Raw genomic sequence first — 72,089 nt, 5'->3', positions numbered from 1 at the left:
CTCGCTAAATGCATTTCATTTCCAGCCTGTCGCGCGCCGTGTCGATATTCTCTCTCCTCGACAAGGCAGGTAGAGAGTAAAGCGGCCGAGACCCGGTGGTGAACCTTGAGCGGTCCGTGAATTACGGTGAAATAGATGTCAACCTCGTAATGAGCGTAAAGAGCGTAAAGTGCCCATGAAGAGCGGGCGTTTCGCCATGCTGAAGGATAAAGAGAATCCTCGCGGAGGAATTCTCTCGTTATATCTTGGCGTTTCGCGCCGCAAACATTACAACCGCGCGGTTTATTTGCACAATTTCGTAAAAATCGCGTCTACTTTACGAAGAAGGGGCTCTTCCTTCTTGCCGCTCGTTGGTCGATTATTGACCGCGTGACTCATGCCTCGCTCTGTACCGGTTCGGACGAAACTTTCACGGTTCGCGCCGAAAGCACGCGCGGCGAATATTTTCGCCGGCTCTCGTGCCTCCCGTCTTACCACCAGGGTGACAATTATTCTACCGGCGGATTTCGCGGTACGGTAGGTGGGATAATGGCCGGCATAAGTTAAAATTTCGGCCGATACAGGCGAAAACAGGTGAGTTACGAACGGAATTAAGTGACTTAAGGCCGGTATCGTGCGTCGCGCGGTGCGCGCGCGGCAAGGACGTCGCTTTTATGGCTAATTTGTCGGCCGTGATCGTATTTATCGCGCGAGCCAACTCTCGCTGCATTCTGACGCGCGTCAGATATTTCTCAATTAACCCCTCGCGCATTTACTGCGCGTAGGTACCGTATATGGCGCAAAGTGTATGTGTGTGTATCAAGCTTCTCGATAAAAATTTCTTTCGTTTTCTTTACGATTTTCCAAGTGGAATCAAACGTAATGAGTTTAATGCGACGAAAATATCCGAGCCTAATTAACACTGAAATATATTAGGCAAACTCTATCTAGTCTATGCCGATAAATTACGCTTTATTTGCATCGAACGGTGCAATTACGAGTTTCGAAATCTTTACGACGAAAGTGATATACGTTTTATAATATTTTATGTAAACTGATTTTTAATGACGGCATATATGGAATCGCGATTGGCGTCTCGTTAAATAGGTGGTTGTATGTTGAAAGAATGCAGATGGCGGAAACATGCATGCGTGCATTCCGCCTTGCGGTTGGTAAATTGCCGTTAATTTCGCCGGGAAGACGCATGGATTACCATAAATTTCGACACAAGTGACCGCTCATTAGATATGCAAAGCAGCGTGTGGGATATGGCGCCCAAAAGTGTTCACCAGTCGCGTGTCCTTCCTCGTCGTAAAATCTTACTCGAGCTTAAATTTTTTTCTTAAATGCTTATCTTGTTAATTTTTGCAACGATACATCGCGTGTGTGTAATACAAAAAATCAATATATTTTACGTTTAATAAATTCTTTGCATTATTAATATCTTATGATAATTTTATTGCGTTATTATAAATGCTAAAAGAAATTAATGGTTAATCGTTATAAATTCTCAGCGATACATCGGTTACATTTCTCGATATTTATCAAAAAAAGAGAACAAAAATACGCGAGGCGGAAGAAATATCTGACGTAATACGTCTCTTTTAGTCTATTTAAACGCGTACGATTAAAACTTTTTGTTTAGCTAGCCCAATCATTTCGTCGATCACTTCCTGCACGGTACATACATTCTCTCGCGTTACATCACGTAGATAGCTGCACACGATGCAGCAACGTGTCGCGATCAACTCCACCTCGGAGAAATTAGCGGCATTGCATTGTTATATAACGACGATGCAGGCGACGTGGGAACGCGACGCGCCGCGCGTAGACATTAAAATCAAACGCAACGCAACGCGCGCGTCAATGCATCCGCGACCTAAGGGCGAAGGTGGGAGGAGGAGGCGCATCGGCCCGGGTCCCGGGTCCCGGGGCTCGCACACAATGCCACTCGAGTGGTAATTTGTCGGAGATGGGTCATTACGAGCTTAAGGCTGCGTCCTCTTTATCGCGCCTCTCATTCGCCGCGAGACATACCGGGAAGACGGTGCCCCGTCACCCCGTCGTCCCGTTCTTCTCGCGAGAACGGAGCGCGACGGAGGCGGAGGTTCGTCTCTCGTCGTCTTTCGAGAAAGCGAGACCGGCTGACCTCATCCGTGAACCGCAGCCGTCAAAACACCCGCGTCGGGCCCCGACACCCTCTCTCCCTCCCTCCCTCTCTTCATTGAGTTCTCGTAATTTCGGCGCGCCGTGAAAGAAGGTCGCACAAGACGCGTCCCAGAATGGCACGGCGGTCAAGATACATTCCCGACGACACGAGGACCGGACCGAGCGGACTCAGCCGGGCTTGTTCTGGATGCATTTAGTCCGTTGTCACGATTTTCGCGAGATTGTAATTTCTCGAAAAGGAACGGAAGAGAACGGAACGGAACGCGACGGTCGTAGGTATACATTGCGACGTGCTTGACATTGATTTCAAGTACTTTGGGTTTACTTACCGTCATGTTTTTTTGGACACTGCGTGTCGCCTGTTTTGATATCGAATGACAAAGAGCCCAAAGCGCAAAGTGTAAAATGAAAAAAATTAACGAGAATGACGAGAAATCGGCCGTGCGTTTGAATCGGGCTGTTTGGACTTTCGCGGAGTGAATGGGAGACATCGCGTGATGCGCGATTTTTAACGCATCTCTTAGTATTAAGACAAGAAGCATCATTACGCGCTGCTGGCGAAATGACGGTTCTCAAATTGCCATACAAAACGAAACACTATTGCTGAAGATACCCGCGGAAGGTCGACTTTCGCGCGAAGAGTACGCGCAGATATCGGATCTCGTTTACGAGGCATGATCTCTGCTTTGGTTCGAGCTGGATACAGCAGGGTAGGAAAGAAAAGAAGCAGAAAGAAAAGGGAGACAAGGCAGTTTTTAAACGCGTTTTAACGCCGAGACAAGACCGCGGCGGGCTTGGAGAATTACGGCTCCGCGTGTCTGCCGTAATCCTGGTTTATATGCCAACATCGAGGTTGGACGGCAGTCCCCGCGGATTCTGGACCTCGCTCTTACATCTTCGCCGGAGTCGGCGTGCCCGACAAGCCCGTCGTCCTCGGAAGCCGACGCGGCCGACGTACGTGCTCGACGCACGCAGGGCCCTCGTCAGGCCCATCGCGGAACGAGTTTCAGCAGGTTAAGACGCGGGCAGGCGGTCCGCGGCCACACCATGTTGCACGTATTGTACAGGTACCTTCGTGAGGATCCTCTTCGTTTCGCCTTTTTCCTCTCCCTTATCAACCTATCTACTCCGATAGCTCGAGGCCTCATTGTTTCAGCGCGATCTGCTGTCATCCGCCACGCGGGAATCCTAACGGATCGCTCTACGCTGCATGAATAAGCCGCAAGCAGATTCGTTCTGTTGTCAATCATTTATTGACAATGCATGATCGCTCGGTGATATTTTCTATGATTTTTCTGCGCATCTTTTTGGTATAAAATTGGACGCGAGATTGAATTAATGAATAAATTAATGTAATAGTATGTATATATAACTATAATTATAAGCTAATTTTATAACAATTTGGAGTTTCTTTTATTGTATCTTTTTTAATTAAATATTTATTTATTGCTACTTTGAACTTAGATTTTGTTTCAGGAAATTTGCTTTTTATTTTAATGAAATACATTTTTTATTTAAATTATCAAATTTAACTTTATAAATTTTTGTGGCAATCTCATTGTCAGTATTATTATATTTCATTTATACCATCTCAAATATATTGTCATATATTCCGTGCAGTATTTATAATTTATATGTTCGGAATATCTCAGTATATCTAGTATATTTCGTATTAAAGTATTGATATCACTGTGAGAATGAGTTTATAGATATAAACGTAAATAAAAAAATCTTATTATAAAAATGGTAAAAACAATCTTGCGAATTTCATCGTGCAATATCGCAATTATTTTATTCGCGATTAAATTACAAATGTCTATTTTTATTTATTCTTACTTTTGTAGGTTATCATAATATTCGAAATTATGAGAGAAAGAATAATAAAAAAACACATAGAAGTAAAACATAAACATAAATTTTCTCAAAATTTTTTAAAAACTTAGAGAAAGATATAATTATTAGAAATCAACTTATAAAATAATTTCAAAATCAAGCATATTTTGATAAGAATTATAAAATCACCGCTCGAAGCACGTATTTAATACGATTGTCAGCAGATGACAACTAAAATAATCCAAATAGTCACCAACACTCAAGTGTTTTTCCTTTAGTATTAAAATATAAATATATGTTTTTCAAAGTATTAACTCTAGGTAGTGCATGTATATATATGTACCTATATACACAGCTACAAGAAAATATCTGAACAACAGTATGCTTACAATTTAAATTTTAAATAATCCTATGTTGTGGAAAATATAATCAATATTTGCAATACAAGAGAGACGTTGTATACGCTGCATTTTCTTTTAATCTAGGCACGTTAAAATTATGAATTACAATTAATTACAATGAGTATACTAAATAAAAAATAATTTGAGAATGTTTTTATATGTATTATATATTACATTTTTATTTAACAGAGAAAATAAATATTTATCGTTTCTTCTTTATTTGTTTGAATAAGTATATTGAATCAATAATCGAAATAATCTTGCAAATCATTGATTATATGCTATCACGAAAAAGTATAAAGAATAAATGTGTGCACGACATTAAAAATTGGAATTTTTAACATTGTAATGATATCATTTAATTTTCTATTATTTAACTATTTTATTATTTATTTAAAAATATATGAATTAAATATAAAATATATTAAAAAAGTTTTCGTTCTTTAATCTTTAAATTTTTAATTCAAAGACATTTTCTAACAATATGCAATATTATAATAAATCAAATTAACGTTCTTGTCAGATGCACACTGTATCTATGAAAATTTAGAGAATTATTTAGGTTTATAAAAAAAAGAAATTAATAAAATTTCAACAATTTTGAAAATGATAAATTAAAAGGAATTAAGATAAAGATTAAGATTTATTAGAAATTAAGATACTCATTGTATGAGTTCATACTTCAATACTATTTAAATTATACTCTATATATCTTTTATATATCTTTAAAAGAAAGATACATGATATTTTATTTCTAATGATTCATCTTGTATATAAAAATGTTATGTTATTTATAATACAATTCCTTTTCTACGAGAATTAATTGCAGTTGACACTGCGATTACTACACACTGCAAACTGTTAATATCGATATATATTGTTATATCTATTAAAATCTTACCGTTCCAATTTCAGATAATCGAAATTAAACAATGTCAATAACATATAACAAATATTATAATAAATACATACATACATAAAATCCTACACAATTTAAGTAGTTTAAAGTAATATTTATGTGCATATTTTAAGAATTATTGATTGTGAGATATTTGATTATTTTATTTTGTGAATTTCGTATAAATTTAATAAAAAATATGAAATAAATCAATTTTTATGTCTTCCTATGTAATTATTAATTTTTAAACTTTCCGCGTTGAAAAATTACCATATTAGAGTACTTTCACATATTTATTTCTTATGTGATCCGTAAATAATACTTTATGATTATTCTAAATAATATAATATATTAAAGTCATTTTAATCATGTTAAAATCTCCTGTTGTTGTACGATAACAAAGCTGACAAAGAGAACATTAGCACACTATGACGTAAATACACCACGTTATTTTTAATTTATTGTCAAAATATTTCAAGTACTATTACATATATGTTTATACGTGAGAAATATAAAATTATAATATTAAAATATGTATTTTAAAATATAGATTAATTATCATTTGCTGAACGTAATATGTTTTGAGACTTTTTGTTACCTAAATTTTAATTGCTTGACTATTATTTGATTGTTTATTTTATTATTATTTATTATTTAATTGTTTTGTCTTCTCACTTTAACTTAAACTTAATCATTGGACAATACAACATCAAACAAAATATATTTTAATCTAAATATTATTAAGGAAGTAATTGTGGTCTATAAGGAAATAATTATGGCAAGTAACAACAACTTAAGAATATTAAAATTATAACTTCAAAATATTAAAATTACGAAAGCTGGATATGTAATTGCAATATCCATATTATGCATGTTATATAAGTAAACTAAAATTTTATAATTTTGTGTTGAAAAATATTCTAAAACATTAATTTTGTAAAATATTTATTCAAGAATATATTTATTTCAGAATGTATATAACAAATAAATAAACTATTTGTAGTGTATAGTGAAAATAATAAATTAGATAAGAAAGATATTGCTATTATAAAAATTATAAGAAATATTTTTATATTATAAAAATAGAATTGATTATAGGATTATAGGAATCTTAAACAAAAGTAATAATATTAGATAATTTATTATAAATCGGGAAATGCAAACTTGGATACATGTAAAGAAATTTAACTAATAATATTAAAAATATAAATAAATATTATAAATTCTAAAACAATTTTTATGTTTGTATTATAACTATTAACTAATTAATTAAATATAAATTATGTCATAATATATGTATATTCAAAATTATATTAATAAAATATATTATATATAATATTATTGAACAGTTGTCGTTGTTACAAATTTAGTATTTTATTTATTATATACACATAGACAATAATTAAAAGTAATTCATATAATAATATATTAAGAATAATAATATTAAACTGTTATTATTGTTACATGTATAAGTATATGTATATATAAGAATATGTATGTTATATACTTAAGTATAATTATTGTTTATATGATAATTTAATGGTATAAAAATAATATTATATATATATATTTTTTTTGCTGTAATTATAATTATTTACGATTAATTTCTTTTAAAAAGTTTTTAATATTGAAAAAGTATATCCTTTATTTTCTGGATTTCAGAGGAACGTCTTTGTAGTATTTTTTCAGCATCCAACATCCATTTTTCCACAAAGTTTTCATACTCGTAAAATTTAGCTTCAATATTTGCCTAAACCAGATTACTTTGAATTAACGTAATAATTATGTGCTATCTTAAAAGATTTATCATCATATCTTAAAGATGTAAATAAATTTATTAATAGATAACCTAATATAAATATAATTTTTAAATCATAAAATGTACCTTGTCAGGGAGATAATAGTTCTTTTCAGAGAGAATTATTTTTTTCTCCCATATACGTTCAATACTATTTTTAAATGCTTCAGGCTTAATGATATTTTTTATGATGTTTTTGATCTACATAGAATAACTTAATCAATATTTATTGTCAATAAATAGTAATTTAATTTAACAGGAATTTTTTAATTTAAGAATTTTTAACCGAAATAGTACTTTGGTAATTAAGCATAATAAAAGTAGAACATGAAAAACCCGTTTTAATTTGTGAAAAAAAATTATTTCCTAAAATGTGCCTAAAATTGCTTTTATTTAAAAACAGCTGTATATTTGTGTGTCATATATACAAGATGTCCGGTAAAGATTAAATCAAACTTCGTAAGCAGATAGAGCGCATAAAACTGAACAAAAAAGTCCTTTACTATTTTACGATTTTTCACAATAATTATTGAAAAATTAATTTAAAAATATCGACCAATTCGCGCAATATATTAGTGCTCTGTAAAAAGAGACAGCACGCTGTCACGCGGTCACTAGGAGCACAGCGTGAAGAAACAGCACAGTGTTACATGGCTACTATGCATGCGACTAGCAATCTCGTGACAGCGGGCTAGCTTTCCTCGCTACGTGCTAATACTCACACGAATACACGAATTGATCGATATTTTTAATTTCTTAATAATTATTGTAAAAATCGCAAAATGGTAGAGGAATTTTCTGTTCAGTTTAATGCGCTCTACTTGCTCATTTGCTTTGATTCAATCTTTGCCGGACCTGTACAATATTTTATTTTAAATATGTTGAAAATAATAAATAATAGCAATTATGCATAATAAGGGTGACTTCAAAAATTTAAATGACCTATATACTGATATACGTTAATAATTTTGATTTTGCTTTACGTGAAAAGTTGAAAACCTATGTGGAATCGTGCAAGTAATAAATCTCGTTTTGCACTGAAAAGAGGGGTGCCGTAGAATAGACTGCACTTTGCATAAATTTGGAAACCTATGTGGAAAAGTATGATAAAATTAAATATGGTTAATTTATTCACATGTAGTAAACGCTGTTTGTTAAAAACACATTTTATAAAATGTACATAGTGTCGAAACTTACATATAATTTATAAAAACTATTTTATTTATAATTTTTTAATAAATAACGAGCGATGGCAAAATTTTTTAGATGTTATTCAAAATCATAAGCTTTACAACATATATCAAGGTCATTCAAATCTCTGAAGTCGCCTTTTACTGCCTAATTATCATTATTTATATACTACTTATATGCTTAATTACTATTATTTCATATTTTCAACATAATTCAAATAATTAAAATAAAATATTACACATATATATATATATGACAAATAGATATACAAATATCTATAGAATAATATTATATATGTGTATTTATCACATATAGATATATAAATGATAACTTTAAATAAGAGAAAAAAATTTTAGAAAATAATTCTTTGTTCGAAAATTAAAAGGAGTTTTTCATATAAACATATATGTTAAATTTGTCCATGAAAAGCTACTTTTCTCTAAAGAGGGAAGTGAAAATTAGGTTTTTAATTTTTTTTGCTTAAATTTTGGACAAATTAAAGAAAATGGAATTTAATCGATATTTTACTATTAAAAAAATATGTAGTTATATTTTTTTAATCTCCTCGTATTGTTATAAACGAATAAACTTATGTTTTTTAATATTAAGCAATCCTCATTCATTTTTTATTAGGACATTTTAGCAGTCTGAAGAAACAGCCTAGAATGACATCATTTGAAAATATACGTTAGAGATTGATTTCTTTAGAAACTTTTTATATGGTTATATGAAAGATCATTATTATTTTTCAACCAAGAATTATCTTTTAAAGTATATGTGTTACAGACACTTTGTAAATCTTTAAATGCTAACTTATAATAATTCGGCGATTCATAAATAAACTGAGTTTTTTTATAAAAAGTTGATTTTACTATATTTTTATTAAAAAAGTTTATATATATATATATATATATATATATATATGTGTATATACAGGGTATCCGATAATTACTGCCTCACTTCTCTAAGGCAGATAAAGCAGATCAAACTGAACATAAATGTTCTGTACCGTTTTGTGATTTGCGCAATAATTATTAAAATATTAATTAAAAACGCTCATCGTATGAGCGCGCGCCGTATATAGTACTCAGCATATGCTGAACGTTTTAATTAATATTTTAATAATTATTGCAAAAATCGCAAAATGGTAGAGGACTTTTATGTTCAGTTTGGCTTGCTCTATCAGCTCTAGAGAGGTGGGGCGATTGTTACCGGACACTTTGTGTATATATATATATATATATATGTATATATATATATATATAATATCGTTCGATGAGCGTTTTAAATTAATAGTTTAATAATTATTGCGCAAATCGCAAAATAGTACCTGCTCTATCTGCCCTAGAAAGGTGAGGCGGTAATTACCGGACACCCTGCATATATACATATATATATATATATATATATATACATTAGGTATAAATAAGCTTAATAATAAAAAAATAACTGGATCTATAAAATTTACCTTATTTAATTGTTCTTCAGAATAAACATGATTAATAATGCCAACAAATATTGGAACTCCATTGACACCTTTATAAAACAACACATATAGTTATGATAATTAATATTTGTAATTAATTTTTGTAATTGTAAAAAGTATTCGTTCAAGAAAAAAATATTCCTGATTATTACCTTGGTTTTAATTTATCAAATTTTGTTAATATTTTTGAAAGTACATTACTGTGGTTTGCTTGTTTTACAATAATAAAAAGAAAACTCATCATATTTCTCTTGATTTGTGTTTCATTATATGTTTCATTATGTTTGAACATTATTGATTCTAAATATTCTTCTATAATTTCATTTGAAGCGCAAGCTAAAAATTCTAAAAATTTTTATTATTATATTTATTTGTTAAATGTTCCTTTACATTGCGCAAATCGTTACTCTTTGCTAATATCAAACCTTTACAATATATCCATTCTTTCCACCACGGTAAAAGTCTACAACATTCAAAAATAAAAGTTTGATTAAACATATTTAGCGCTATAATATTGCATCTCGGTTCAATAAATGAATATGCAAATAATGGTAAAAAACTGTAACAAGGAAAATTACTTATTTGTATCCGACGTATATAAAATATGCAACATCAAATTGTTATAAGCTCTTCTGAGGCAATTCGTGTCATAGAGAATACACAACCATTTAATGGCTTCTTGCCTTAAACATTTAGTAAGATCACTTTCCTTAGTATCTTCTTCGTATTTTATTTTCTCAAGTAGATTGGCCAATATATTTTTTATTTTCTTCTAAAAGTTATCCAAGTCAAATAATTATATCGGTTTACAGTAAGCGTGTAGCGTTGAACATTCAATTACTCAACAAGTAGATTAAAAGAAAAGCAGGCTGATCGAACATTGCAAAGTTCTAACATTACATCCCTTTATTTCTTCATGTAAAAAACAGTTAAAAAATTTGAATGTCTAGCTTTGTACGAACATGATTCGAGTGGAAAATTAATTTGTTGGAAAAAAAATGAATCTCGTTTTATCCTCAACATTATCCAATTAATGTATTAATTTTAATCTCAAATTTATGTGAGAGAGTCATATGTTAACGTAAAAAATTTGTGTTTATATATATAAAAACTATTTAATTTACTAAAAAACGCTCGAACAAACAGAATAAATGTATCTCACTTACTGAATCAATATGATTTAATTCAGTAAGTTAATTTTTAAAATTCCGATAGTTTTTCATAAACATTCTGAATACATATATTAGTACGTGTGTGTATATATATATTTTTTGTTAACCACTGTGTATATATATATATATTTTTTATTTATTAGTTAATGTATATATATATATATATATATATATATTTATATATATACAATGCTTGACAAAAATCTGAGCATAGATAGTTAAAAAAAAAATTAAAAAGTGTTTAAGAAACGTTCAGTCAATTTTGCAATTTGGTACACTCAACTTATTTTGTAATATAATTAAGTGATAATATTAAGTGATTATATATATCTTTAACGCTCAAATTGGCATATCGCTGGACCAAAAGTAAAATGACAGACTTTACTTGTGATATTTCAAGCCGATGAAACTCTTATAATATGTAAAGTATTTACATTAAGTCGTTGTATTTATTCCAAACCACAGCGCTACAAATTTTTTTATATCAAAATAGACACATTTTTATAAAAGAAATTATACATATCTCTCTGTTTGTTAATACGGAAAGCTTTAGTAAATAACCACTACACTCACAATGCTGTTTAATTTGAACCACAGACATACACACAGACATAGCATGCGCGAGCGAGAGAGAACGTAAGAGCACAGTTCAGAGCTTACTCTCACTTCTCGAACGTTCACAATCATTCTATACTTATTATGCCTATAAGAAAAAGTCAGATGAGTGTCCCTTCTTGCCAAAATTGAGCCAATGCCAAACAACCTTTAAAATGAGCCAATCTCAATCAAGTACTCTTCTCATCTTAAAAATCTGACCTTCCTCTTGCCTAAAGTAGCAACTTATACTAAGTCTATATTTTTTACATATCTTTAGTTTAAACTAATTTAATATATGTATATTTATTATTGTATATATCTTTTGGTTTATAAGATAAAAGGAAGTCACTTTTGGGATACTCTAACTTTAAAATGAGATATTCTATACATATTAAAAGACATAATAGTCTTAAATCCGTACTAGCAACACATATACATATATACATTAATCTAATTTTAATTTATTCTCTCCACCCTAAAAATTTTATTATTTTTAATTATAGAATCAATGTTTCACAAAAAAGTTGTTTGGCTTTAAAGAGAACATGAGATAATGCACTTAGTTTGACCTTGGCTTGTACACTTAAAGTCAAACTAATGTAGCGATTATATATATATATGCACATACACCCTTTTGAGCCAAACAACTTTTGTCTTTAAAATCTTTTTCTACAAACAAAAATAAAAAAAATTAAAGAAGAACCTATATATGATGCATATGCAAACATACGAAGTAAACTTTAATTTATTATCAACGTTTGATACATATACAAAATTACCGATCTTTTTTATATTACTATACGTACGTTTCATTACTAAACGTAGATATAATTTTAAATTGAAATTTTAATAAAAAATGAGTTAAAAATATGAGAAAAATAATTACTTTTTTTAAATAAAAAAGATTTTAGTTTATCCTAATATGAATACAGAAAAACGTATTTGAATCTTTAGCTACATATATTTTATTTTCTTCGAAAATATGACATAAAATAATTTAAAAACTCGTCAATTGATTAATTCTATTATTATTTACCTTGATATTTTGGACTTTTATATCTGGAAATGGAAAGATGCTCGACATGTGTTCAAAAGCTTTTATCATAGGATACCATGCTATATAATTTGTTTCTTGTCTAAGATAGTTCGTCAAGTTCCAGAATAGGGAAGAATTAAGTTGGCCATTTATCATAAAATAAAATGCATCGTCGATGATTTTAGCACGATTAAGAACATATATTTTTATATATTCTGTAGAGTTCAAATATTCTGCAATTTTTTGCCAGTTTTCAAGATCGTAATTAACCCAATAGTATCCTGTAGCAAATAATTTTTATATTATTAAATTTTCACTTAATTGATTTATTAAATTTATTAAGAAATATTTATAATTATCTGCATTTTAAATATTTGAGTAATTCCAAGTATTGAAAAAAGAAAGACAAATTATAACAATTAAGAAAAACTTTATTTTAGAGTGATATTTGTCGTAATATTGCGTAGAATGAAACTATATAAAGAATTATAAATACATTTATATTTATTATAGCTTAAATAATAATATATGCAAAATTGAATTTATTTCATGTTAATCGATAGTAGAATGCAGAAAATAAGTCCTACAATATTTTTTGAAATATTATATACTGTTACTATGTATTTATTCATATATTGCTCATTGTTATTAAAAAAGAAATTATGTAGAAATATAATAAATTTGTTAATCAATATTCACCACTTTGTTGTAAATTGAATATTATCCAACCATTATCTTTTAGAGAAACTTGGGAAGTTGGCTGGAACGACGACAAAATTATTAATCTTTCTTCGTAAAGCGGCATTCTAAGCTCTTCAAAATCTGGATTCTTCTGGGAGACATAAGTTACAGGTATCCAAAAAGCGTATTTTTTATATTTTTTAAATATTTCATAATTTTCTATTATTACATTATATACATTTGCCTTATACGAGAAATCTCGCGTTATTCAACACAGGATAATTTATAGATTTCATCCAATCATTTACTATTGTTGAAGAAAGCATTAGTTTTTTCTCAGGATATAATTTGCTTAAAATATCCTGTATGGTGAGCCGTAAATTTTGGAGAAGACTCTTCGACTTAAACTCACTATATTGGTTAAAATTTGGCATTATTGACAGTAAAATCGGTATTCTTAAATTACGTATCAAAGTGTTCAAAAAATATCAAAGTGTTATTTAACTTATACACTTTATATAGCTTACATAAATGCAACATTTAAATACTAAAATTTAAGTAAAATATTAATATTTTATATGCTAAGTTCTATAATGTATAAGTAAATAATATATTAAAATGGTATATATAATACAATATATTTCATAATATACTCACAAATTTAAATATAAACTTTCCGTTGAAACATTTTATCTGTAATTACATACTGCAGCATGCGTATTATTAAGGGTGCTACAATTCAAATCATACAATGTGATTTATATATAAGTTTGTTTAGAAGTCTTCGAACTACATTTTTCATAAATTTTTTAATTTTAGTATATTAATATATACATATGTATATACATATATATATATATATATATATATATATATATATATATACTTATATTCAAATATATTTATTGACTTGATTCATTCAAATAAATTTATTGATTTTTTTACCTTTAACGTAACGGTAAAAAAAAAGAAAATACATTATTTTCGGAAAAATTGGCTTCCTTTATAAGAGACTGATTGTGAGTCTCCCAACGAAGTGATTCGTAATAAACCTGAACTATAAATAAATCCATTTGGGAATTTTTATAATTCTAAAAAAAAAAGATTTAATATAATTGAATGAATATTTAGTCGAATGAAATATTAACGGTACACATTTAATGCTTTTATTGAACATAAATTTGAAAATTTTTTATCAACATTACAAGATATAGTAAAATTTTTCGATAAAGTAATGTGTAGTGTGTGAAATAGTCATGTCATTTAAAACTATTTGAAATAATTGAAAATTATGGTGTTATTTCTCTCTACATTGCAAATTTTATAACTATTTGAAAATATTGAAAACCAATATAAAATTTAATCTTTCCAGATATAACAAAAATTTATATAAATAGCTTTAGCAATTTTTATACGACATATTTAATGTTAAAAATAGAGTAAAAGCTTTTCATTTTCTTATAATAGTAAAGATTATATCTACTTACATAATCAAAATAATATTTTATTTAACATAAAGCATCAGAAACATATAAAAATATATAATATATACATTATATATAATTGATACATTAAGAATATTACTAAAAAAATATAAAAAAATTACCTCGATGGAATCGATAGCACAAAGTCCAAACAATGTAGTAAGACCATCGATTAACCATAACCCAGATGACCCCCAAAATGTACCTAATCAAAATGGGTTTATTATGGGTTTATCAGCAAACCATTGATATGCCATTTTGCGCCCTATCTACCGCGCTACTTTTATTTTATGCGTAACAGAATCCAGATTTTTATCGTAAGTAATATCTGTTTCACTAAAAAATATAAAAATTAAATTTGCAAGAGCTTAGTAATTATATAAATTTGGCCAAATACTATAATTTTGACATATTTTCTGATATAAAATTAAAAATATCTTCTAAACGGATAATATAATCGATATGGTATAATTGTATATTGTTTTGTATATTGTTTTTTACCGATTATATCAAAATTGTGACATAAATTATTTTCAACCTATAATTATATATATATATACTGATTATATAAAAATTATAACATAATTATTGTAATATACGTGATATACATATGTATATATGATTGAAATCAACTTATATTAGTTATAAAAATATATGTATAATAATGTACATGTATAAAAATTCTACATTAAAACAATTATATTTTAACGTATGTATTTCTAATTTCTAATTTTATATTTTTAATTTAATAATTTCTAATTTTGCTTCATGTATAAATTGTATTTGAATAAATTGATATTTATTAAAATTTTTGAATTACCTATTTAACAGAAGGCCCCAGTTCTCATTGTCATATCGCAAACTATGGATTGCAACAAATTGCACTTTTGGTATTTTCAATTTTGTCCATTTATATTCAAATATCATCATTGCTTTGGTTGTTATCATTTCAGTAAATTCCATATGATTTAAATCGGGTCTACGCCATATAATGATTTTAGATTCTTCCGCCTCAATTTTAAGAAAATCTGCTGGCGAGATTACAACCGTCACTAAATAAGTGAACATTGCAGGAGTATTAAAGCATGTCCAATTCATATATGGTTCGAATTCATGCATTACATGTTTGCATGTTTTTTCTTCTTGTACCGACATTTTTGAAAAAACTTGGTATATACGATGATGCTTTATGGAAATGTTGAAAGTGGCTTTGCTTGTCGGCTTGTCCCAGCATGGAAACAATTGTCGGGCTCCAGTCGCCTGAAAATGTATTAGGTCCAACCTACGACATTTTAATAATATAGATTTAAATAACGATGATTTTTAATAATCAATAGCATTATATATACAGTGTGTCTGTCCGTAAATGTCCAAACAAATATCGCAATTGTTTGAGGTTAGAAGATAGTTGAATAAGAAAAATTTACATGACTTTGAGGGTATTACAAAGTGCATATAAAAATATTTTGTTTATTTGTGACTTTTTCGAATTATAAAAGTCATTTTCATTTTTTTAGCTATCTTAATTTTTTTATATGAATGGATTATTCGCAATATAAACTTTTTTAGTTTAATTATACATAAACTATAAAATATTTATTTTTCGATTATCTAGCCTCTATATTTACAAAGAACCCTTCTTATTCAATCGCTTATAATTCATGTTATTGAATTGATGTCTCAATATTTTCGCTAAGGGAAAATTATCTCTAACATGATTAAATAATTATGGCTCACATAAAAAATATTTAGTTACCATTCACCCTGTTATATATATATATATATATATATATATATATATATATATATATATATATATATATATAAAACGACATTAAGTATAAATTATTGCATTCCCATCTAAACTATTCAACTTTCCATGATATATTTTTTATATTTATATGTTTTACGTATTCAATAATAAATAAGATTAATTAACAATTAAAACAGTATAAAATGTTATGATGACATTTTTGAGTAATATAAAGTGAAATAAAGATAGTGATGTATAATATTATATAATTAATTATAATAAAAAAAGATAAAAGATGCGAGAGCAACAATAATAAAAATTTATATTTATTGTACTCTTAATATTACTCACATTTCGAGTGATTCTCCCCTGTAAACTATAGTCTTTAAAAAAGTAATAATGTTTTCCGAGTTATCAATTGCAGTGAGAAATGTTGTATTTAGTCTGTAACGTCCACTAGGTAAAGTTAACGTAAAATGGAAAAAGTAAATATGCTTTGCATAATGTGTAATATTTGACGCTCGATAGTCTAATTCAATATATCCTTCGGTTGCAATTTTTGTTATATTTACAGATAAAAAGAGTGTTAATGTCGGTGAATGTAAACCTATTTTTGTAAATGAACGGGAAATATCGATAATGGCATTTAATTCGCCGTAGAAAACAAAGTTGCCTCTTGTTTGATACTTTTCTATATCTGTTTTATAGATTTTATATTTATATATTTCATGTTCTTTGTCTTCTTTGAAATATGGTATTAACTTGATGTCGTAATGCACTGGTGTTATATCATCAAAGTAATAAGTAAATTCAATCGATGAGTTTCCCGTATTTTCATTAATTGAAAATGTTATTATAGTGCCAAATATAAGACCGCTATAAAATAACAGTCTTAGAAATGCCATGTCAATTTTTAGGTATCTGTAACAACTGTTCCTGTTGAAAGAAAGATAAATATAAAATAAAATTTAAATAATAAATTTTACAGCAAATAAATTTATAAAGTATTTTCTAAAATTAATTTTCTTGCGTAATTTCATCTGTGATGAATAACAAACCAATCTACATATATAAACATGTTATTTTTAAAATTTGTTGTTTCGTAGATGATCATATTTTCAAAAAACTAGCAATAAAAATAATCAACAGAATAGTCAACGGAAAATTAAATTTTTTTCGACTTTGTTGGTATGTCTCTTCAGGCATGTATACACACATACATATATGGGCGCACGCGCGTGTGTGTATGTGTATGTGGTGCGCGCAACTAGGTCAAAGACAAGTTGAATGTTCTTATATGGCTTATATATTATAGACATTTTTTTTAGTAACAAAAGAAACATTTATCGTTTGTTCATTATTCATTTAAATAAATATATCGAATCAGTAATCGATTTTAAAGTAACCATGCAAATTATTATTAATATTATGAAAAGATATAAAACAAACATGTGTACGGTATTGTATTAACATTGTAGTTATCCAATTTTTTATTATCTATTTACAAATATATAAATTAAGTACTTAAAAAATTTAAAAAATATTTTTTTTTTAATCCTTAAATTTCTAATTCAAAGACATTTTATAACAATACTATAATACATAAAATTAGTGTTTTTGTCAAATATACAATATATGTATATAAAATTAAAAAAGAAATATAGTTTTTTGAAAAAAGAAAGAAAAAGAAATAAAAGAAATTAATAAAATGTTCAACAATTCAACAATTTTGAAAATAATTTTTAAAGGAAACATAATCTTATTTTATGTGTTCATATTTTAGTACTATTTAAATTGCGTTTTATATATCTTTTACGTACTTTAAAGAGAAAGTTATATAACATTCTGTTTCTAGCGACTCACCTTGTATATTAAAAATGCTATGTTAATTCTAATACAATTCCTTTTCTTATCAGAACTAGTTAAAGTTGATACTTTATCACCGTGAACCGTTAATCTGTACTATCGTAATCTTAACGTGTGAAGAGGTAACCGAAAACTGGCAATGTCGATGTAATATACATCATAATAAATACATATATAAATATAAATATATTTACAACTTATATAAGGTCATCATATCCTGCAAAATTTAAATTTAGAATTATATTTATGATATTTTATTTAATATTTATGATATTTTAAGATTCATTGATTTATGCTAATTTTTGATATTTATTTATGTATTATATATTTCGTTAATTTCATATACGATTTAATAAGCAATGTAGAAAAATAAGTATTTATGTTTTTCTATGTCTATAAATAATAATCTTTACATGTTGAGAATTAAAGATTTTCTATATCAATGTACTTTCATATATTTATTTTTTATGTAATACGTAAATAATATATTATAATTATTCTAATTAATATAATATGCTTAAGTCATTTAAATCATGTTAAAATGCTTTATATTTATTTCTATTCTCTATATTAATCATAAAAGTTAAGTATTCATTAATCATACAACAAACATTTTTTTAACAACGGGAGAAATTAAACATTTATCGTTTCTTCTTTACTCGTTTTGAATGAGTACATTGAATCAATATTCGAATTAATCTTGCAAATTATTGATTTTATGCCATTACGAAAAAGTATATGGTATAAATGTGTGCACGATATTAAAAATTGTAGTTTTTAACATTGAAACTGTATTATTTAATTTTCTATTATTCATTTAAAGATATATGAACTAAATATAAAAAATATTTAAATAGTTTCCGTTTTTTAATCTTTAAATTCTTAATTCAAAGACATTTTGTAACAATATGCAATATTATAATAAATGAAATTTAACGTTCTTGTCAGATATACACTGTATGTATGAAAATTTAGAAAATTATATAGGTTTATAAAAAAAAAAGAAACAAAAGAAATAAAAGAAATTAATAAAATGTCAACAATTTTGAAAATGATAATTTAAAAGGAATTAAGATAAAGATTAAGATTTATTAGAAATTAATGTTACTTATAATACAATACCTTTTCTTATTAGGATTAGTTGCAGTTGACAGTGCGGTTACCACATACTGCAAACCGTTAATATCGTTATATCTATTGTTATATCTACACTATCAAAATCTTACCATTCCAATAAATAATCGGAAATAAACAATGTCAGTAACATATGTATGTCAGATATTATAATACATACATACATACATAAAATCCTACACAATTGTAGTTCAAAGTAATATTTATATGCATATTTTAAGAATCATTGATTGTGGGATATTTGTGTATTTTATTTTGTGAATTTTGTATACATTTAATAAACAAAAAGAAATCAATTTTCATGTCTTCCTATGTCTGTAATTATTAATTTTGAATCTTTACAGGTTGGAAAATCTCCATATCAGAATGCTTTCATATATTGTTTTATGTAATCCGTAAATAATACTTTATGATTATATTAATTAATATAATATATTAAGTTCATTTTAATCATGTTAAAAGCTCCTGTCAATGTATGATAACAAAGAACATTTGCGCACTATAACGTAAATACACCACGTAATTTTTAATTTATTGTCAAAATATTTGAAGTATTATAACATATATGTATATACGTGAAATATAAAATTATAATATTAAAATATGTATTTTAAAGTATAGATTAATTATCATTTGCTGTACGTAAAATGTTATGAGACTTTTTGTTAACTTAATTTTAATTGCTTGATTATTAATTAATACAATAGTTTATTTTATTATTACTTATTATATTTAATTGTTTTGAGTTCTCACTCTGACTTAAACTTAAATCATCCAACAATACAACATCAAACAAAATATATTTAAGTTTAAATATTATTAAGGAAGTAATTGTGGTCTATAAGGAAATAATTATGGCAAGTTACAACAACCTGAAAATATTAAAATTATAACCTCAAAATATTAAAATTATGAAAGCTGTGTATGTAATTGCAATATCCATATTATGCATGTTATATAAGTAAACTAAAATTTTATAATTTTGTGTTAAAAATTATTTTAAAACAAATTAATTTTGTAAAATATTTATTCAAGTATATATTTATTTCCGAATTTATATAACAAATAAATAAACTATTTGTATAGTAAAAATAATAAATTAGATAGGAGAGATATTGATATTATAAAAATTATAAGAAATATTTTGATATTATAAGAATAGAATTGATTATAGGATTATAGGAATCTTTAAACAAAAGTAATAATATTAGATAATTTATAATAAATCGGAAAATGCACACATGAATACATATAAGGAAGTTTAACTATTAATATTAAAAATATAAATAAATATTATAAATTCTAAAACAATTTTTATGTTCGTATTATAACTATTAACTATTTAACTAAATATAAATTATGCGACAATATATGTATATTCAAAATCATATTAATAAAATATATTATATATAATATTATTGAACAGTTGTCATTGCTACATATTTATTGTTTTATTTATTATACACATATATACACATAGACAATAATTAAAAGTAATTCATATAACAATATATTAAGAATAATATTAACAAAATATTATGCTTAATAATATTAAACTGTTATTATTGTTACATGTATATGTATATACATATATATAAATGTATATATATATATATGTGTGTGTGTGTGTGTGTGTGTGTGTGTGTGTGTGTGCGTGTGTGTGTGTGTGTGTGTGTGTGTGTGCGTGTATGTATATGTATATTATATATTTAAGTATAATAATTGTTTATATGATAATTTAATGGTATTAAAATAATATTATATATATATATAATTTTTTGCTGTAATTATGATTATTTACGATCAATTTCTTTTGAAAAGTTCTTAATATTTTAAGGAAAGAAGTACTATATCTTAAAATATTTCTTTATTTCTTCGATTTCATGTAAACGTTTGAGCAGTTTTTTGTCAGCATCCAACATCCATTCATTCACAAGATTTTTAAACTTGTAAAAACTAGCTTTAATAGTTGCCTAAATCAGATTATTTTAAGTTAATGTAATAATTTTCTGCCATCTTAAAAGACTCACATAATTAAAGAACAAAATACTTGTGACATATATTACGGATATAAAACTTACTAATAGAAAATTTAATATTAATCTAATTCTGAATAAAGTTTACCATTTCAGGGATAGTTCCATATTTCTTGTACATACGTTTATGATAATTTTTGTATGCTTCAATCACAATGATATTTTCCATGAAGTTCCTGATCTATGTAGAATAACTTCATTAATATTTATTGTTAATAAATAGTAATTTCATTTAACAAAATTTTTTTAATTTAACAAGAATGTGTAACGGAATAGTATTTCGGTAATTAGCATAATAAAAGCACAATATGAAAAACCTTTCTTAGATTTTGCCAAAATATTAATTTCTCAAATTTTACTAAAAATTTCTCTTATTTAAAATCATATCCCGGTAAAAAATTTGTTATGTATAATCATATATGATATATGACCATATAAAATTATATAGAAGTATATAAAATTTTAGATAAGTTATGTATAATTATATACAATAATATATGATTTATTGTATAATTATATATAATTTAATATTAATGTTGGCTAAATGTCAGTCAACAATAATACAAAATTATGCATGCTATACATAACTATATATAACTTATACAGAATTTTATATATTTATATATACTTTTATATTGTTATATATAATTATATATGAGAAATTTTTTACTGGGATGTATGTCTGTGTATTATATATACGTATATTTTGTTTTAAATATATTGAAAATAATAAATAATAGTAATTATGCATAATAAAGGGTGACTTCAAAGATTTAAATGGCTTTGACATATATTATGACCTCACAGATTCGAATGATCTTAACGTATAGTGTTATGACCTTGAGTAATCAATAGGTTTTAGGCGTCACTTATTGTTTATTAAAAAGTCATAAAGAAAGGATTTTAACAAATTACAATAATTTTTAGATTTTAGGGTGCAGTTTTAAATTGTGAAAAAGGTATATTAAGCTCGATAATCTAAATTTTTTCAGTTATGAGACATCATTTTCCGACTCCTTGTACATTTGAGAAGTAAATATATGATGTGTGTTATACAAAAATATATGCAACATAACTCAACCTGTACATAACTGTTATACTTATATTATATATTAATAATTTTGATCTCGCTTCGCGTAAACAGTTCAGAACCCATATGGAATCGTGCAGTAATAAATCTCGTTTTGTACTGAAAAGAGAGGTGACGTCGCAATAGAATTTGCTTCGCTAAATATTTTGGAAAACCACAAGGTGAAAAATGTGATAAAATTAAATATGGTTCATTTATTCATGTATAGTAAATACTACTATATACTAAGAACACATTTTATAAAATTACATGAAATTTGTTAAAATTACTTGTTCTTTTGCTTATAACTTTTTAATGAACAACAAGCGACGAATAAAACCTCTTAGATGTTATTCAAGATCATGACCCACACAACATATGTCAAGGTTATTCAAATCTCTGAATATGCTTTTAATATGCATAATTATCATTATTTCTCATTTTCAATATACTTATAATAAAATATTATATACATATATATATATATATATATATATATATATATATATATATATATATATATATGTATGTATATACATATATAAATATACAAATAGATATATAGATGTATAGATAATAATTCTAAATGAAAGCAATAAATTTTAGAAAATAATGCGTCGAAAATTAAAAGGGGTTTTTATATTGTATATAAGCATATATTCCTCTCTGAGCAGTTTCATTCCTCTAAATAGAAAAGTGAAAATTAGGTTCTTATTTTTTTCTTCAAATTTTAGACAAGTTAAGAGAAATGAAATTTAATGGACATTATTTACTACTAAAAAAAATACTTATATTTTTTTAATTCTCTTGTATTGTTATAAAAGAATAAACTTATGTTTTTTCTTATTAAGCAATCTTTATTTAATTTTTTATTAAGACTTTTTAACAATCTAGAATGTCATCATTTAAAAATATACGTTAGAAAGCTTGATTTTTTAAAAAATTTTTTATTCATTTTATTATTTTTGTAAAATCAATAATTTAGGTAAAAATTTTTCATGTAAATAAATAAATACAATATTATGCACAATTTCATTCTTTTATTTAATGATACGGAAACATTTTTTAAATATAATAAAAAATATCTTTGTTGTCCGTGGAAAATTACCATCAAATTTCATTTTTTTAATTTGTCCAAAATTTAGAAAAAATAAGTAAAAACTTAATCTTTATTTTTCTTTTTAGAAGAGTATAACTCTTAAAAGAGCGATGGAGGAATATATGGTTATATGAAAGATCATCATTATTTTTCAACAAAAAAATTATCTTTTAAAGTATATGTTACAGACACTTTGTAAATCTTTAAATGCTAACTTATAAAGATTCGGCGTTTCATAAAAAGGCTGAGTTCTTTATAAAGAAAGATGATTTTACGAAAGCCTGCAATATATATATATATATATACATTAGGTATAAATAAGCTTAATAAAAAAATAACCGGATCCTAAAAACTTACCTTTTTTAATTGTTTTTCAGAATACACATGATTAATAACGCCAATAAATATGGCAACTTCATTGACACCTCTATAAAATAATACATATAGTTATTATAAGTAATTATTTTCGTAATTATAAAGAGTATTCGTACAAAAAAAAAATATTTCTGGTTATTACCTTGGTTTTAATTTATCAAAATTTTCTAATATATTCCAAAACACATTATCGTGCTTTGCATGTTTTGCAATAACAAAAAAAAAACTAATCATATTTCTCTTGATTTGTGTTTCATTATATGTTTCACTTTGTTTTAACATTATTGATTCTAAATATTCTTCCATAATTTCATTTGAAGCGCAAGCTAAAAATTCTAAAAATCTATCATTATTATATTCTTTCGTTAAATGTTCCTTCACATTGCGCAAATCGTTACTCTTTGCTAATATCAAACCTTTACAGTATATCCACTCTTTCCACCACGGTAAAAGTCTACAACATCCAAAAATAAAAGTTTGATATAAACATATTTAGCGCTATAATATTGCATCTCGATTCAACAATAGAATATGCAAATAATGGTAAAAAGTGTAACACTTAAAAAATTACTTATTTGTATTCGACATATATTTAATATGCAACAGCAATTTGTTACAAGCTGTTCTGAGGCAATTCAAGTCACCGAGAATACACAACCATTTAATGGCTTCTTGCCTTAAACATTTAGTAAGATCACTTTCCTCAAAATCTTCTTTGTATTTTATTTTCTCAAGTAGATTGGCCAATATATTTTTCAATTTCTCCTAAAAGTTATCCAAGTCAAATAATTATATCGGTTTACAGTAAGCGTGTAGCGTTGGACATTCAATAACTCAACAAGTAAATTGAAAGAGAAGCAAGCTGATCGAACAAGCATTGCTAAGTCCTAACATTACATCCCTTGATCTCTTCATGTAAAAAAAAGTTAAAAAATTTGAATGTCTAGCTTTGTACGAACACGATTTGAGTGGAAAACTGATTTGTTGGAAAAGAAATAAATCTCGTTTTATTATTAACATTATCCAATTAATGTATTAATTTTAATCTCAAATTTATGTGAGAGCGTCATATGTTAACGTAAAAAATTTGTGTTTATACGTATAAAAATTTTTTAAATTACCAAAAAACGCTCGACCAAACAGAATAAATGTATCTCATTTACTGCATCAATATGATTTCATTCAGTAAGTTAATTTTTAAAATTCCAGTGGTTTTTCATAAACATTCTAAATACATATAGTAGTATGTGTGTATGTGTGTGTGTATATATACATATATATATATATATATGTATATGCATATATATACACAGTGCTTGACAAAAATCTGAGCATAAATGGTTAAAAAAAAAGCTAAAAAATGTTTAGAAAACGTTTAATTAATTTTGCAATATCGTACACTTGACTTATTTTGTAATATAATTAAGTGACAATTAGATATATATCTTTAACACTCAAATTGGCATATCGCAGGACCAAAAGTGAAATGATAAACATTACTTGTAATATTTCAAGCCGATAAAATTCTTATAATATGTAAAGTATTTACAATGGTGACATTAGTTTGACTTTAAGTGTACAAGCCAAGGTCAAACTAATTGCATTATCTCATATTTGGCTAAAAAAGGTGTATATATATATATATATATATATATATATATATATATATATATATACACCTTTTTTAGCCAAACAACTTTTGTCTTTAACATCTTTTTCTACAATCAAAAATAAAAAAAAATTAAATAAGTAAAATTAAAGTAAAACCTACATATTATGATGCAATGCAGATATACAAAGTAAACTTTATTTATTAACAACATCTGATACTCTTACAAAATTACCGATCTTTTCTATATTAAGTACTATACGTACGTTTCATTACTATACGTATATATAATGTTAAATTGAAATTTTAATAGAAAATTACTTAAAAATATAAAAAAAATAATTATTCAAAAATCTAATGTATGTTTAACAATTATAATATAAAACTGAAGTAAAAACTCTTTTTAAATAAAAAAGATTTTACTTCATCTTAAATAAGAATACAGAAAAACTACTTGAATCTTTTTAGTTATATATATTTTACTTTCTTGGAAAATATGACATAAAATAATTTTAAACTCTTCAACTGATTAATACTATTATTATTTACCTTAATATTTTGGATTCCTTCATCTGGAAATGGAATGATGCTCGACATATGTTCCAAAGCTTTTATCATAGGATACCATGCTATATAATTTGTCTCTTGTCTAAGATAGTTCGTCAAGTTCCAGAATAGGGAAGAATTGAGTTGGCCATTTATCATAAAATAAAATGCATCGTCGATGATTTTAGCACGATTAATAACATGTATTTTTGTATATTCTGTAGAGTTCAAATATTCTGCAATTTTTTGCCAGGTTTCAGGATCGTAATTAACGCGATAGTATCCTGTAGTAAATAATTTTTATATTATTAGATTTTCACATAAATGATTTCTTAAATTTATTAAAAAATATTTATAATTATCTGCATTTTAGATATTTGAGTAATTCCAAGTATTAAAAAAAGAAAGACAAATTATAATAATTAAGAAAAACATTATTTTAGAGTGATAAATGTGGTAATATTGCGTGCGAGAAAGAAACTGTATAAGAAATTATAAATCTAATTATATTATTTTAGCTTAAATAATAATATATGCAAAATTGAATTTATTTCACGTCAATCGATAGTAAAATGCAGAGAATACGTCATACAATATTTTTTGAAATAATATATAATGTTACTATGTATTTATTCACATATTGCGTATTGTTATTAAAAAGGAATATAGTTAACATTGTATAATAGTTTAATAATTTAATTATGTAGAAATATAATAAATTTGTTAATTAATATTCACCAGATTGTAGTAAATTGAATATTATCCAACCATTATCTTTTACAGAAACTTGGCAAGTTGGAGTGGACGACGATAAAACTATTAATCTTTCGTCGTAAGGAACTCTAAGCTCCCTAAAATCTAGTTCATTTTGGGAAGTATAAGTTACAGGTACCCAGAAAGCGTATTTTTTAAATATTTCATAATTTTCTATTGTTATATTATATACATTTTCTTTATTTGAAAAATCTCGCGTTATTTTCAACACAGGATAATTTATAGATTTCATCCAATGATTTAGTATTGTTAAAGGAAGCATTTGTCCTTTCTTAACATTTGGATTGCGTGAAACAGATTGCCTGATGATCCACAAATTTTGGAGAAGAGTGGGAGTCTTCGACTTAATCTCACTATATTTGTTAAAATTTGACATTATTGACACAGTGAAAACTATACTTATTGTAAATTACGTATCAAAAAATATCAAAGTATTATTTAATTTATACACTTTATACAGTTTACGTAATTGCAGTATTTAATATTTTATATACTACATTCTATAATGTAAGTAAATAATATATTAAAATAGTATATACAATATATTTCATAATATACTCACGCACTTAAATATTCACAAACTTTTCGTTGAAACATTTTATGTGTAATTACATACTGCAGCGTGCGTAATATTAAGGGTGCTACAATTCAAATTATACAATGTGATTTATATATAAGTTCGTTTAGAAGTCTTTCAACTACATTTTTCATAAATTTTTTAATTTTAGTATACTAATATATACATATGTATATACATATATACATATATATATATATACTTATATTGAAATATATTTATTGACTTGATTCATTCAAATAAATTTATTGATTTTTTTACCTTTAACGTAGCGGTAAAAAGAAGAAAATGCATTATTTTCGGAAAAATTGGCTTCCTTTATAAGAGACTGATTGTGAGTCTCCAAACGAAGTGATTCATAATAAACCTGAACTACAAATAAATCCATCATTTCGGAATTTTCGTAATTCTAAAGCAGAAAAATTTAATATAATCGAATGAAATATTAACGGTACACATTTAATGGTTTTATTAAACGGAAATTTGAAAATTTTTTATCAACATTACAAAATATAGTAAAATTGTTCGATAAAGTAATGTGTAGTGTGTGAAATAGTCATGTCATTTAAAACTATTTGAAATAATTGAAAATTATGGTATTATTTCTCTCTACATTGCAAATTTTATAACGATTTGAGAATATCGAGAACCAATATAAAATTTAGTCTTTCTAGATATGACAAAAATTTATATAAATAGCTTTAGCAATTTTTATACAACATATTTAATGTAAAAAATAGTGCAAAAACTTTTCATCATCCTTATAATATCAAAAATTTTATTTAGTTATATAAATAAAATAATATTTTATTTAATATAAAAACATAAGAAACATATAAAAATATATCACATGTGCATTACACACACACACATACATATATATATATATATATATATATACTCATTATATATAATTGATAAATTAAGAATATTACTAAAAAAATATAAAAAAATTACCAAGATAGAATTGATAGCATCAATTCCGTATAATGTAGTAAGACCATCGATTAACCATAACTCAGATGACCAAAATGTATTAATTACATCACCGAACCATTGATATGCCATATTGCGCCCTATCAACCGCGCTACTTTTATTTTATGCGCAACAGAATCCAGATTTTTATCGTAGGTAATATCTGTTTCACTAAAAAATATAAAAATTAAATTTGCAAGAGCTTAGTAATTATATAAATTTGGCCAAATAATAATTTTGACATATTTTCTGATTTAAAATTAAAAATATCTTCTAAACGGATAATATAATCGATATGGTATAATTGTATATTGTTTTGTATATTGTTTTTTACCGATTATATCAAAATTGTGACATAAATTATTGTCATATACGTGATATACATATGCATATATGATGTATTGAAGTCAACCTATAATTATATATATATATATATATATATACTGATTACATAAAAATTATAACAGATTTATTGTCATATACGTGATATACATATGTATATATGATTGAAATCAATTTATAATTAGTTATAAAAATATATGTATAATAATGTACATGTATAAAAATTCTACATTAAAACAATTATATTTTAACGTATGTATTTCTAAATTTTAATTTTATATTTTTAATTTAATTTAATTATTTCTAATTTTGCTTCATATATAAATTGTATTTAAATAAATTGATATTTTTTCTACTTTTTGAATTACCTATTTAACAGAAGACCCCAGTTCTCATTGTCATATAGCAAACTATGGATTGCAACAAATTGCACTTTTGGTATTTTCAATTCTTTCCATTCATGTTCAAATTTTGTCATTGCTTTGGTTGCTATCATTTCAGCAAATTCCATATGATCTAAGTCGGGTCTACGCCATATAATGATTCTAGATTCTTCCGTCTCAAATTTTAAAATTTTTGCTGACGAGATTACAACCGTCACGACATAAGTGGACATTAGAGGAGTAGTATTAAAGCATGTCCACTTCATATATGTTTCGGTATAAATTTCATCTTTGCATGTTTCCTCCTCTTGTACCGGCATATTTGAAAAAACTTGGTATGTGCGATGATGCTTTATGAAAATGTTGAAAGTGGCCTTGATTGTCGGTTTGTCCCAGCATGGAAACAATCGTCGGGCTCCAGTCGCCTGAAAATGTATTGGGTCCGACCTACGACATTTTAATAATATTGATTTAAATAACGATGATTTTTAATAATCAATAGCATTATATATACAGTGTGTCTGTCCGTAAATGTCCAAACAAATATCGCAATTGTTTGAAGTTAGAAGATAGTTGAAAAAGAAGAATTTACACTTTAAGTCTGCTACAAAGTGAATATAAAAATATTTTGTTTATTTGTGACTTTTTCGAGTTATAAAAGTCATTTTCATTTTTTTAGCTATCTTAATTTTTTGATATAATAAATTATTCGCAATATAAACTTTTTTAGTTCAATTATACATAAACTATAAAATATTTATTTTTTGATTATCTAGCCTCTATATTTACAAAGAACCCTTCTTATTCAATCGCTTATAATTCAAGTTATTGAATTGATGTCTCAATATTTTCGCTAAGGGAAAATTATCTCTAACATAATTAAAGAATTATGGCTCACATAAAACATTTATAGTTACGATTCGCCTTGTTATATGTATAAACAGGGTAGGCCATTTTCATCTATGCACTATAATATCTCAAAATCCATAAGTTTAAGATAGAAATGTTTCATACAAAAGTTGTATAGTTTTGAGGGGGTCATAAGACGGTACCATTGGTTTGATCTTGAAGAGTTATTTGAAGGTCATGTAAAGGTCATCTTTAATTTCTTAAATGGAACCTATTTTTCATTACATATTTTTGTAGCTTACCTCAAAAGCTTTCTAAAACACTATAATATAATATTTTTTCATTAAATACTTTTCGAGTTATAAGACTTTAAAATTGCAATATTTTGACATAAAATACAAGATATCTCGTAAAATATTTATTTTTAAATTATCTTACCCTAAACAAATTAAAACACATAATTATGTTACAAGTAAAAATGTGTAACTGCTAGTTGCAAATTCAGATTTTTTCTTAAAGATAACTATGTGTTTTAATTACGCCAATTGATTTGTCTCATTATTCTGTGCATAAAAATATTAGTGTAAGATAATTTAAAAATAAATATTTTACGAGATATCTTGTATTTTATGTCAAAATATTGCAATTTTAAAGTCTTATAACTCGAAAAGTATTTAATGAAAAAATATTATATTATAGTGTTTTGGAAAGCTTTTGAGGTAAGCTACAAGAATATGTAATGAAAAATAGGTTCCATTTAAGAAATTAAAGATGACCTTTACATGACCTTCAAATAACTCTTCAAGATCAAACCAATGGTACCGTCTTATGACCCCCTCGAAACCATACAACTTTTGTATGAAACATTTCTATCTTAAACTTATGGATTTTGAGATATTATAGTGCATAGATGAAAATGGCCTACCCTGTATATACAGCACACGCGCGTATAAAGGTACAGAGATATTTTATATTTTATTTCATACACATAATAAAACGACATAAAGTATAAATTATTACATTTCCATCTAAATTATTGAACTTTCCATGATATATTTTTTTTATTTATATATTTCACGTATTTAATAATAAATAGGATTAATTAACAATTCAAACATAGTATAAAATGTTATGATGACATTTTTGAGTAATATAAAATAAAATAGAGATAGTGATGTATAGTATTATATAATTAAATATTATAAAAAAAAAAATAAAAGATGCGAGAGCAACAATGATAAAAATTTATATTAATTGTACTCTTAATATTACTCACATCATTAATGATTTTCTCCTTTTGACTATAGTCTTCAAAGAAGTAATAATGTTTTCCGTGCTATCAATTGCAGTGACAAATTTTGTATTTAGTCTGTAACGTCCACTAGATAAAGTTTTTTTGAAATAAAAATAGCAAATTTGTTTTGCAGCATCACATCTAATATCTGACGCTGAATATATAACATCAATATCAATATTTTGTGAATCTTTTCTATATATGGTTGAACTTGTCAACTCTCCAGATAAAAGAAGTATCAATGTCGATGAATTTAAACCTATTTTTGTAAATGAACCGGAAATATCGATAATGGCACTTAATTCGCCGTAGAAAACAAAGTTGCCTTTTGTTTGATACTCTTCTATATCTGTTTTATAGTCTTTATATTTATCTATTTCATGTTCCTTGTCTTCTTTGAAATATGGTATTAACTTGACGTCGTAATGCACTGGTATTATATCATCAAAGTAATAAGTAAATTCAATCGATGAGTTTTTCGTATTTTCATTAATTGAAAATGTTATTATGGTGCCAAATATAAGACCGCTATAAAATAACAGTCTGAGAAATGCCATGTCAATTTTTAGGTATCTGTAACAAACACTGTTCCTGTTGAAAGAAAGATAAATATAAAATAAAATTTAAATAATAAACTTTACTGCAAATAAATTTATAAAGTATTTTTTGAAATTATTTTTCTTGAGTAATTAGAAATTTTATCCGTGATGAATAACAGACCGATCTACGTACATGAACAAGCTATTTTCAAAAGATGATTATATTTTTAGTAAACTAGCAACGAATAATCAACGGAATAGTCAACAGAAAATTAAATTTTTATCGACTTTTTGGTATGTCTCTTCAGGCATGTGTAAATATAAACATATATATGCGCGCGCGCGCGTGAACGTATGTGTATGTGTGTGTGCGCGCCATAAGATCAAAGACAATTTGAATGTTTTTATATGTATTATATATAATACACATTTTTTTTAGTGACGAAAAAAACATTTATTTTTTGTTCATTATTCGTTTAAATAAATATATCCAATCAGTAATTGATTTTAAAGTAGTCTTGCAAATTAATATTAATATTACGAAAAGATATAAATCAAACATGTGTACGGTATTGTATTAACATTGTAGTTATCCAATTTTTTATTATCTATTTACAAATATATAAATTAAATATTTAAAAAATTTAAAAAATATTTTTCTTTTAATTCTTAAATTTTTAATTCAAAGACATTTTATAACAATACTATAATACATAAAATTAGTGTTTTTGTCAAATACACAATATATGTATATAAAATTAAAAAAGAAATATAGTTTTTTGAAAAAAGAAAGAAAAAGAAATAAAAGAAATTAATAAAATGTTCAACAATTTAAAAATTTTGAAAATAATTTTTAAAGGAAACATAATCTTATTTTATGTGTTCATATTTTAGTACTATTTAGATTGCGTTTTATATATCTTCTACGTACTTTAAAGAGAAAGTTATATAATATTCTGTTTCTAGAGACTCACCTTGTATAGTAAAAATGCTATGTTATTTCTAATACAATTCCTTTTCTTCTCAGAACTAATTAAAGTTGATACTTTATCACCGTGAACCGTTAATTTGTACTATCGTAATCTTAACGTTTCCGACGAAGAGGTAATCGAAAACTGGCAATGTCGAGGTAAGAGACATCATAATAAATATATATATAAATACAAACATATTTACAAGTTATATAAGGTCATCATATCTTACAAAATTTACATTTAGACATATATTTATGATATTTTACTTAATATTTAAGATATTTTAAGATTCATTGAATATCCTAATTTTTGATATTTATTTATTTATTATATATTTTGTTAATTTCATATACGATTTAATAAGCAATATAGAGAAATAAGTATTTATGTTTTCCTACATCTGTAAATAATAATTATTAATCTTTACATGTTGAGAATTAAAGCATTTCTATATCAACGTACTTTCATATATTTATTTTTTATGTAATACGTAAATAATATATTATAATTAATTTATTTAATATAATATGTTAAAGTCATTTTAATTATGTTAAAATGCTTTATATTTATTTCAATCATATATAATAATTATAAAAATTAAGTATTCATTAATTATACAAACATTTTTTTAACGACGAGAGAAAATAAACATTTACTGATCCTTTTTTTGTTTTAAATAGGTACATTGAATCAATATTTGAATTAATCCAAATCATTGATTATGTGCCATTACGAAAAAATATATAGAATAAATGTGTGCACAATATTAAAAATTGTAATTTTTAACCTTGTAATTGTATTATTTAATTTTCTATTATTCATTTAAAAATATATAAATTAAATATAAAAAATATTAGAAAAGTTTCCGTTCTTTAATCTTTAAATTTTTAATTCAAAGACATTTTATAACAATATGTAATATTAAAATAAATGAAATTAACGTTCTTGTCAAATGTACACTGTATGTATGAAAATTTAGAAAATTATATAGGTTTATAAAAAAAAGAAAAACAAAAGAAATAGAAGAAATTAGGAAAATATCAACAATTTTGAAAATGATAACTTAAAAAGAATTAAGATAAAAATTAAGATTTATTAGAATATAAGATACTTATCGTGTGAGTTCATACTTCAGTACTATTTAAATTTTACTGTATATATATTTAAAAAAAAATACATTATATTTTATTTCTAATGATTCATCTTGTATATACAAATGTTATGTTATTTATAATACAATTTCTTTTCTTATGAGAATTAGTTGCAGTTTACACTGCGGTTACCACACACTGCAAACCGTTAATATCGTTATACCTATTGTTATATCTATGTCGTAGACAAATGGTTATTTTAGGAGAATATCTTTTGACTAGGCAATTGGTTATCTGGCTGTACTGTCAGCCTTGGTAGTTTCTGCGCTCTCAAGTTTTGTTATATTTTTATATGGGGACGGGATGAAGCCCCGTCCCCCTATGCTTAACAACAACTTAAGAATATTAAAATTATAACTTAAAAATATTAAAGATACGAAAGCTGTATATGTAATTGCAATATCCATATTATGATTGTTATATAAGTAAACTAAAATTTTATAATTTTGTGTGGAAAATTATTTTAAAACAAATTAATTTTGTAAAATGTTTATTCGAGGATATATTTATTTCCGAATTTAAATAACAAATAAATAAACTATTTGTATAGTGAAAATAATAAACTAGATAATAGAGATATTGATATTATAAAAATTATAAGAAATATTTTAATATTATAAGAATAGAATTACAGTCGGACCTCTTATTTTACGACATTTTCGGTCCGGAATCTTCCCCTTAAACTTCTGATCCTACGACAAAAATATGGGAGTGGGGATATAATCCCCCTTTCGCGGTCGTAGCATGAGAGGATTTTTCGTCGTAGGATAAGAGGTTTCGTAGCATAAAAGGGTCGTAGGATAAGAGGTCCGACTGTATACGATTATAAAAATCTTTAAACAAAAGTAATAATATTAGATAATTTATTATAAATGGGAAAATGCACACATGGATACATATAAAGAAATTTAACTAATAATATTAAAAATATAAATAAATATTATAAATTCTAAAACAATTTTCATGTTTGTATTATAACTATTAACTAATTAATTAAATATAAATTATGTGATAATATATGTATATTCAAAGTCATATTAATAAAATATATTATATATAATATTATTGAACAGTTGTCGTTGCTACATATTTATTATTTTATTTATTATATACACATAGACAATAATTAAAAGTAATTCATATAATAATATATTAAGAATAATATTAATAAAATATTATGCTTAATAATATTAAACTGTTATTATTGTTACATGTATAAGTATATGTATATATATATATATATAGATATATATATATATATATATATATATATATATATAGATATATATATATATGTGTGTGTATATGTGTATATATTAATATGTACATTATATATTTAAGGATAAATATTGTTTATGATAAATATTGTATATGATAATTTAATAGTATAAAAACAATATTATATATATATATATATATTTTTGCTGTAATTGTGATTACTCACGATTAATATCTTTTGAAAAGTTCTTAATATTTTAAGGAAAGAAAAACTATATCTTAAAATATTTCTTTATTTCTTCGATTTCATGTAAACGTTTGAGCAGTTTTTTGTCAGCATCCAACATCCATTCATTCACAAGATTTTTAAACTTGTAAAAACTAGCTTCAATAGTTGCCTAAATCAGATTATTTTGAATTAATGTAATAATTTTGTGCCATCTTAAAAGACTCACATAATTAAAGGACAAAATACTTGTGACATATATTACGGATATAAATATTAATAGGAAACTTAATATAAATCTAATTTTGAATAAAGTTTACCATTTCAGGGCAAGTTCCATATTTCTTGCACATATGTTTATTAGAATTTTTGTATGCTTCAATCTTAATGATATATTTTATGAAGTACATGATCTATGAAGAATAACTTCAATTATATTTATTGTCAATAAATTGTAATTTAATTTAACAAAATTTTTTTAATTTAACAAGAATGTGTAACGGAATAGTATTTCGGTAATTAACATAATAAAAGCATAATATGAAAAATCCTTCTTAATTTTTGCCAAAATATTATTTTTTCAAATTTTACCAAAAATTTCTCCTATTTAAAATCATATGTATGTCTGTGTATCATATATACGCATATTTTATTTTAAATATATTGAAAATAATAAATAATAGTAATTATGCATAATAAAGGGTGACTTTAAAGATTAAATGATTTTGACATATATTATGACCTCACAAATATGAATGATCTTAACGTATAGTGTTGTGACCTTGAGTAATCAACAGGTTTTAGGCGTCTCTTATTGTTTATTAAAAAGTTATAAAGAAAAGATTTTCACAAATTACAATAATTTCTAGATTTTAGGGTACAGTTTTAAATTGTAAAAAAGGTATATAAAGCTCGATAATCTAAATTTTTGTAGATATAAGACTATCATTTTCCGACTCCTTGTACATTTGAGAAGTAAATATATGATGTATGTTATATGCAACATAACTCAACTTGTACATAACTGTTATACTTATATACGTTAATAATTTTGATCAGGCTTCGCGTAAACAGTTCAAAACCCATATGGAATCGTGCAGCAATAAATCTAGTGTTGCACTGAAAAGAGAGGTGACGTCGCAATAGAATTCTCTTCGCTAAGGATTTTGGAAATCCAGAAAGTGAAAAGTGTGATAAAATTAAGCTTGGTTCATTTATTCATGTGTAGTAAATACTACTATATACTAAAAGCACATTTTATAAAATGTACCTAGTGTCGAAAATTACATGAAATTCGTTAAAATTACTTATTCTTTTGCTTATAACTTTTTAATGAACAACGAGCTACGAAAAAACCTTTTGGATGTTATTCAGGGTCATGACCCTTACAACATATGTCAAGGTTATTCAAATCTCTGAATGTACTTTTAATATGCTTTTAATATGCATAATTATCATTATTTCTTATTTTCAATATACCTTTAATAAAATATTATATATATGTATATAATATATATGTATATATATATATATATATATATATATATATATATATGTATATATATAAATATACATATAGATATATATAGATATATAGATAATAATTCTAAATGAAAGCAATAAATTGTAGAAGATAAGACGTTGAAAATTAAAAGGAGTTTTTATACATATAAGCATATATTCCTCTAAATAGAAAAGTGAAAATTAGGTTCTTATTTTTTTCCTCAAATTTAGACAAGTTAGAAGAAATGAAATTTAATAGACATTTTTCACTACTAAAAAAATTACTTATATTTTTTTAATTCTATTGTATTGTTATAAAAAAATAAACTTAAGTTTTTTATTATTAAGCAATCCTCATTCAATTTTTTATTAGGAATTTTTAGCAGCCTAGAATGTCGTCATTTAAAAATACACGTTAAGAGGCTTGATTTCTTTAGAAACTTTTTATTTGTTTTATTATTTCTGTAAAATCAATAATTTAAGTAAAAATTTTTCAAGTTAATAAATAAATACAATATCATGCACAATTTTATTTTTTTATTTATTGATACGGGAAAATTTTAAAAATATAATAAAGAAAATATCCTTTTTGTTAGTTTTAGAAAATTATCATCAAATTTCATTTTTTTAATTTGTCCAAAATTTAGGAAAAATAAGTAAAAACTTAAACTTTACCTCCCCTTTTAGAAGAGTGTATTTCTCAAGAGAGCGATATAAGAATATATGGTTATATGAAAGATCATTATTATTTTTCAACAAAGAATTATTTTTTAAAGTATATGTGTTTCAGACACTTTGTAAATCTTTAAACACTAACTTATAAAGATTCGGTGTTTTATAAAAAAGCTCAATTTTTTATAAAAGCCTGCAATATATATATATATATGTAGAACAATTAAATAAAGTAAATTTTATAGATCTGGTTATTTTTTTTATTATTAAGCTTATTTATATCTAATGTATACATGTGTATATATATATATATATATATATATATATATACATATATATAGATACATGTTTACATTAGACATAAATAAGCTTAGTAATAAAAGAAAAAACCGGATCAATAAAATTTACCACATTTAATTGTTCTTCTGTGTATATATATATATATATAAACATTAGATATAAATAAGCTTAATAATAAAAAAGATAACCAGATCTATAAAATTTACCTCTTTTAATTGTTTTTCAGAATACACATGATTAATAATGCCAATAGATATGGCAACTCCATTGACACCTCTATAAAACAACACATATAGTTATTATAAGTAACTAATGTTTGTACAATAATTGTAAAAAGTATTCGTTCAAGAAAGAAATATTACTAGTTATTACCTTGGTTTTAATTTATCAAAATTTTTCAATATATTCAAAAACACATTATTGTGCTTTGCATGTTTTGCAATAATAAAAAGGAAACTAATCATATTTCTCTTGATTTGTGTTTCGTTATATGTTTTATTATGTTTGAACATTATTGATTCTAAATATTCTTCCATAATTTTATTTGAAGCGCAAGCTAAAAATTCTAAAAATCTATCATTATTATATTTTCCCGCTGAATTGTCCTTTACCATACGCCAAATATGTCTCTCTGCTGACATCAAACCTTTACAGTATAACCATTCTTTCCACCCCGGTAAAAGTCTACAACATCCAAAGATAAAAGTTTGATATAAACATATTTAGCGCTATAATATTGTATCCTGATTCAATAATTGAAGATGCAAATAATGGTAAAAAATTGTAACACTTAAAATAATTACTTATTTGTATCCGACATTCCATTATGCAATTTCAATTTGTCATAAGCTTTTTTGAGACATTTCTTGTCATCGAGAATACATAACCATTTAATGGCTTCTTGCCTTAAACATTTAATAAGATCATTTTCCTTAGGATCTTCTTCGTATTTTATTTTCTCAAGTAGATTGGCCAATATATTTTTTATTTTCTCCTAAAAGTTATCCAAGTCAAATAATTATATCGGTTTACAATAAGCGTGTAGCGTTGGACATTCAATTTCTCAACAAGTAGATTTGAAGAGAAGCAGGCTGATCGAACAGCCAGTGCAAAGTCCTAACATTACATTCCTTGATCTTTCTTCATGTGAAAAACAGTTAAAAAATTTGTATGTCTAGCTTTGTACGAACACGATTCGAGTGGAACTCTATTTTGTTGAAAAAAAAATGTATCTCATTTTATCCTCAACATTATCCAATCAATGTATTAATTTTAATCTCAAATTTATGTGAGAGCGTCATATGTTAACGTAAAAAATTTATGTTTATACGTATTAAACTTTTTAAGTTACTAACAACGCTCGACCAAACAGAATAAATGTATCTCACTTACTGAATCAATATGATTTAATTCAGTAAGTTAATTTTTAAAATTCCGGTGGTTTTCATAAACATCCTGAATATATATATTATAATATGTATGTGTGTGTATATATACACTGAAAAAAAAATTTATTTAATTAAAAAAAATATTTAGTTCAATACGTTCAAATAAGTATTTATTTAAATTAAACAAAAACATATTTGAATTAATAAAATATATTGCTGAATAGTAAAATAGACAATATATTTTACTAATTCAAATATATTTTTGCTTAATTTAAATAAATACTTGTTTGAACGTATTGAACTAAATATTTTTTTAGATTAAGTAAATTTTTTTTCAGTGTATGTATATATATAGTGCTTGACAAAAATCTGAGCATAGATGGTTAAAAAAAATAAAAAAATGTTTAAAAACGTTCAGTCAATTTTGCAATATGGTACACTCCACTTATTTTGTAATGTAATTAAGTGACAATATATATATTTTTAACGCTTAAATAGGCATATCGCTGGACCAAAAGTAAAATGGCAGACATTACTTGTGATATTTCAAGCCGATAAAACTCTTATAATATGTAAAGTATTCACATTAAGTCGTTGTATTTATTTCAAATCATAGCGCTACAAATTTTCTTATATCGAAGTAGACACATTATTATAAAAGAAATTATACATATCTCTCTGTTCGTTAATACGGATAGCTTTAGTAAATAACCACTACACTCACAATACAGTTTAATTTGAACCACACACATACACACAGACATAGCGTGCGCGAGCGAGAGAGAACGTGAGGGTACAGTTCACAGTGTGTCTTTTTCTACGTTTAGCTTAGTCTCAATTCTCGAACGTTCACAATCATTTTATACTAATTACGTCTATAAGCAAAAGTCAGATAAGTGTCCTCTCTTGCCGAAATTAAGCCAATGCCAAACAACTTTTATCGGAATGAGCCAATCTCAATCAAGTACTCTTCTCATCTTAAAAATCTGACCTTTCTCTTGCATAAAGTAGCAACTTATACTAAGCCTACATTTTTTACATATCTTTAGTTTGAAATAATTTAATTTATGTATATTTATTATGGTACATCTTTATTGGTTTATAAGATAAAAGGGAGTCACTTTTAGAATACTCTAACTTTAAAATGAGATATTTTATACATATTAAGAAACATAATAGTCTTAAGTTCATATAAGCAACACATATATATACATACATCTTATTTTAATTTATTCTCTCCACCCTAAAAATTTTTTCAATTAGTTTGACCTTGGCTTGTACATTTAAAGTTAAACTAATGTAACCATTATATATATATATATATATATATATATATATACACATACACCTTTTTGTACCAAACAACTTTTGTCTTTAACATTTCTTTCTACAATCAAAAATAAAACAATTAGAGGAGAATCTATATATTATTGTGCACATGCAAATATGCAAAGTAAACTTTAATTGATTAACAACATCTGATACTCTTACAAAATTACCGCTCTATTCTATATTACTATACGTACGTTTCATTACTATACGTACATATAATTTTAAATTAAAATTTTAATAGAAAATTATTTTAAAATATAAGAAAAATAATTATTCAAAAATCTAATATATGTTTAACAATTATAATATAAGACTGAAATAAAACTTTTTTTAAATAAAATAGATTTTACTTTATCTTAAATAAGAATACAGAAGAACATACTTGAATTTTTTTAGCTATATTTATTTTATTTTCTTGGAAAATATGACATAAAATAATTTAAAAACTTTTCTACTGATTAATTCTATTATTATTTACCTTGATATTTTGGACTCCTTTATCTGGAAATGGAAAGATGCTCGACATGTGTTCAAAAGTTTTTATCATAGGATACCATGCTATATAATTTGTCTCTTGTCCAAGATAGCTCGTCAAGTTCCAGAATAGGGAAGAATTGAGTTGGCCATTTATCATAAAATAAAATGCATTGTCGATGATTTTAGCACGATTAAGAACATGTATTTTTGTATATTCTGTCGAGTTTAAATATTCTGCAATTTTTTGCCAATTTTCAGGATCGTAATTAACGCGATAGTATCCTGTAGTAAATAATTTTTATATTATTAGATTTTCACTTAATTGATTTATTATATTTATTAAAATATATTTATAATTATCTGCATTTTAAATATTTGAGTAATTCCAAGTATTGAAAAAAGAAAGACAAATTATAATAATTAAGAAAAACTTTATTTTAGAGTGATATTTGTCGTAATATTGTAGAATAAAACTATATAAAGAATTATAAATACATTTATATTTATTATAGCTTGAATAATAATATATGCAAAATTGAATTTATTTACGTTAATCGATAGTTGAATGCAGAAAATAAGTCCTGCAATATTTTTTGAAATATTATATAATGTTATTATGTATTTATTCATATATTGCTCATTGTTATTAAAAAAGAATATAGTTAAGATTATATAATGGTGTGATATTTTAATTATGTAGAAATATAATAAATTTGTTAATCAATATTCACCACTTTGTTGTAAATTGAATATTATCCAACCATTATCCTTTACAGAAACTTGGCAAGTTGGCTGGGACGACGACAAAATTATTAATCTTTCGTCATAAAGCGGTAGTCTAAGCTTTTCAAAATTTGGATTATTCTGGGAGGTATAAGTTACAGGTACCCAGAAAGTGTGGTTTTTAATTATTTCATAATTTTCTATTATTATATTATATACATTTGCTTTATTCGAAAAATCTCGCGTTATTTTCAACACAGGATAATTTATAGATTTTATCCAATCATTCAGTATTGTTAAAGGAAGCATTTTTTTTTTTTCAAGATTTCTTGAAACAGTCTGCATGGCGAACAACAACAAATTTTGTAGAAGACTGGGAGTCTTTGACTCAATCTCCCTATATTTATTAAAATTTGACATTATTGACACAGTGAAAACTGTACTAATTGTAAATTACGTATCAAAAAATATCAAAGTATTATTTAATTTATACACTTTATGCAGCTTACGTAATTGCAGTATTTAATATTTTATATGCTTGATTCTATAATGTCAAAGTAAATAATATATTAAAATGGTATATACAATATATTTCATAATATACTCACGACTTTAAATATTCATAAACCTTCCGTTGAAACATTTTATCTGTAATTACATACTGCAGCATGCGTAATATCAAGGGTGCTACAATTCATATGATACAATGTGATTTATATATAAGTTCGTTTAGAAGTCTTTCAACTACATTTTTCATAAATTTTTTTATTTTAGTATACTAATATATATATATTTGTATTTATATACTTATATTTAAATATATTTATTGACTTGATTCATTCAAATAAATTTATTGATTTTTTTACCTTTAACGTAACGGTAAAAAGAAGAAAATGCATTATTTTCGGAAAAATTGGCTTCCTTTATAAAAGATTGATTGTGGGTCTCCAAACGAAGTGATTCATAATAAACCTGAACTATAAATAAATCCAACATTTCGGAGTTTTTATAATCCTAAAGAAGAAACATTTAATATGATCGAATGAATATTTAGTCGAATGAAATATTAACTGTACACATTTAATGGTTTTATTAAACAGAAATTTGAAAATTTTTTATCAACATTACAAAATATAGTAAAATTTTTCTATAAAGTAATGTGTAGTTTGTGAAACAGTCATGTCATTTAAAGCTATTTGAAATAATTGAAAATTATGGTATTATTTCTTTCTACATTGTAAATTAATGATTTGAAAATATCGAGGACCAATATACAGGACAAATTAGTTTTTCCAGATATGAGAAAAATTTATAAATAGCTTTAGCAGTTTTTATACGACATATTTAATGTTAAAAATAGTGTAAAAACTTTTCAATTTTTTATAATAGCAAAGATTATATCTACTTACATAAATAAAATAATATTTTATTTAACATAAAAACATCAGAAACATATATGAATATATAATATATACATTATATATAATTGATATATTAAAAATATTACTAAAAAAAAAAAAAATATAAAAAATTTACCTCGATGGAATCGATAGCATTAATTCCATACAATGTAGTAAGACCATCGATTAACCACAACTCAGATGATGAAAATGGATTAATTACATCAACAAACCATTGATATGCCATTTTGCGTCCTATCAATCGCGCTATTTCTATTTTATGCGCAACAGAATCTATATTTTCATTGTAAATAATATTTGATTCTCTAAAAAATATAGAAATTAAATGCTAGAGTTTAAAAGTTACATAAATTTGAGCAATAAATAATAATTTTAATATATAAACTGATTTAAAATTAAAAATATCTTCTAATCGGATATAATAACCGATGTGATATAATTGTATATTGATTTGTATATTGTTTTGTACCGATTATATAAAAATTGTGACATAAATTATTGTCATATACGTGATATACATATGTATACATATATAATGTATTGAAATCAACTTATAATTATATATATACTGATTATATAAAATCTGTAACATAAATTATTGTCATATGCGTGAGATATATATATATATATATATATATATATGTATATATGATTGAAATCAACCTATAATTAGTTATAAAAATATATGTATAATAATGTACACGTATACAAATTTTACATTAAAACAATTATATTTTAACGTATATATTTATAATTTCTAATTTTATATTTTTAATTTAATTATTTTTATAATTTTGCTTCATATATAAATTGTATCTGAATAAATTGATATTTCTTCTAATTTTTGAATTACCTATTTAACACAAGGCCCCAGTTCTCATTGTCATATAGCAAACTTTGGATTGCAACAAATTGCACTTTTGGTATTTTCAATTTTGTCCATTTATATTCAAATATTATCATTGCTTTGGTTGATATCATTTCAGCAAATTCCATATGATCTGATTCGGGTCTACGCCATATAATGATTCTAGATTCTATCGTCTCAAATTTATAGACATCTGCTGACGAGATTACAACCGTCACGACATAAGTGGACGTTGGAGGAGTAGTATCAAAGCATGTCCACTTCATATATGTTTCGGTTTCATGCACTTCATGTTTGCATGTTTCCTTTCTTTGTATCGGCATATTTGAAAATACTTTGTATTTACGATGATGCTTTATGGCAATGTTGAAAGTCGCCTTGATTGTCGGCTTGTCCCAGTGTGGAAACAATCGTCGGGCTCCAGTCGCCTGAAAATGTATTACGTCCAACCTACGAAATTTTAATAATATTGATTTATATAAATAACGATGATTTTTATTAATCAATATTTATTATCGCATTATATATACAGAGTGTCTGTCCGTAAATGTCCAAACAAATGTCGCAATTGGTTGAAGTTAGAAGAAAGTTGAATAAGAAAAATTTACAAGACTTTAAGTCTGCTACAAAGTGCATATAAAAATATTTTGTTTATTTGTGACTTTTTCGAGTTGTAAAAGTCATTTTCATTTTTCAAGCTATCTTAATTTTTTTATGTATGACGTTTATTTACAATGTTCTTCGTAAAAATTCACAAGACTACTATGGCCAAAAATTTAATTTGTTTACGAAGTAAACTTTTATACTTTTATTATACCATACAATTAAAGCATTAAATATTGATTTTTTTATTATCTAGTTTCAATATTTATATGAATAAAATAATAAAACGAATCAATTTGTATACAAAAACGCACAGTTGTCTTAAAAAAAATACATAAATTTGCACTTCCATATTTTCTTTTTAACACAACTACGTTTCTTTACACCAATTGGGTTATCTCATTATTCTGCACATAGAAGTGTTAAGGCAAAATTATCAAAAACTGAATGTTTTAAAGTATTTTGTATTTTATGTAAGAATACTACATCTTTTGAGCCTTACAACTCGAAAAGTACTTAATAAAAAACACTATTATAGTATTTTAAAAAGCTCTTAAGATAAGCTATAAAAATATAGAATAAGAGTTTTCTTTTGTGAAAAGTGATTTTTTTTAATTAAAAGTGATTTTTATGTGATCTCTTGAAACGGCTTCCAGGGTGAATGACGTCCCCCTTAAAATTGCAAAACTTTTATATGAGACATTTTTCTAAAATGTTTTGTTTTTGAGACATAAGTTTGTAACATTTTAAATGACTCACACTGTATAGCTTATTCTAGCATAGCGTTTCGTACACACACATAGAACACACACACACACACACGCACGCACGCACGCACGCACGCACGCACACACACACACACACATACACACACATGCACATTTACAAGATATAATTACCAGATATACTTTTAATAAACGGATTCTTTGACCAATTTGAAGATAATTTTTTTTCAGAGAAAATGTCGAAAAAGGTCATCATTATTTTAAAACTTCTAATTTTTGCCATTATATCTGTTTACTTAATTTTAAACTTTAAATTAAAATTGTTTATAAGTTAACTGTAAAATTAACTGATGAATGTAATTATATATGTTAATCTCTTAACGCCACAAAACTTAATTTGATAAAAATCTTTTTTGTTCAATCCTATAACTTGAAAACTATTAAATTGATGTCTTAATATTTTTGTTAAGGTGAAATTATCTTCAAATTGATTAAAAAAATCATTGTTTTTACATAAAATTTGGTTACAATTCACTCTGCTTTATAAATATATATATATATATATATATATATATATATATATATATATATATATAGAGAGAGAGAGAGAGAGAGAGAGAGAGAGAGAACACACGCGCGTATAAAGGTACAGAGAAATTTTATATTTTATTTTATGCACATACGTAATAAAACGACATAAAGTATAAATTATTGCATTCCTATCTAAACTATTATTCAACTTTCCATACTAATACATTTTTTTAATTTATATATATATATCATGAATTTAATAATAAATAGGGGACTGATTAACAATTCAAAAATAGTATAAAACGTTAAGTGATATAAATTGAAATAAAGATAGCGATATAAAGTGAAATAAATATAGCGATATAAAGTATAATAAAATTAAATATTATAAAAAGAGATAATATAAGATACGAGAACAGCAATGACAAAAATTTATATTTATTGTACTCTTAATATTACTCACATTTCGAATGTTTCTTCTCTTTCGACTATAGTCTTCAAAGAAGTAATAATGTTTTCTGTGTTATTAACTGCAGTGATAAATTCTGTATTTAGTATGTAACGTCCACTTGATAAAGTTTCATTGAAATATAAAATGCAAATTTGCTTTACATAATTACAGTTTATTTCTTGCATAACTATATATTTAACATTGGTATCTACAGTCTTATTTTGTAAGTCTGCCGTATACATGGATAAATCATTTGTCAACACTCCAAATAAAATACATGTTAATGCGGATGAGTTTAAACCTATTTTTGTAATTGGACGAGAAATATCGATAATGGCATTTAATTCGCCGTAAAAAATAAAGTTGCTTTTTCTTTGATACTCTTCTATATATTCTATTATAAATTCAGACACTTTATATTTATATATTTCAGGTTTCTCATCTTCTTTGAAATATGGTATTAACTTGACATCATAATGCACTGGCATTATATCATCAAAGTAATCACTAAATGCAATCGATGAGTTTCCCGTATTTTCATTAATTAAAAAAGCTGTTGAAGTGATAAATATAAGACCGCCATAAAATAACAGTCTTAGAAGTGCCATGTCAATTTTTAGGTATTTGTAACAATTCTCCCTGTTGAAAGAAAGACAAATATAAAATAAAATTTAGATAATAAACTTTACTGCAAATAAATTTATAAAGTATTTTTTGAAATTATTTTTCTTGAGTAATTAGAAATTTTATCCGTGATGAATAACAGACCGATATACGTACATGAACATGCTATTTTCAAAAGATGATTATATTTTTAGTAAACTAGCAACGAATAATCAACGGAATAGTCAACAGAAAATTAAATTTTTTTTGACTTTTTTGTATGTCTCTTCAAGCATGTGTAAACACAAACATATATATGCGCGCGTGCGTGAATGTATGTGTATGTGTGTGTATGTGTGTGTGCGCGCCATAGTATCAAAGACAATTTGAATGTTTTTATATGTATTATATGTAATACACATTTTTTTTAGTAACGAGAGAAACATTTATCGTTTGTTCATTATTCGCTTAAATAAATATATCGAATCAGTAATCAATTTTAAAGTAACCTCTCAAATTATTAATAATATTACAAAACGATATAAAACAAACATATGTACGGTATTATATTAACATTGTAGTTATCTAATTTTTTATTATCCATTTACAAATATTTGGATTAAATATTTAAAAAATTTTAAAAATATTTTTTTTTTAATCCTTAAATTTCTAATTCAAAGACATTTTATAACAATACTATAATACATAAAATTAGTGTTTTTGTCAAATACACAATATATGTATAAAAAATTAAAAAAAAAGATAGTTTCTCGAAAAAAGAAATAAGAAAAAATAAAAGAAATTAATAAAATGTTCAACAATTTTGAAAATAATTTTTAAAGGAAACATAATCTTATTTTATGTGTTCATATTTTAGTACTATTTAGATTGCGTTTTATGTATTCTCTACGTACTTTAAAGAAAGAGTTATATAATATTCTGTTTCTAGAGACTCACCTTGTATACTAAAAATGCTATCTTATTTCTAATACAATTTCTTTTCTTCTCAGAACTAATTAAAGTTGATACTTTATCACCGTGAACTGTTCATCTGTACTGTCGTAATCTTAAAGTTTCAAGAGGTAATAGAAAACTGGCAATGTCGATGTAATAGACATTATAATAAATATATATATAAATACAAACATATTTACAAGTTATATAAGATCATCATATTCTACAAAATTTAAATTTAGAATTATATTTATGATATTTTATTTAATATTTAAGATATTTTAAGATTCATTGAATATGCTAATTTGTGATATTTATTTATTTAATATATATTTTGTTAATTTTATATACGATTTAATAAACAATATAGAAAAAAAAGTATTTATGTTTGTTTATATCTATAAATAATAATTTTTAATCTGTACATGTTGAGAATTAAAGCATTTCCATATCAACGTACTTTCATATATTTATTTTTTATGTAATACGTTAAATAATATATTATAATTATTCTAATTAATATAATATATTAAAGTCATTTTAATCATGTTAAAATGCTATTAATTTATCTCTATCATCTATATTAATTATAAAAGTTAAGTATTTATTCATTAATCGTACAAACATTTTTTTAACAACGATAGAAAATAAACATTTATCGTTTCTTTTTCACTTGTTTTGAATAGGTACATTGAAGTAATATTCGAATTAATCTTGCAAATCATTGATTATATGCTATTACGAAAAAGTATATAGAATAAATGTGTGCACAATATTAAAAATTGTAATTTTTAACATTGTAATTTTATTATCCAATTTTTCATTATTTATTTAAAAATATATGAATTAAATATAAAATATATTAAAAAAGTTTCCGTTCTTTAATCTTTAAATTTTTATTAATTTTTAATTTAAAGACATTTTTTAACAATATGCAATATTATAATAAATAAAATTAACGTTTTTGTCAGATGCACACTATATGTATAAAAATTTAGAGAATTATATAGGTTTATAAGAAAAAGAAAAATAAAAGAAATAGAAATAATTAATAAAATGTCAACAATTTTTAAAATGATAACTTAAAAGGAATTAAGATAAAGATTAAGATTTATTAGAAATTAAGATACTCATTGTATGAGTTCATACTTCAATACTATTTAAATTATACTCTATATATCTTTTATATATCTTTAAAAGAAAGATACATGATATTTTATTTCTACTGATTCATCTTGTATATAAAAATGTTATGTTATTTATAATACAATTTTTTTTCTACGAGAATTAGTTGCAGTTGATACTGCGGTTACTACACACTGCACACCGTTAATATCGCTCTATGTACTTATTGTTATATCTAAACTATTAAAATCTTACCGTTCCAATACCAGATAATCGGAAATAAACAATGTCAATAACATTTGTCGGATATTATAATATATACATAAATCCATAAAATCCTACACAATTGTTTAAAATAATATTTATATGCATATTTTAAAAATTATGGATTGTGTATTTTATTTTGTGAATTTTGTATACATTTAATAAACAAAAAGAAATTAATTTTCATGTCTACCTATGTCTGTAATTATTAATTTTGAATCTTTACACGTTGGAAACTCTCTATATCAGAGTGCTTTCATATATTGTTTTATGTAATCCGTAAATAATACTTTATGATTATACTAATTAATATAATATATTAAAATCATTTTAGTCATGTTAAAATCTTCTGTCGTTGTACGATAACAAAGCTGACAAAGAGAACATTAGCGCACTACAACATATATACACCACGTTATTTTTAATTTATTGTCAAAATATTTCAAGTACTATTACATATATGTTTATACGTAAAAAAAATATAAAATTATAATATTAAAATATGTATTTTAAAATATGTATTTTAAAATATAGATTAATTATCATTTGCTGAACGTTATATGTTATGAGACTTTTTGTTACCTAAATTTTAATTGCTTGGCTATTATTTAATTGTTTATTTTATTATTATTTATATTGTTATATATAATTGTTTATATATAATTGTTAGGCGTTCTCACTCTGACTTAAACTTAAATCATTGAATAATACAAAATCAAACAAAATATATAGTCTAAATATTATTAAGGAATTATATGTGGCCTATAAGGAAATAATTATGGCAAGTCACAACAACTTAAGAATATTAAAATTATAACTTAAAGATATTAAAATTTCTAAAGCTGTATATGTAACTGCAATATCCATATTATGATTGTTATATAAGTAAATTAAAATTTTATAATTTTGTGTCAAAAAATATTTGAAAACAAATTAATTTTGTAAAATATTTATTCGAGTATGTATTTATTTCCGAATTTATATAACAAATAAACAAACTATTTGTATAGTGAAAATAATAAACTAGATATATTGCTAGAGATATTGCTATTATAAAAATTATAAGAAATATTTTGACATTATAAGAATAGAATTGATTATAGGATTATAGGAATCTATAAATAAAAGTAATAATATTAGATAATTTATTATAAATGGGAAAATGCACACATGGATACATATACAGAAATTTAACTAATAATATTAAAAATATAAATAAATATTATTAATTTTAAAACAATTTTTATGTTTGTATTATAACTATTAACTAATTAATTAAATATAAATTATGTGATAATATATGTATATTCAAAATAATATTAATAAAATATATTATATATAATATTATTGAACAGTTGTCACTGCTACAAATTTATTATTTTATTTATTATATACACATATATACACATAGACAATAATTAAAAGTAATTTATATAATAATATATTAAGAATAATATTAACAAAATATTATGATTAATAATATTAAACTCTTATTATTGTTACGTGTATAAATATATATATATTTATGAATGTGTATGTTATATACTTAAGTATAAATATTGTTTATATGATAATTTAATGGTATAAGAATAATATTATATATATATATTTTTTTTGCTTTAATTATAATTATTTAGGATTAATTTCTTTTGAAAAGTTCTTAATATTTTAAGGAAAGAAAAACTATATTATAAAATATTTTTTTATTTCTTCGATTTCCTTTAAACGTCTGCGTAGTTTTTGGTCAGCATTCAACATCCATTCTTTCACAAGATTTTTATACTCGTCAAAATTAACTTCCATAGTTTCTTAAATCAGATTATTTTAAATTAATGTAATAATTTTGTGCCATCTTAAAAGACTCACATAATTAAAAGACAAAATACTTATGACATATATTACGAATATAAATATTAATAGAAAACTTAATATAAATCTAATTTTGAATAAAGTTTACCATTTCAGGGCAAGTTTCATTTTTCTTGCACATACGTTTATTATAATATTTGTATGCTTCTCTCTCAATGATATTTCTCAAAATATCTCTCATGTAGTTCAAGTTCTATGTAGAATAACTTTATTAATATTTTTTGTCAATTAATAGTAATTTCATTTAACAAAATTTTTTTAATTTAACAAGAATGTAACGGAATAGTATTTCGGTAATTAATATAATAAAAGCATAATATGAAAAATCCTTCTTAATTTTTGCCAAAATATTAGTTCCTAAAATTTTGCCAAAAATTTCTTTTATTTAAAATCATATGTATGTCTGTGTATCATATATACGCATATTTTATTTTAAATATATTGAAAATAATAAATAATAGTAATTATGCATAATAAAGGGTGACTTTAAAGATTAAATGATTTTGACATATATTATGACCTCACAAATATGAATGATCTTAACGTATAGTGTTGTGACCTTGAGTAATCAACAGGTTTTAGGCGTCTCTTATTGTTTATTAAAAAGTTATAAAGAAAAGATTTTTACAAATTACAATAATTTCCAGATATTAGGGTACAGTTTTAAATTGTTAAAAAGGTATATTAAGCTCGATAATCTAAATTTTTCAAGTATGAGACCATCATTTTACGACTCCTTGTACATTTGAGAAGTAAATATATGACGTGTGTTATACAGAAATATATGCAACATAACAACCTGTATATAACTGTTATACTGATATACGTTAATAATTTTTATTTTGCTTTATGTTAAAAGTTGAAAACCCATGTGAAATCGTGCAAGTAACAAATCTAGTTTTGCATTGAAAAGAGAGGTGACGTCGCAATAGCATTCGCTCCGCTAAGGATTTTGGAAATTCAGAAAGTGAAAAGTGTGATAAAATTAAGTAAGGTTCATTTATTCATGTGTAGTACATACTACTATATATTAAAAGCACATTTTATAAAATGTACCTAGCGTCGAAAATTACATGAAATTCGTTAAAATTACTTATTCTTTTGCTTATAACTTTTTAATGAACAACGAGCTACGAAAAAATCTTTTGGATGTTATTCAGGGTCCCTTACAACATATCTCAAGATTATTCAAATCTCTGAATATACTTTTAATATGCTCTTAATATGCATAATTATCATTATATCTTATTTTCAACATACCTATAATAAAATATTATATATATGTATATAATATATATATATATATATATATATATATAGATATATAGATATATAGATATATAGATATATAGATATATATATATAGATATATAAATAATAATTCTAAATAAAAGCAATAAATTTTAGAAGATAAAACGTTGAAAATTAAAAGGGGTTTTTATACATATACGCGTATATTTCTCTCTGAGCAGTTACATTCCTCTCAACAGAAAAGTGAAAATTAAGTTCTTATTTTTTCTTCAAATTTTAGACAAGTTAAAAGAAATGAAATTTAATGGACAATTTTTATTACTAAAAAAATACTTATTTTTTTTAATACTCTCGTATTGTTGTAAAAGAATAAACCTATGTTTTTTCATTATTAAGCAATCCTCATTCAATTTTTTATTAGAAATTTTTAACAGCCTAGAATGTCATCATTTAAAAATACACGTTAAAAAGCTTGATTTCTTTAGAAACTTCTTATTTGTTTTATTATTTTTGTAAAATCAATAATTCAAGTAAAAATTTTTTAAGTAAATAAATAAATACAATATCATGCACAATATTATTCTTTTATTTAATAATACGGAAAATTTCAAAAATATAATAAAAAAATATCCTTTTTGTTAATGAAAAATTACCATCAAATTTCATTTTTTTAATTTGTGCAAAATTTAGGAAAAATAAGTAAAAACTTAATTTTTACCTCCCTTTTTAAAAGAGTGTATTTCTCAAGAGAGCGATATAGGAATATATGGTTATATGAAAGATCATTATTGTTTTTCAACAAAGAATTAACTTTTAAAGTAGTGTGTTACAGACACTTTGTAAATTTTTAAATGCTAACTTATAAAGATTCGGCGTTTTATAAAAAAGCTCAGTATTTTATACAAGCCTTCAATATATATATATATAAAACAATTAAATGTGGTAAATTTTATAGATCCGGTTAATTTTTTTATTATTAAGCTTATTTGTATCTAATGTATACATGTGTATATATATATATATATATAGATACATGTTTACATTAGACATAAATAAGCATAATAATAAAAGAAATAACCGGATCTATAAAATTTACCACGTTTAGTTGTTTTTCTGTGTATATATATATAAACATTAGATATAAATAAGCTTAATAATAAAAAAAATAACCGGATCTATAAAATTTACCTTTTTTAATTGTTTTTCCGAATACACATGATTAATAATGACAATAAATATGGCAACTCCATTGACACCTCTATAAAACAACACATATAGTTATAAGTAATTAATGTTCGTAATTGTTAAAAGTATTTGTTTAAGAAAAAAATATTTCTGGTTATTACCTTGGTTTTAATTTATCAAAATTTTTCAATATATTCAAAAACAAATTATCGTGCTGTACATGTTTTGCAATAATAAAAAGGAAACTAATTATATTTCTTTTGATTTGTGTTTCATTATATGTTTCATTTTGTTTGAACATTAATGATTCTAAATATTCTTCCATAATTTCACTTGAAGCACAAGCTAAAAGTTCTAAAAATCTATCATTATTATAATTTTTCGTTAAATGTTTCTTCACATAGTGCCAATCTGCTAATATCAAACCTTTACAGTATATCCACTCTTTCCACCATGGTAAAAGTCTACAACATTCAAAAATAAAAGTTTGATTAAACATATTTAGCGCTATAATATTGCATCTTGATTCAATAATTGAATAAAACCAATCTTTAATTACGCTCGTAATCAAGTTTTTATAAATAATAAACAATAGTTAGGCCAATTAACGAGCACATTTAAACGGGTGTTATTTAAACAATCTTTATTATTATTCCGACTCAATCTCAGAACACTTTACATAAACGTTTCGGCTGTACGCAGCCTTCCTCAGTATTGAAATCGACACATATCTAATTGAAACTCATTCATCCACGGCTGTCAATTACACGCTCGTCCGATTACTCTCACTTATATGTACTTGTTCATTTAAATTTTCAATCTTAATAATATAGCATCAAGAGCGGGGGGGGGGGAGGGGGGGGAGAGAGAGAGAGAGAGAGAGAGAGCATGGGGCATAATATTAATTAATTGTATATTAATAATTTAACATGAATTTAAATATAAATTATAAGTTTGATAACGAAATGTCCGAGTTATTTACGTTTTACCGTTAATTTGGACATTCCTTCATTGGACAGTGATTCTTATCGATGTTATCGTCTCTTCGATATTCTTTTCGTACATCGACCGAGGCCTATCACGATCCATCAAATATATATAAACATCTTATATGCACATCGATTATATTCCGGAATATTTTCCGGTCGCCAGTAATTACGCGTCTCATTATATTTTAATTAGCATGGCCTGACAGTACCCTGTTCAATTTGTGCATTATCATTAACGTTGTTTATAGGAAACTCATTAAATTTGAATATTATTGAATAATGTTAAAATGCGCAATCTTATGTACATAAGTGCGTACACGCGTGTCACGAATGCGCACATGATTTTGCACAGGATTCCAACGTATGACAGACGTGTATATACATATAATGTTCTTCGACATTAATATATTTCCTTTAATAAGACAAACGCCGAGTCCATCTCCGCGACGTAGCTCCTCAATGGGAAAACTATTACTCTCGCGCGCGCGGGACATCGTGGAAATCTTCCACCTTGTCCCGTTCATCACTCGGTTCCCATTGCACTGTCGAGAAGATGACCGAGAGGTCGAGCCATTCGAGGTCGACAAACTGTGAAGATCGTGCCGTTTCACGAACGCATCGCTATCGCGTCGCATCGCATCGGCAGATCCGAATCGGTTTATGCCGGTCGGACAATCGTGTCGCGGTGGATCGTATAAAGACGCGTTTACGGAAAGATACGCGAATGCGAGCCCGATATCTCATGCGATTCACCGGACGATCCGAACGTCAATAATACCAGACGTGTTTGCGCCACCCGGGGAATTTTTGCGTCGCTAGAACGATCGCGGGATTCATGGAACGGTGCGCCGCGTCGTAAACCTATGCGAATTCGCGATCCTACGTTTATTACCGACTGGCTGAATGCAAAGTGCTATTGGAAATTGTAAATTTTGTCGCGGAACAAGAACGTAGAGGAGTCTCTGCGAGACGTTGAGATTCCTGACGGATCTAACGGATATAATAACAATAAAACTGTGCGATCCAATGTCCAAGAAAATTCCAAATTTTAAATGTGAAAAATATCATTTAAAAAAATTTTTAATTTTGTCAATTTACAGCATTATTTGGGAGATTAAAACCGGGTTAGTTTGTCATGAGATTTATCGCTTTCAAAACGAGTTTTTTAAGCCAGCCCAGCGCCTCGGGACCTCCGACGTAGCCATTCCAGGATTTTGCTGCGGACTGTATTCCTAACGATATGCGATTGTCGCCCCATTAGATGCACCTCTCACGGCCCGGTATATGGATATCCTCTCCCTCTGCAAAACGGACGGCGGGGTCCCGTAGCGCTGTTTATCTCTCGACTATGGCAGCGCGAACGCTCATATAACGAGACGAACCGACCCCGCTAGCCTCGCGAACAATGGTCGCGGTCTGCGGTCCGATCATAACCGCGAGAGGAAAGAAAGAGGAACGAGAGGAGAGCGAGAAGAAGCATCCGAGGCGCCGCTGCCGCCTCCTCCTCGGAGGCTCCCCTCGTTGTTATCGCCTCGACCGCTTTCGCTGCCGAGTCCCACCGAAAGATCGGTTTTGATTTATGCATCTGGGCCACGTGCATCGCTGGATCTAACCGATGTGCACCTCCGTATTATTAGGTCAATCCGGAATAAATGGATATTGCCTGTCCGTGCTCGTTATACCGGAAAAACTGCCATTAATTATATTAATAAAGAAAACATAGTGACCATATAAGCTTGCTATACGATTGTTAGAGGTATTTATGTTTATTTATTACGTTTCGCGTATACTTTATCTATGCTTGGCTTTCAGAGATTTTCCAAGTTATTTCTTGAACGTATTTGGGGATTTCTGTTTATCGTATTATTCTTATCTTGTTAAATTAATGAATTTTATAACATACTTGATATTAATTTAAGATAAAATATATATTAATATAGATATTATATAATAAAGTAAAATATATATTAATATAGATATTAATTTAAAACTCATTAAGCTCTTGAAATATACTACTAATATATATTTCCGCAATATTTTCCTCGTCATAACGACGAACGGCTAATCGAAATATCAGAATAAATTGAGCGTCAATCAACGGCAAATCGGTGAGCATTTACAGTTACTTTTACGTATACATATATATACTTTTGGGAGCAGCTCTTCTTAAACCTTATCTTTGATACTTATCTCCGCTGCAAATTCCGCGCATATCAGACACTCTCAAGTAATTTCGAGTTGTTGCAAGTGAATAAAGTTCTCAGTATTAAAAGCATCACGTTAATTATTTAAAGTATAAGGTAATTCGACTCGTCACTGATAGTAATCAAATCAAACGTACGAGGCATGCGCGATAACGTAGTTACATTAAGAATACCAGTCGCCGATGGTTCGATCCGTCCAGCAATTACTGATCTAGCGGAAAGCGTGAGAACTCGCGCATTTGCTGGTGAATATCTCGTCCGAAGAAACGTTAAAAAAAAAAAATAAAGCTTCCACACCGAAGGTGATCGCGGCATCGAGGCAGCCGAGCGTTCGACTGTGACACCGGGTCGTTAAGGGATCCCTCGTGGCCTCGCGCCGTTGCTTGCTTACGTCGATGATTTACCGTGCTGTCGTGTCCGCCTATAAAACGGTCATAATGTTTTATCATCACGGACGAAGCACGGAAACGATCCACGACTGCCGTGCCGTCGCGTCGCGCGCATAACGAATAATGAAATCTTACTTTCTTGCCGCGCAAGAAACGGCGCGCGTCCATTGACCGCGTGATTGAGGAATAGAGAAGTGCAATGGCGAAGGATGTATAAGTATGAATTTTATCGTCTCAATAGATCTGAGGCGGTGTCTGGCTTAAACGATATCGTTGTACACCTGTCAGGATAGCTGAAGGCTTAATGGTGATGAATTGAATAATTCTTAGTTCCTCAATTTTTTTTTTTTTTTTTATTCCTCGGACATATACGCCGATGCCTTTTCCGATTATCTGACGTCATTGGTTCTGCGAACATGAGCCGTAGGTAGTAGCAATAGAATGACTATCGATACATCAGTCCAATCCAATGCGCAAGGTCGATGCTTCCAATGCTTGCACGTAATCCAAGTCTTGATCTATCGTGACTGTTCTCGGCACGTTCTGCTCCGTCGAAAATTTCGTTCCGCCTGTCTCTCCTAACACTAACATTTATTTTCCGACTATCGGAATGTGTGTCGTATCTTCCGTTACGCGGGTTATCTAATGTGTAAATATTCTGCATCCCTCGAGATCCCTTTGCGCCTGCTACTGTTAATTATTATCCATAATTTTGCAGTTCTTTACATTTTTTTATTCTTTAATTACATATCTTATATCGTTATAAATTAATCATATTTAATTGACTAATATTAGAAGGCATATTGTGCAATATTTTTGAAATTGATGGTATTTAATTAATAATTTAATTTGCTGACGGTTTAAAAAGATGTGGAATCGACGAACTCCCTGTAATCTCGTGATACGAGTCGACGTGACCTTCGGCACCGAAAATTCCGTTTCACTTGTCTCCTATACCAGACGCATTTATATTTGCTGGCCCGCAGCACGTACAAGAGCGTGCCACGCGGTGTGCACCGGCCGAACGAGCTGCAACAACTTTCGCCCTTGGGCGACTCGCGTTGCTCTTATTTAAACAACATACCTAACTCGCTCGCCTCTTTTACTCGCAACTCCCCCGCCCCCCACTACGGCAACTGGGAGTACTCAGCATCCTTTTCCAGGGACGTATCGCTTCGACAGCGATCGAAGAAAGTTTTATCCAATTTGCAACTACGCGATTACGTGAATGTGCAAGGAGGAAACGTTACTAAAATAATAAAGATAAAAAATAACTTGTTAGCATTTTATGGCTTTTAATGTAAAAATTGATAGAACTTTTTATAGTTTTTTTTTCAGTGCATGAATGTTAATTTCAAATTTTAAAATATAAATTAAAATGCAACATACTTCTTTTACGCGCAATTTACATCGATTATTACACCTCATTTGCTATTTCTGTTAATTATCTATCTGTCTTGTTCATTTATTAAACAAGTATGTGATTCATCAAATATTAATAGTAATAATATCTTTTTTAAAGTGGCGATCTTAACAATTAAAAGAAAACAATCGAGCTTAGAAAATCAGGAACTCTTTATCTATTTTTCAAAACAATGTCCTTCACGTACGAGTGTCAACAGGACGAGCCACGCGGGCTCCAAAAGCCCGTCGTCGAAATACGTCGTTGGTATCGCGAGTATCTCGCCTGGAAAGAGCCATACTCCGGGGATTTCTTAGCCCCGGTTCAGCAGGTACCTCCGCGACTGTAGCACTGATCGTCCGGCGATACCGGCGTAATTTAAAATCATCGGGGCACGAGACAAAACAGGCAGCCGGGAAACAAGTGTGTGTGCACGCGCGTGCGCTTCGGAATCTTGATTATGCATTCCAGGGATGACGGGCTGCGGGATCTGCTTTCCTCTCTCCTCCTCGCCACCCCCCGACGCTAGAGTGTCAACCCCGTTGTTTGCGCGGCCGGATAATCGGTCATCAAGGATGTCCTTTAAACTCGTGATGCACCGCACCCGTGGTGCGATCGTGGTCGACGACGTTAGCACCTGAAGACTCCTCTCGCCGATGGTAGAACGAACGGAGGCGATATTTTCTCGATAAAATATCGCCGGCGAATAGCGAGCCACATGTCCGTAGACGTTTGCGCAGCTTTTAGCAACGTTGTTACCGCGGTCGCTTCTCATTTTTCTTCTCGCCTTTTCTTTGTCCATATCTTCTTCTGGGAACTGGTCGATCGCGAGCCATTGACTTGATATATCACGATAGATATTGGCATGCTGGAGAACACAATTGCGCGCGAGATACAGCGTGAGAGACGTCATTCTCCGATTAAGGCCGATTCACGCCTCGCGTTAAGCCATTATGTTTCGGATTATTTTAATAGAATTATAAACAACTGAAAAATTGTTTGTTAATTCTAATAATTGAAATTATATTTATATACGTTGTTTTTAAATTAAAAATTTAAATTGTAATATAATTATTTTTAAATTAATATATATAAAATTGTCATTATGCGTGTGCTACACGAGACGGTTACTTGTGTTGTAAGTATCGCATTTCGTATCCTGATGTTCGTTTCCCGGTGCGTAAAGATTCATATTTAACAACCGCCATTTATTCGCGCTCATAATCAGTACAAAGGCGAGATTCGTCAACAAAGTGAAAAATTGCGGTTGTCGGATTAATGACTGCTATCACTACTGACAATGTTGCAAACGTGTTCAACGATCGCAGGCTTATTTTTTCTTATTCGTCTCATATATAATCGCGTCAGGATAACCCGACGTCACGAGTGATCTTCAAACTCGATTGCATGAGATATACTTTATCAAATTATCTCTTTTGTATATTTTTTTGGCTCTCACTTCTCAACCGTCTGACAACACTCTTTTCGAATACCAATATTTTTACTATACTTTGTACGCTCTCTATCTGCGATGATTAACGACACTACGTGACTCGCGGACATCTCTCGCTATTCTAATTACTTGCCAGCATGTGGTCTAGAATTATTCGTATTAACATGATGCTGATTGTCGGATTGATCAGTGAGGAAGCGCAATGTCCTGCGTTTGCGCCCTCGAGTAGCGCAATAAAAGTCGCTGAAAGGGAATGAAGGAATGAATTGATTTATCGTCTGAAACAAAACAGTACACGTAGAAATAAATTGCATCAACATAAAAACGACAATTATTTATAAACACGCATTAAGGCATGTATCAACTATTTAAAAGACATGTTAAGTCGATATTCGATATATATATATATATGTATATCAAAGTTCTCTCAAAAGTCTCGAAGTTTATTATTACTTCTTTTCCTTCTTTTGTTGTGAGCAACTATCATCACATATATAATTGTATTCTTCTAAAAAAATTAAAAATTATTTATCTTAGTTTCATTAAGAAATTCTATTTGTGTAAATTAATTTAATATTATAATTTTATGAAATTTGCATATTTTGAAAAAATCTATTTTTCTTACTTTAGAACTTTTAATTGTATTTTATTAAATAAGAATTTATAAAATATGGCGTGAAGAAATAAATGGCGCACGTCTATAGCTCTTTCTTTTTTATAAAATATAAGTAATAATATGATTGAAAAAATTCATTTTTTTTCATATGCACTTTGAGCTATTATCTACATTAATAGATACTATATACGAATCTTTACAGTGTTTGAATTTATTTAAATAAATATATTTTTATTGCTACACGTATATGGGATTTATATGATCTGTTATACAAAATGTTTGACAAAAATTGAACAGCATTATTGCAATTGCAATTTAAATAAGAATAGCAAGATAAACGAATTTCAAATAGCACTTATAAAATAAAAAACAGAGAGAGAGAGAGAGAGAGAGAGAGAGAGAGAGAGAGAGAGAGAGAGAGAGAGAGAGAGAGGAAGGAAAGAAGGAGAGATGTATGACGTCCCAAGAGCGATTACCGCTATTCAGCGCACCTGCAGCGGAGTTCGTGTTTGAAAGCTCTGCTCGTTCGCTTCTTCTCTTCCTTCCTTACGAAACGAAACGATTCCGTGGAGGAGATAAAGAGGGGGGCGTAGCCGATTCGCGATCTTCTCCTGAATCCGGCAGTGGTTAACCGATGCATTAGTCTCGCGTGTGTCTCGATACCTAAGATGCAGTTTATGCGGCCGCGTATAATCCACCGATTAGTGCATAAATCGCGTCAACCAAAGGGTGATGGTGAACGCGATTCGCGGGAAGAAGCGACGATGGAACACTAAACTTTTAGTCTGTCCGCCTTCCCCGCCAACTAATAAATCTATGCTCGACATTTCCGTTTGACATTTTTACTTTCACTTACAGTAGTGTCTATAGTTGCAATTTTATCGTGTAATTTTATTGGAGCGATTATGCTACGTAGTTTACAATTATTACTATCGTTGTGATTATTTTATAATCTTCATATCTATAGGAAAAATATCACATTTATATTTTTATTTGTCAATTTATTGTGTGCGATTTAGGACGTTACTATCTCTAATTTGGGTTGCTTATTGTTAGTTACATGAAGAGTGCACAATGCAAAGATAAACGCGGTTCTAACAGGCGCCTCGGTGTAATCTATGTAACTTTAAGCGCTTATGACATCGTAGGTAATCAAAGAACCAGCCGGTCATAATTGCGGTAATAAACATTACGATTGTACACATAATATCTATCTTAGCCGGTCATGGCGATACGGTGCGGTATTAGAGTGTACCTTCTCGTATAAATAATGACCACTATTAAACGATCTGGTTGGAACGCAAAGACTAATGCGTCTTCGGTATTATGTTCGCACTGCTCGCTCTTTGAGCCGCTAAAAGGGCTCGCGAGCTATTTGTCTGCTATGCGTTTTGTGCCTTGAAGGATCTGCGCGCGCGAATTTGGCCTCAAGGACGCGAAAGATATTATATAGTCCCATGAGAATATTTATAAATTTTCGTTTCTATGTATTCTAAATTTAATGAATATTTAATGATGCATTTACAATAATAATATCGAATTAATATCTCTCGATATAATATTTATTTGTGAAAATTTCGATATTTGTGTAAGATTGAAATATTAAATATATATTTTAATTTTTCTGTTACATAAATCATAAATACATATCTAACGTGAAAAGTGCCAGATCGCGTAAAATTTTGCAACCACAAAATACTCGTGATTTGGACTAACGTCATTTTCAACGGTCCTAAACGTGCGGACCACGAGCACGTATGCATTTCGTCGTGGATACACGAGGTCCCAGAGGTTGCGTCGTCGCCTCGGGGTTCGTGCTCGAGAGGTACGCACGATCAAAGGGCCAATTGCCGAATCGCCGAAACTTGGCGATCGGCGCTGGCCACACGCCCCGGGCGAATAAGAAAATATCGATAATTCGCTAAATAATAAACGGCCATTATACACCAACAAATTCGACATATACGAATCTTAACAACGGCGCACTTACATTGTAGAGCCCATAATATTAAATCCTCCGCTGCATGATAGATATAATGTAATCGCAGAGAATGGGGCGCGTGCTCGCTCGCACGCACGCTATTTTTTTTTTTTCTTTATTACAAACGCGTTCATGCCCACTTAATGCATTCGAAAGTCACGCGGATTCACGCCAGGATTAATACCGTCCGGCTCGGTGCTCTTCGAGCACGCGGATCGGTTCCTTTGGCACGTCGGGGCCTTCGGAAGGAGTCCCGCAGGAAAAGAAGATGGTTGGGTATGATGCGGAATATAAGAAGAGAACGAACCGAGGGCGCAGAGCGCAGTTTCTCTATTGAGGCCCCGCATGACAGATAAGCTTAAAAAAAAAACCTCCGGCCCATTAACATTATTAACATCTGAACACAACGGACGGGGCACGAGAAACGGGCCGTATGCTCGGCACGTCCGGCCCACGCGTACGCCTCAAGTACTCGTGAACTCCGACGCGCTTGTATCGCGCTGTGAGGCCCCACGAGAGGAGCATTAAGGTCCCTCTCCGCGGCCGCGCGCGACCGAGTCGGCTGGATAATTAGGGATACGGCATCGTGGGGGCCTCGCGGGGGCCATTTCTGGTTATTAATTCACCCCGTAGTCGATTCCGACGGGCCCATGGGGCCCATTGTCGGGAATGGCGGTACCCGCGATTTGGCTCTCGAGAATACGATTATGAATATCTTGATGCTATAATGATACGCTCTTCAGTCGATTGCTTTTTTTGTGCACAAAGCATATAGTATGATAAACTCGCTTTCAGATTGTGATACGTGACTTTTTTATGGATTAAAAATTGGCAATTATCCGTCGTTCTATTCTTTAATAATGTTTTATATTTTGAACTGAATTATTTTAATATTTAGGTTATTATATCTTAAATTTTGTTCTCTTGCTATTACCGTCAATCAAAAATAAAAGTATGTATAAAATATTGTATTATATTGCTTAACACATTTTTTGTAGAAAATAATGTTTCGTTGCTTAAGAGAATAAATAACACTAATCAACTATGAATATGAGATATTAATTAATTTTAAATTATATAAATAGCTATTTCACATAATAATAATCATCGAGCGATGACATTTATTGCGCAAAGAGGTGTGGAGAACGAAGCGAGGATGATCGTTGCCCGGAGCGAGGTCAGTTTCTTCGCGAGGCGTGTCAACCTGCCAAATATTATGGAAATTTATTCCTGCAAGCCTACGTCGTTGTAATGGATTCCAACGTGCGAGAAAGACGCGCGCGTGTACAGTAAATTTGCCGTGTGCCTGAGCTCCAAAAGTGAAAAAGCAATTCTCACTTTCATCCTTGTTAGTAATTCTTTTACATTTAAAACGCATTTGCTTTCTGTGCATATTTAATTAAAATTTATTAAATATGATAATATCGATGTACACGTACATATTTGCTGGACAGGATATATACGTAATCTCTTTTTTTTTCCATTATAAATAATTTATCAAGGAAAGTATACACACACACATAATTGAATATTCACATAATATTATACATTTTATTTTTACAATTAAATGAAAATTAATATTTAATAATAGTTCAAATACATTTTAAAAAACTACATTCAAAATCTACATTACTGTACGATTTAATAATATCTCAGAAAATAATCATTAAGAGATGTCGGAAAGAAGATGGTTGTTAGTGTTAAGCGCTAGCCCGAGGTGAGTGCGCGCGAGTAAGGGCGCAGAAAATTAAATTCGAGGATTTTTGTTAGCCTGCCCCCTCCATCTCGAAGCGAGAGATGCCGGGGAGATCACGACAGGTCTCACGGATCCTCGTCGAATATCTACCTTCCGCAGCTTCTCTCTCCTACTCACCCTCGCTCTTTAGACCCGTCTCTTTCTCTTTCTCGTTCTCGCCCGGGCGCATGACAGTGTCACGTCCCCCGAAGCAAAAATCCTTATAAAACAAGACACGCCGCGGCGAGGCGCGAGGAGATGAGGAGGAGCAGTCGTGAGAAGCGGCTAAGTGGATAAGGTGCTAAGTGTGGCCCGGAGGTACGACCGAGGTTTGGCGCGGTGTAACCTGCGAGACGGACGCGGAATCGCTGTAACCGGGCCCCAATTACCGGGCCCGCTCGGGGAAAGCGACGACGCTCTCGCGCGCGAGCGCGCACGTTTTTCGAATAAATCGGGGCCCGAATCAGCGCCACGTCGGCGTCGACGGTGCGCATACGTCTGACGTTCGAATGGCGCCGCCTGCGCCTGTCAGAGATAACGCGTGCTTGAAAGTGATCGAAAGGTATATAATATTGCTCTTACGTAATCGGGACGTATGATATCGTTCCAACATCTCGGTTCTTTCGTCAATCATTTCATGAACATTTGCGTGTTTTTCCATCATTATCGCACGGCTGCAGGTAAATTGCGTGAGATCTCTTTGAATATCACTGCGAGTACAAGCGATATACAACGAGGAGAGGCGTGCACGCATCCGTTATGCTTATGCGTCACCTGTAAGATGTGGAAAATTGTCAGATAATCTTGAAGAACATATAACTTGCAGATAAGAGAATATATAACAGGTGCTACCGATGTATGAAATTATGAAATTATGAGAAAATAAAAATACAAATATAAAAATTAGAAAGTTTATTATTAGAGAGATATTTACATATTATGAGAGAAAGAAAAGAAGTTTGTAAATTGAAAACAATTTCACGTATAATGAAAATTTTTAGATATCTATCAGATTAAATTGACAGTGATTTTCCAAGGGATATGCTCAAGCATTTTGGGGAAGATGTATAAAGTATCCGGACAATTTCTTTCAAATTTTATAACGGTTGAATTCTTTCTCGTCGATCGGCGAGGGCGGTATCGAAACGCGTAGCCAATCGATAATCGCTTACAACATGTGTTAAGCCATGCATCATCGGTATTATCGTTACAGGGAATTCAACAACTCGTTCTTAACCGAAATCTTGTAAAAATCTTTCGTGAACGATACCGAGAACAGCGATTATATAAATCTTTACGCGCGTGAAAGTTTTATTATAGATATTTACGGAAACTTTATTCAATAATTGAATTCAATTAGCTTAATTTGATTCTGTCTCGATTATATTTCTTTGTTAGTTCTGCCTGCAAAGTTGTCAGATTTTTATTTAAAACATGTACCGACAAATCTCTATATGCAGAGCGCAAAGCTGTGTCTGTTCCCGAGAATTTCACGAACGCTTTCTCTTCCTCCCGCTCTACCTCTCCTAAAGCCAGATTTGCACTTTTGATCGATTTTCTCGATATCAGTCAGGTGCGCGGCAGAGAAAGGTGCGCGACGAACATTCGGTAGCGGAAGGAATTACAAGCCAGCCGTTTGGCTGAAACAATAGCTACTGCTGCAAGCGATGGCTTGGTCCCGCTCTTGCTCGCCGATATTTTACGTTTTCTCGTTGTATAATGAGTCTAATGTATATACCTATATACCACTTTGCATATATGAAAGTGAGACCCCGCCAGCGCAAAATCCGCGGCTCCATTGCGCGCATATACGCTCGCGCGCTCATTACGATTCATTATTAAGTCCCTTTGTGAGCAGTCCGGTTCTCCGCTTCCATTTTGCCCTTTTTTCGTCCTCAGCATCGCCGTCGCCGCCGCTACCACGAACGATTTTGGTTCCTCTCTTTCCAGATCTCCATCACCTCCTCGCTCTTCATCCTCTGCAACTAGTAGGTGCGGCAGACACCTGTAAAACGAGTGCCTCGGCGACGGCCGGAAAGGAAGGGGAAGAGAGAGAGAAAGAAAGAGAGAGAGAGAGAGAGAAGAAAGAATTAAAGAATCAAAAGGACTAAATAAAAAGTCTGTCTTAAAATGCGTCTGAGAGAGAAGACGGGAACGAGAGGAAGAGAGGGAAAGGTAGAAGGTTGAAACCGTCGAGAGGGCGTAGCGAGGTGTGAGCGAGCGAGAGGAAGAAGAGACGGAGAGGACTCGAACGGGGCCTCCGGGCCCGCCGGTGTGGGTGAACACAGCGGGGTCAACCGAGTTCAACCTCAACTGGGTTCCCTTCAACCGGGTCCCCTTCGCGTTTCGCTGCGGAGCCCGCTCTCGCGTATTCGGCTGTGAAAACAGCCGTTGTCGGATCGCCCGTCTGCCAATCACAAACATTTCTGCGTGGTTCTTTGTCGTTATAATTTCTTTTTCTTCTTCTTCCTTTTTTAGCATTGCTACGACAATTTCAAATTGTGTACGTAAAGGTGAAGATAAAGAAACCTGTGTGTATCATTTGTGCGATTAACGACCTTTTCTTCTTGGCTCTTTATTAATTCTTTCAATTCTATGCACGTTCTTCGTCTTGCGCGATGCATGATTCGAGATAATTGTACGCTGTAAAACAGGTGCACACACCTTTTGTTGAGAAACGCTGCCAGGTGCATCACGCTTATCGCTTCTACGATTAGAAACGTATGCCCGTTATATGTATCTAACGTTTGTTGCAATCATTTTGATCAATTTAATCTTACTGATATATGCACTTTACTCGTGCTAATTATGAAATAATTGCTTAAACACAATTGCTCCTATAATATCATTAAGCTCAAAATTAAAAAATTGCGATTAAACAAATGTACTGATTCTTTCCGTTGCATTTTAGTGCGCACAATTTTAATAATAAACAAAATTATAAAAATGAATATATAAAAAAATAAGCGGTAATATGAAAATTGAGATATACTAGATCTTTAGTCGTGGTTTCTCTGATTCGCGGCACCTGTTGCAAATTCCTGAATCTTCTTGCTGCAAGCCTGGACAGGCCTCCCTTCCTTCTTTTGCATCGTACGACTTAAAATTCTTTTATGCAGCGAAACAGATGGGCACCTGCTCAAGCTACGGCAATTTGTGGAGGGACGTAACCAGGCCGTATTATCTTCCTTAACTCGACAAAATTTCAATCATTGCCATTTAGTTATCTCAATTACCGTATATGTAATTACCATTAGTGAAACGTTCAATTAAGTGACTCGTTTATGTACGGGAAAATTTGGAGTCTTTCAGTTACAATTTTGTTAAATCTATTTATCCCTTTGGCGGAAAACGAGATTATAAAATACTTAATAAAGTTATTAAAAATTATATTTAAAAAATATTAAACAAAAATTAAATATTAAAATTATTAATATCTTTTATGTAATTAATATATAATAAAATAATGCAAATATAATTTTGTCGTTATTTTTAAAAATTTTTATATATAATTAAGATTCTCTAAAATTTATTTTGCATTCTCTTTCTTTTCAGCATAAAAAATACATACATTTCACATAATTATTTTTATTAATTTTTTTTGTCGCATTGTCATTTTTGCTTTAATATCTACCTTTATTAATTGTACTAAAAGGTTTATTTCTCTATTAAGAAATTAAATAATTAAATTTTTAACATATTGGTATACGTAATTCGAGTAATTCTCCCTATTGAATCAATAAACAACTCGACAATAAAAGCTATTACCGGGATTTTTGTTATTCTCGACATCCAGCTTACTTCTTCACCTGTTTAGCAACCTGCGCACAATCGCTCGTATGCGCGTTACGCGAAGGCGGGGCACCTGCGTGACGAGAGAGTTACGTTCTCTTACTTCCTCTTCGTCGATTTAATTTGTCGCATGTATCATATATGTTTCTCCATCCACCTGCGCTTTCGAGTCCTGTCCATCTTGCTGAAGGGAAAGTAGGGTAAAAATCGGACACGAGATAAACCGATAGAAAATTTGTCACGCCATAAAAAGAAAGAGAAAAAACAGATTCGATCCATATCGAAGATCAGTTGTACATCTTTAACACTGTTGACAGGACAGTAGCCGCGTGGTAAAGCTTGTTGTATCGAATACTTTATTCTCCGAGACGATTATAACTTTACAAGGCGTGACGTAACTTATCGATAATACATATATCCTGATCGTTACATACAGTACAATGATAACGAATAAGAGGTAGTTTAAGGCTCGTCGAGCACCGTAATTAGAAATTTCACGGCGCATAATCTGTTCTGTTCGGGAAGAAATCGCGCGCTGCTTGTTTGAGATGTTACGACAACAACGAAATCACTTTCGCACGACCCAGAGAAATAATCGGCGCTCACCTGTACGCGGGAAAGACGCGGCACCCGGAACGTACGGTAAGGTAAAGATAATGTATACGAAAGGTGAAATCCCGCATTCGTGACCCAGGTCGTGCGAGACCTGTCGTCAAGCTGCATCCATCGGGTCCCACAAGCCCTTTCATCCCTCTCCGAAGGTGCAACCTGTACTTCCCACGGACGTCCGGTCCAGACCGAGGGATAAAGACGAATTGAAAGCGTCGCAATCGAGCGTGGAACGTCGCACGTCACATTTCGAGAATCTCTTATATCGCCGCCTGTGTCTGGGATCCCTGTCGCAGACTCCATCGCTACCTGAAAACACGCTTGGCGCAGATGTTTCCCGAGAGTTTTCCTCGCAAGTTGCTTCAGAATTGCTGAGTTAACCTTAAACTATCTTCTTGTTGATAGATTGTTTCTCAGTTTATTCACGGTTTAATTCATTCTCCTTTGTAAAAGATTAAGAACGTGACTCGAGAGTGTGCTAATAAGAAGCTATATCGTCTTTAAGTATATATAACGATGTAAGGCAATATACCGGTTTTTTATCTTTATTACTATTTCCTAAATTATTAAATAAGTTGCATTTATAGTTTTTGAATTTTTTTACAATTGCTTCACAGACATACTAGTTTTTTTTATAAATTTTATATTTATTATTTTATATTTACATGTTGATATTATATACACAATCGAGAAATATTCAGGTCATCCCGAGCTGACCGATTTCCCGCTGTTTACTTCGCTTACTCTCTTCGCGAGGATGATTGAAATATATACTCAGAGAATGCTCGATAATACTATCATTGTATGGAGGCTCATTGAGGATGACACGAGAACGCCACGTCTTCAAGTCCGGGCTAGTAAATTCTGAATACTCAGAGGCTGCCTTTCTTGATATGACTTGACACGAAGACAATCGCCGATGATTGCCGTTAAGAAATATAATGGGGCTGTCTGTGAGATCCTGCGCCAATCTCGAGATCTCTATCGGCGGCGCAACCTTCCTAGTGTGACCTTCGTTTACCACGATAGGAAATACGCAATTTTCATCAAGGTGTTCTCGTGCTTTGTACAACTGTGCACAACACTAAAAGGTACTATAATTTTAATTATAATTAATTTACGGCGATATAAACTTTATCTCTTTTCCCGACCCGCTAATTTCTGGCGCAATTAACGGCATAATATACCGCGGAATGCATTACACGTTCCGTGATAATTAATAAATATGATATTAAAATAAAATTAAATCGCGATAAATACGATACGTAATTTTAATAGCATTGCAAGGAAGTATGCGCCTTTTATGGCCTATACAAGCAACATTTTTTTAATCGCTTCTTGGTTTAAGCTTTCGCCGCTAGAGACAACGTGAGGTATCCAATGATTCCGCGAATTTTGTTCGGCATTACAAACGGATCGCCGAGGCGGACATTCTTATCTACCACATCCCACGAACCTTAATCTCTCCGTGGTATTTCTCGCTTCCGAGAGGCAGTACTTGACTTTTAAAGGCGAACAAACGAAAGTTACTGCTCAGTCCGGACAGTTCTTTACTTGACGCTGTTTTTACGCGGCGATACGTCAACGTGGACCACCTCACGAAAGAGATGCAATCTGGTAGCGATGTTAATGACTGGCTGTGGCGTATAAGAAACCGGCGTTTAACGTCTAGCTTTCTGACTCGATGCTGACACTCTGTATACCTGGCCACCATTGTCATTTTCACAACAATGTTGTTATTCTTCCCTGAACAGGCACGAAGGGACGAATTGGCTCATAATCGCATACTGGTATTTTTCCTGCTTTGTCGAACGGTAAAATATTGCGATATCGGTGATCTCTCTAATGTCAGTTGTTTAAAATTCTTTTAAGATTTTATTGGCGTGAGTGTTTGCCTTTCGTTGCGACTCATCCGACCGAGAAATGGCCAACCATTGTGGCAAACATGCCCACGTATACCTGTATGAGTCATTTAAACATAATTCTGAAAATTTGCCCAAATTGAAATTTTTCTCCTACTTTCCAACTCTTAATCTATCGTCCACTTTGATATTTTAAGCAATCAGATCTTTTTAGAATTATTTAATCTTTAGTTTTTTTTTAAGTTTTTTAAACTTCTAAAAAAGGAACTGTTTGTTGAAATCCTCTGGAATCCATACTTTCAGTTTGTTAAATCAGGTGGTACAAGAAAACTCCAAGACACAAGAACCGATACTTTTTCATTACTTTTGACTCGCTAATGTTTTACATGCATATTCGCAGCTGGGGAGCAAATGCGAGCGCAGGTCGGACCATAGTCGGTGTTTTGGTTCCAGCGCACGAAATCGAGAGTATTCGCTCGAAGAGTGCGCGCTGGAACGCTGGACGGAATTCTAAGAAGCCGGTGCTTTTTCTTTTTCTTTCTTCTTTCCGACGGAGAAAGCACGCCGCAAACGATGAACTCTCCAGAACAGTCGGTTGTTCTGATTTATTAATTCTCGTTTTACTTTATCAAGATCAACGTGTTCCAGTTTACAACGACGTGTCGTGGTTAACGATAATTTTAAAACACTTGTGCGTTAAGCGTAGAATTTATTAACGCATAAATCTGTTCCTTGCAGATTTGCGCGTTTCTTACGCGTTTCACCGCTTGCCGAAGTTAATATCTGTATAGAAATTGTTTGGAAATTCTTTTTTGTCAGATTTATGATAGAACAAACACAAAATAGTGAAGTATTAATTAGGAAAAAGCAATGTACCGCGGCACATAATGATGTAGCTAGTTTGCCGCGCTTATGATACGCGCATTCGGTGCGAATTATGTGTGCTATTTTACTCTGACAGCTCGGCCGACAGTTTATGATTGCACTCGCTATATTTGCGTTGAATAGACCGATAAATACGACGCGCAAGACAATAGACTTATAGTTATTGTCACCAGGTGTATACCTATGTATTGTATGTGTGTAAGCGCAGTTATACGATGTAACCGGTGCATTGTGCTTCTCGATTTAATACTCGAAAATCAGTGGAAAAGCCGCGCCGGTTCGTTATACCGCAACGGCACAATGCGCAAATAATGCAAGTCGGCAACGATCACGACCAGTGCTCACGTGGCCCAATGTTGCGGCAACTGTATAACACGGATAACGGGGTATGATTGTAACTCTTTATACCGCG

The 72,089-nt window shown here is 28.4% G+C and overlaps 4 protein-coding genes and 1 long non-coding RNA gene across 5 annotated transcripts; all 5 read right to left on the bottom strand.

The window, feature by feature from the left end:
• Window positions 1–14,925: 14,925 nt before the first annotated feature.
• LOC140666277 (aminopeptidase Q-like) lies at window positions 14,926–18,474 on the bottom strand. The gene is made up of 4 exons (XM_072893293.1): window positions 18,342–18,474; window positions 16,830–17,414; window positions 15,546–16,007; window positions 14,926–15,061 (listed from the first exon to the last, which is right to left on the bottom strand). Exons 2-4 carry the CDS (start codon window positions 17,381–17,383, stop codon window positions 14,995–14,997), a joined length of 1,083 nt encoding a protein of 360 aa, XP_072749394.1. The 5' UTR covers window positions 17,384–17,414; window positions 18,342–18,474; the 3' UTR covers window positions 14,926–14,994.
• Window positions 18,475–21,127: 2,653 nt separating this feature from the next.
• Window positions 21,128–34,250, bottom strand: LOC140666264 (thyrotropin-releasing hormone-degrading ectoenzyme-like). The gene is made up of 14 exons (XM_072893267.1): window positions 34,235–34,250; window positions 32,921–33,061; window positions 31,390–31,998; window positions 29,250–29,711; window positions 28,521–28,710; window positions 27,825–27,972; window positions 27,549–27,627; window positions 26,951–27,339; window positions 26,216–26,496; window positions 24,629–24,822; window positions 24,200–24,511; window positions 24,040–24,109; window positions 21,603–21,695; window positions 21,128–21,451 (listed from the first exon to the last, which is right to left on the bottom strand). Exons 3-14 carry the CDS (start codon window positions 31,962–31,964, stop codon window positions 21,326–21,328), a joined length of 2,919 nt encoding a protein of 972 aa, XP_072749368.1. The 5' UTR covers window positions 31,965–31,998; window positions 32,921–33,061; window positions 34,235–34,250; the 3' UTR covers window positions 21,128–21,325.
• A 1,296-nt stretch (window positions 34,251–35,546) lies between these two features.
• Window positions 35,547–43,521, bottom strand: LOC140666268 (aminopeptidase N-like). Its single transcript, XM_072893281.1, has 10 exons — window positions 43,447–43,521; window positions 42,777–42,924; window positions 42,519–42,597; window positions 41,919–42,307; window positions 41,189–41,469; window positions 38,794–38,984; window positions 38,363–38,674; window positions 38,197–38,266; window positions 35,836–35,928; window positions 35,547–35,687 (listed from the first exon to the last, which is right to left on the bottom strand). The coding sequence occupies exons 2-10, from the start codon at window positions 42,904–42,906 to the stop codon at window positions 35,562–35,564; spliced, it is 1,671 nt and encodes a 556-aa protein (XP_072749382.1). The 5' UTR covers window positions 42,907–42,924; window positions 43,447–43,521; the 3' UTR covers window positions 35,547–35,561.
• On the bottom strand, window positions 43,097–47,402 carry LOC140664021 (glutamyl aminopeptidase-like). Its single transcript, XM_072888746.1, has 6 exons — window positions 47,290–47,402; window positions 46,679–47,148; window positions 46,522–46,588; window positions 44,185–44,649; window positions 43,447–43,636; window positions 43,097–43,102 (listed from the first exon to the last, which is right to left on the bottom strand). The coding sequence occupies exons 1-6, from the start codon at window positions 47,295–47,297 to the stop codon at window positions 43,097–43,099; spliced, it is 1,206 nt and encodes a 401-aa protein (XP_072744847.1). The 5' UTR covers window positions 47,298–47,402.
• Window positions 47,403–51,408: 4,006 nt separating this feature from the next.
• Window positions 51,409–54,221, bottom strand: LOC140666285 (uncharacterized). The gene is made up of 3 exons (XR_012046739.1): window positions 53,922–54,221; window positions 53,764–53,833; window positions 51,409–51,517 (listed from the first exon to the last, which is right to left on the bottom strand). It is a non-coding gene; the product is annotated as an uncharacterized lncRNA (long non-coding RNA).
• Between the last annotated feature and the right edge of the window lie 17,868 nt (window positions 54,222–72,089).

Source organism: Anoplolepis gracilipes, chromosome 1, assembly GCF_047496725.1.
Source record: "Anoplolepis gracilipes chromosome 1, ASM4749672v1, whole genome shotgun sequence".
In the NCBI taxonomy this organism is placed as follows: domain Eukaryota; kingdom Metazoa; phylum Arthropoda; class Insecta; order Hymenoptera; family Formicidae; genus Anoplolepis; species Anoplolepis gracilipes.
The sequence above is the reverse complement of the archived record's forward strand: the minus strand, read 5'-3'. Positions and strand labels throughout refer to the sequence as shown.

Excerpts from the sequence above, each read along its gene's own strand:
- LOC140666268 (XM_072893281.1), bottom strand. The coding sequence starts at position 42,906 with ATGTTGGATTTATTTATAGTTCAGGTTTATTATGAATCACTTCGTTTG. Across the intron at positions 41,470-41,918 it reads ATTCAATTTACAACAAAGTG|GATACTATCGCGTTAATTAC; the intron begins GTGAATATTGAT and ends TATTTACTACAG. Across the intron at positions 38,675-38,793 it reads GGAATGTCGGATACAAATAA|ACTTTTACCGGGGTGGAAAG; the intron begins GTAATTATTTTA and ends TGGATGTTGTAG.
- LOC140664021 (XM_072888746.1), bottom strand. Across the intron at positions 46,589-46,678 it reads AGTTATGCAAGAAATAAACT|TTAATAACACAGAAAACATT; the intron begins GTAATTATGTAA and ends TTATCACTGCAG. Across the intron at positions 44,650-46,521 it reads AGAGAAGAAACATTCGAAAT|GTTGGACGTAATACATTTTC; the intron begins GTGAGTAATATT and ends AAAATTTCGTAG.
- LOC140666277 (XM_072893293.1), bottom strand. The coding sequence starts at position 17,383 with ATGGCATTTCTAAGACTGTTATTTTATAGCGGTCTTATATTTGGCACT. Across the intron at positions 16,008-16,829 it reads AGGGGAGAATCACTCGAAAT|GTTGGACCTAATACATTTTC; the intron begins GTGAGTAATATT and ends AAAATGTCGTAG. Across the intron at positions 15,062-15,545 it reads TGGGGCCTTCTGTTAAATAG|TGAAACAGATATTACTTACG; the intron begins GTAATTCAAAAA and ends TATATTTTTTAG.
- LOC140666264 (XM_072893267.1), bottom strand. The coding sequence starts at position 31,964 with ATGGCATTTCTCAGACTGTTATTTTATAGCGGTCTTATATTTGGCACC. Across the intron at positions 24,823-26,215 it reads AAGGAATCCAAAATATTAAG|GAGAAATTGAAAAATATATT; the intron begins GTAAATAATAAT and ends GATAACTTTTAG. Across the intron at positions 24,110-24,199 it reads TTTGATAAATTAAAACCAAG|AGGTGTCAATGAAGTTGCCA; the intron begins GTAATAACCAGA and ends ATTATTTTATAG.